The sequence below is a fragment of the Eumetopias jubatus genome, unplaced genomic scaffold (assembly GCF_037043125.1).
Source record: "Eumetopias jubatus isolate StellerSeaLion01/CBP00866 unplaced genomic scaffold, mEumJub1_p1.0 scaffold_4, whole genome shotgun sequence".
In the NCBI taxonomy this organism is placed as follows: domain Eukaryota; kingdom Metazoa; phylum Chordata; class Mammalia; order Carnivora; family Otariidae; genus Eumetopias; species Eumetopias jubatus.
This window is the reverse complement of record NW_028274810.1, coordinates 14,669,989-14,740,131: the sequence shown is the minus strand read 5'-3', so window position 1 is coordinate 14,740,131 and position 70,143 is coordinate 14,669,989. Positions and strand designations below refer to the sequence as shown.

General features: G+C 52.6%; 1 protein-coding gene across 2 annotated transcripts; it reads left to right on the top strand.

Annotated features, from left to right (window-relative positions):
* The first annotated feature begins 34,372 nt into the window (after nucleotides 1-34,372).
* SLC6A17 (solute carrier family 6 member 17) lies at nucleotides 34,373-62,944 on the top strand. 2 transcript variants are annotated; one of them, XM_028102169.1, is made up of 11 exons: nucleotides 34,373-34,658; nucleotides 39,182-39,339; nucleotides 40,986-41,112; nucleotides 42,004-42,185; nucleotides 43,879-43,989; nucleotides 57,273-57,514; nucleotides 57,779-57,971; nucleotides 59,464-59,647; nucleotides 60,157-60,316; nucleotides 61,970-62,132; nucleotides 62,576-62,944. In XM_028102169.1, exons 1-11 carry the CDS (start codon nucleotides 34,373-34,375, stop codon nucleotides 62,942-62,944), a joined length of 2,175 nt encoding a protein of 724 aa, XP_027957970.1. The 2 variants fall into 2 exon arrangements, with proteins under 2 accessions (XP_027957970.1, XP_027957969.1); XM_028102168.1 differs by having other exon boundaries at nucleotides 59,455-59,647.
* Nucleotides 62,945-70,143: the final 7,199 nt, after the last annotated feature.

Sequence of the window (70,143 nt, the reverse complement as noted above, 5' to 3'; positions counted from 1 at the left end):
GTTTAGCATGTCCTGGACTGAAACACATCTTCTCTCCCACACCCCACACCTGGGGCCCAGCCCCCCATGCTGTTCACCATCCCAAAGGCTTTCTCTGGTTAATGTCACCCTCAGCCATCCCAAACCAGAATGTGCCAAGTCTTCCTCCCCCTCCCTCTTGCCCTTACTCCACATCCAGTCAACCACCATGCCCTGTTCATTATGCCCCCTAAATACTTTGAGGCTCCCCCTGCACCCTGCCTGGTATTTGTTCAGTAGATGCTGAAGAAGTGCTAGTTTTTTTGCTCACGAGCCCCTCTTCCTACTTGGAAAAATGTCGAGGGATCTGACAACATGAGGGTCGCTGGGACGTACTGCAGTTCCCAAGCTCCCTTCTCCTTTCTCTGCCAGTCACAGTGTCCCGACTCCCACCCAGGGGCTATCACACAGCTCCCACTGCCTGGCCCGGGTTCATGCTCTCCTGGCTCCCTGGGTGACAGTACATTGCAGCTGGTTAAGTGTGTGGGCTTTGGGCTCCAACCCCAGGTCTGCCAGTAGCTGTGTGACCTGGGCAAGTTAGTCAACCTCTCTGTTGTGGCAGTCTCCTTGTCTGTCAGATGGAAATGATACTAGATATCGCACCTTGTCATGAGAATTAGATGCATCCGTATGTACACAGTACTTCATGCCAGCAAAAAACAGGGGCTCAACAAATATTACAATTTGGTAATTGTTGCCTGGAATATAACAAGAGCGTCCTACATGGTCTGTCTCCTTCCGGTTTTGTCCCCTCCGTGCATTCTCCACTCGGTGGCCAAAGAGCGTTCTCTGTCCCTCCCATGCAGGTTGCCAGAGAAAATACAGGATGCCCAGTTCAGATTTAACTAGCTGTCTGGTATTTTTATTTGCTAAATCTGGCAATTCTACTCCCATGCTTAAACATTTCCCCTGGCTCTCCACTACCTTTAAAATAAAACCTAAATTTTTAGCATGACATTCAAGTTCTGTGTGACTCAGGCCCCTGCTCTCTCCATTTAATCAGTTACCACCCTCAGCCCTTTCCTCTTATGCTCCAGTCATCTCCAACCGCCTTCTTGGGATCCCAGAGAATGAAGCTTAGCATTTTGGAGCTAGGAAGAATCATTTGCCATATTTTTAGATGAGGCGACTGGGGCCCAGAGAGGCTAAAGACCTGCCCCAAACCACATAGCAGTAAGTGAAGCCCATGCCTTCCAAGCCAGTGTTCTGGCCAGGACCTCAAACCGTAGATCTGAAACACTCAACACCACACTCAGGCCAGGGGAAGACCGTCTCAGAGCAGCAAACATATGAGGTTTAAAATTCCTGACGCCAGAGTACCAGCTGTGTGCGCTCTTGGGTTTGAGGGGTGAGGAAAAGCTGGATCTGCTGGCCTGGAGCAGTTCCCAGGGGCCAGCCTCAGTGAGCTGTGAGATGACCTGGGAGTGTTCTGGGCTCAGGGAAGGAGCTCCTCAGGGTCTGGGGGAAGTGCTTCCGGGGCTGGGGAAGCAAGGCCCTGTTGGCAGCTCTGTACTTGAGGTTTGGCCCAGAGTGTTACACTTATTTCCCCAACTCCAGGCAGCAGAGAGTGAGGGCATATTAGGATCCTGGACAGAATAATCCTGGCTGGCCCAGCAGCCTTGGGGTGACCTCAGGGGCAAGCGCAACCCGATGGTCATTATGATGGCAGTGGGGGCACCTTTCCTCGGGGGCTTGTGGGGCAGGTCTCACCAGTCTATAGTTGCCCCGGGATCAGCCTCAAAGTGGACCATCTTCCCAGCCAGATCCCTGGGAGGCGCTGGCTCTGTTACAGCCACTTGATGAAAATATCTCTGCTCAGTGCTGAGAACTTGGTCTCGGTAATTGACTTGTATAATGTCCAAAGACTCTGTGCATATAACCAGCTTGAAGTGATGCATCATCTTTAGCAAAAAGATTTATCATGGAATCTGCAGCAGCTTCCCATTTGTCTGGAACAGAAATAGGAACGACTCTCCTTGCCAGGAGTCATCCTTTGTCTTCAAAGCAAATTCCTCCATGGTTGGAGGCTTCTTGGGCCAGGCTAAGGCCTGTGGCCAACTTCCTGGCCCAGGTCCCAGGGTCCTGGTGTCTCCATCCCAAGAATCTCAGCCACAGGCATCAGGGAGCAAGACAGAAAGTGGAGCACTGGGTTTAGGAACCCTGAGTTCTAGAACTGACTCTGCCATCAACTGGCTTGGTACCTGGGCAAGTCACCTAACATCCTCAGGCTCTTACTTTCCTATCTGCAAAATGGATGCTGTGATCCCTGCTTCAACTACCTCGCAGCAGAAATGCAAGAGGACTCATCCCTCCCTTACCTTGCGGAGAGGCCACATGGAATCATGGTTCAGAGCTCGGGCTTTGAGGTCTGATGGATCTGGGTCAAATCCCAGCTCTGCGGCTTTGTTATGTCACACTGGGCAAATTTCTCACCCTCTGGAAGCTTTGGTTTTGTAAAATGGAGATGCTAAGAGTATTTTCTTTGTGGTGGTGGTGTCAGGAAGAAAATGAAAAGATACACAGTAGCCCTTAGAACGGGGCTGGTGCTGGTATGCTCTCAAGTCCCGGCCCGTGCACCTGTGGCAAAACCAGCCTCCTGTGGAAAGCAGGGCGTGGGAGGGGTGACACTTGCTGTTATGGGATGGCCCCCCCCCCCCGCACGTCATATCATCTAGCTAAACTGCTCACAACGCTAGGTGAAGAAACAGATGCAGAGGTTAAGGACTTACACAAGGTCACCCAACTTGTCGGTGGCAAAGGTTTTTTTTATGCCCCTGTCCAGCTGACCCCAGGAGCTGTGTTTTGTTTTGTTTTGTTTTCTGCCACACCGCGCTGGCTTATATTATAGTGGGAGAGCGTGAAGATGGTCAAGTAAGAGTAAGTTCCAAGCAGAAGCTGTGGAACCAGACAGGCTTGAGTTTAACTTCCATCTCTGCTACCTATTAGCTGTGTGGCCATGGCCAAGTCACTTACCCTCTCTGTCTCATTACGGTAGGTTCTTAGCATGGTAAACGGTGTTCCACAACGCCCTGCTGAAGGCAGGGCGTGCTGTGTGCTGAGGGACAACACTGTGGGACTGTGGCCAGTGATGGTGCTGGCAAAATCCACCCAGGGGACACCCTGTCTGCTGGAAGCGATCGGGCAACCCAGCAGGGAGGCGTGCCCTTGAAATGGGGCTTTGAAGGACAGAGAGGCTTGTGATGAGTGGAGCCAAATGAGAGGACCTTCTAGGTAGAAGGGTTGGTGCCCAGGAAGGTGCTAGCTAGGGGGGACGGCCCAGGAGAATCCTGGGTCGAGAGAGCGTGAAGCCGGGAACCCACGAGGAAGTGCCCCCACCCATGTGCCCACCATACAGAGATGACTGCCTTCTACAATCACTTGTTGCGCACCAGGCACTGTGTACCCCTTATCTCTAGTTTCCCCAACTGGTCTTCAAAGTCGGGGTCATTATCTCCTTTCATGGATATGCCACTGAGGCCCAAGAGTCTCACTAAGCCCCCCAAAGGCGCACAAGTGTGCGACGGGGCCCGGGATCCGATTCAGGTCTGTCTGCACCGTGGGCTCAATACCACCCAGCACCGAATGAGCGTGTGCTTTCATTCAAGGCCCCTGCTGCCAGCCAGGGGAGGGGTTGAGGGCCTGGCCTCGTCTCTGGACTCCAGCAGCTGGAGGTCCTGGTGAAGTAAACACACCCAGGGTAAGTGCTCGGCCCCGTGTGAAGCCCAGAGGAGGTGTGGCCGGGGCGGCCTGGCCTCCTCATCAGAGTACCTGCTCTTAGCTTTGGAGGCTGGGCTTGGGCTGCTATGGTCAGTCCGTGAGGGGGGTGGGACAGGTGGGTGCTCTGTTCTCAGCTCCATGGAGAGCATAGGTGAAGAATAAGGGAGATCGAGCCAGCCCCAGGCCGCTCGGCTGCTACCAGCCTCCCACACGGTGGATTTGAACCTCCGTGGGGCCCGCTGGACATCTGTCTCATGACCACGTGGTGACAGAGCCCACAGCTGAGGTCTGCGTTCACTCTCTGTCTCCTTCAGGAATATTTCAGTATTTGTCTTCTCTGAATCCGTTTCCCCCTGGGCCCTCCACTGCTGCCTGGGAGGCCCATGGGACTGCATCATGTGTACCGGCTCTGTGGTCACCAGCGTCCTACCCCAACACCTGACCAGTGTTTCCTCCTCGGCCCACCTCAGGCAGAGCGCTGTCCCCCACCCTGACCACTCAGGTCCCGTCCCATCTCCCAGCATCCCCTGAGAATGCTCCTCGCATCCACCTGCCAGGCTATGTCCTCCTCCCGACCTCCTCTTGGAAGCCTTCCCTAACTTCTGCGGCCCGTCCTGCTTCCAGACCCGAGAACGTCCCCGAGCACAGCTGTTTGTTAACACGATTCTCTTCTGTTTGCTTGTCCATATGTACCTGAGCATGGTAGCCCTGCAGGGGCAAGGAGCGTTCTTTTCTCAACTTTTCATCTCGTCCCTGGCACCGAGCAAGGAAGGGTGCAGGACATGGTGATGTCTGAGGGATTCAGCTGGAGGGGGCAGATCTGGGACATGCCCATCAAAAAAGATTTCCATAGATTACTGCGGATGACATCTGGCTTTGCTTGATGCTACAGAACTTTTCCTGATTTATTGGCCACTCTCTGTGCGTTTATCAGCCAGGGGGGTGGGGCCGAGCCTTGGCACGGACTAAATGAGCTCTGTTTGCACCTCCCTTGGAAGACCTATCCCAGCGAGGTGGGAGCAAAGATACCTGAAGTCCCACTCACCAGAGTCACACTTCTATCTCTGTGGCCCACCGCAGCCCCCCGCCCAGAGCTGAGCCCCAGTTAGGTGGCAAGGAGCCTGTTACTGACACACACCGTACTCTTGCCCGGGATTAGCAACTGACTCCCTGTGTGACCTTGGACAAGTCACTCCACCTTTCTGGGCCTGGTTTTCTTCATCTGACAACAAGGGTAGAGGCCTAGAGGATTGTTAAGGTGACTTCCAGCTCTGAACCTTCGCTTCTCAGACTCAGGCAAGGATGTCTATTGCTTCTCGAGTAAAAACGTTTCTTCCCTGACAGCCAGCCTGGAGAGATCAATAATTCTGTCAGAGCATCCTTGCAGGAAGGCTAGAGCTCTGCAAGTCTCCCCCAAGACTGGACACTTTATCTTTATTCATTGTTCATCCCCATTCTCCCTCTCCTCGGTCCTCCCTCCAGCCCCCCTTCGCCACCCCACCCCCAGTCCAGGATGCGGCAACCTGCCATGAATGAAGAGTGGCTGGTCACATGGCCTGGTAACCATGGTGACGGATCCCCGCAGTCGGTAGGCATCAAAGTCACATGAGAACCCCGGAAAACTGGCTGAGGTATTTATAGAAGCAGGCTGGTGCTTTTATGGAAATGGGTCTATATTTGACTCTGGTACTGAAAGCTGCGTGCTGGCCCTGGGGTGAGGCAGGTTTTGCACCTGATTCTCCCTCCCCATGCCTGTGGGGCAAACAGCCCCCTCCTTTCCTATGTCTCCTGGCACATTCCCCTCCTCACACACTCCTAGAGGATGCTGCTCCTACTATATAGCAGACTCCCCCACCCCTTCCCATGTCCAAAGGACAGTGCTTCGTCTCAGGCTGAGAGTTTGGGGCCCCAGGATGCGGGCATGTGGGCAATTTGGGGTATTCTCCTTCACCGTCTCCTACCTCCCCTTACAAACAAGAGAGTACCCTCGCTGCTCTCCGTAAATATTAGAAGATACTGTGACTCCTCAAAGCCTTTACCATTTCTTTCTTCCTTCAGAGTTTGGAGGTAGCCGATAAAAGGGAGGAAGTACACTTCCAAGCACACGACTTCAAAGGTTCAGCCACCCAGCCCTCCACAGGCATTAGAGCCATGTTCCAGAAAAGCAGAGTTCATGCTAACAGTAACTATTGCTTACTGCTCACTCACTGGACATATGTTCTCTCATTTAATCCTCGTGTGCCCTATAATATACATACGACTGTTATCCCCCTCTTACAGGTGAGGACGAGAAGCTGTGGGTCAGAATGAGAACGAGGATCCGATCGTACCGTCCATGCTCTTCCCACCGTGCCCTGCTGCAGAGAGTGGCTGCGTGTGCCTGAGCACAGGGGACAGGAGGGGAGGCGGGGGTCCAGGGGAGAGCGGCGGAAAGGGACAGTCTAGAGGAGAAAGGAGAAATGCATTTTTGCTATTTTAATGAACAGGTCATACAGGCACATGGTCAAAGAAAAATTAAAATGAACTAAGTCCAGTACGAAGTTTCCCTTCCAAGGTCCTCCAACCTCCAAGCCCCCGCCACAGAGGAAGTGACCGTGGCCACTTTCAGACATCCCCTTCCCAGAGGTCTCATATGCATATAGAAATAGATATGGGTAGACCAAATATACACGGTACAGACAGAAGGTCTAAAATTCAAAAGGTACGTGATGAAAAGTAAATCTTTCTTCCTTGCTTGCCTGCAGCCATGCAGTTCCTCACCCTAGAGGCAAGCACTATTATCAGTTTCTTATGTATCATTCCAGAAATGTTTTATGCCTCTCCAAGGACGTGCAGCATACACAAGTGGTCCCACCCTCTCCACACTATTCTGCATATTTTTTCATTTAACAATGCATTTTGGAGACATTTTCAAATCAGAACATATAGAGCAGATTTGTTCATTTTAATGGCTGCAAAGAATTTCAATGTGCGGAGGTACCGTAAATTATTTAAACATTTCCTTGTTGATAGACATCTAAATTGTTTCCTTTTTTTTTTTTTTTACAAACGCTGCAAGGAATATTTTTAAACAAATGCCTTTAAACAAACACATGTTCAGAACGAGTATGTGCCTTCATAATTTTGGTAGATGTGGTTTAATTGGCAATGGGTATGTGCCTTTGTAATTTTGATAATATGGTCTCATTATCCTCCTCAGAGATTGCACAATTTAAATCATCTCCGATTAGCAACTTGTTTGTTACCAACCTTTTTAAAAAATTTTATTTGCCCATGTCTCATTGTTTTTCAATTTGCCATTTCTCTTATTATGAATGAAATGGAACATCTTTTTGTAAATGTAAGAGCCACTTGTATTTTATTTTCCACAAACTTTCTATTTATATCCTTCTCTCTTTTTCTTACTGATTTTAGGAACTCTTTATATATTAAAGAAATACCTCTCCCCTCTTTTAAACAGTCATTTGGTAGATATTTCTAAACACCTACTATAGGGCAGGACTATTCTAAGTGCTGGGGATACAGTGTTGGTCTAGTTGGGGAGCGGACAACAAGCAAATGAACAGAAAAGTGAATCAAATGCCAGATGATGATAAGTGATTTGGGGAACAATAAAGCAGAGGAGGTAAACGGGAACCAGTGATTATATCATATTTAGGTAGTTCTTCCCCACCCAACATCAGAATAAGTTCTCCATGTTTTCTTTTAGTATTTGTATGGTTTTGTTAAAAAAAATTAGACTTTTTAAAGGACAAACTTCTGACTTTGATAATCTTCTCTACTGTATGTTTACTTTCCTATTTCATTAATTTCTACATTGTCTTTATCATTTTCTTCCTTCTGTTCCCTTTGAGTCTATTTTCCTAGACTTGAGATGGTTGCTTGGCTTATTGATTTTCAATCTCTCTTCTTTCCTAATACAGCTATTTTAAGGCTATAAATATCCCTCTAAGTACTGCATTGGATGCATTCCTATGGCTTTTTTTTTTTAATTTTACATTTATTAATCCTGGTACATGTACAGTTTGATGTAAGGAGTGAGGAAGGCATTCAAATTTACTTCTTTTCTGGTGGCCAAATCAATACCATTTATTAAAAATCCATCTTCCCCAGGGCACCTGAGTGGCTCAGTTGATTAAGTGTCTGACCCTTGGTTTCGGCTCAGGTCATGATCTCAGAGTCATGATCTCAGGGTTGTAAGATTGAGCCCCATGTCAGGCTCCATGCTCAGTGGGGAGTTTGCTTGAGATTCTCTCTCCCTCTGCCCCTCCCCGCACTTGCATGTGTGCTTTCTCTCAAATAAATAAGATCTTTAAAAAAATCCATTTTTCCCCTAGTCACTTGAAAAAAATATAATCTTTATCATGACCTAAATGACTAAGTCAGAGTATATTTATGGACTCTGTGTTCTGCTTCATGTATTTCTCATACTAGGACGACATGAATGTAAACTTGCTTTCTCACCTAATGGGTTAATGCCCTACACCACACAAATCCCTTTTCATAATTCCCCTGGCTATTCCTGCTGGTTTTTTTTTTTTTTTTTTACATGTGAACCTTTGAATTAGCTCATCTAGCTAAAAAGAAAAAAAAATCCTGTGTTTTTTTCATTGAGGTCATTTTAACGCTACAGATTAATTTAGAGAGAATTAACATGTTTATTATGTTTTATCTTCCCTTTCTTTTCTTCTGTCCAAACGTGTTTGTTTGTTTGTTTGTTTGTTTGTTTGTTTGGATCTCTCAGTGGCATTTGGGAACTTTCTTCATGCAGATTTTCTATACATCTTTTAAGTTTATTTCTAAGTATTTTTCTTTTTTGTTGTTGTTTTTGCTATTGTAATGGAAGCCTTTCTATTATCTTCTTACTGATTGTTGTATATCTGAAGGTTATAGATATTTTTACATGTTAATTTTGCATCCAATCATATTACTGAATTGTACTGTTTAAGTTTTTCAGTTGCAAATTATTTTTTTAAATGAAACTTTCAGCCTTTAAGGGGATAAGGCAAATTATATTTTAAAACTCAGTAAGTGGCTTTTTAATGATTCAATGAGTTAGTAAGTGTAAGATGCTTACAGTAGTGTTTTGTGAGCTATTGCTAATAGCAACAGTGATAATACTGCCTTGATTTATCTCTTTAATCTTCACAAGGACCTTGTGAGATAAGAGAACTGAATATTATTTCCATTTTCCAGATAAAGAATATGAAGTTCAAAGATATTAAGTGATCGTCAAAGATCGCTTGGCAAGATTGGTTCAGAACCTGGATTTATCTGACTCTGTACATCACACTGCCTCAGAAAAAGAAAGCAAGGCGAGTCCTTGTGTAAAGTGAAGCGAACTTTGCAGGGCTGTGTTTAGTCAGGGCACCCCATCCTGCTTGATAAGGACTTTGTGGGGTCAGATTCTCCGGGGCAGTGTTGCAGTTCCAATAAGCAGGAGATTGGAGTTGCCTTGGGGTTGGGGCCTGGCCTGCATTTGTGGGGTGCTTCCTGTTCCTGCAGAGGGCTGCTCATTCCTCTCCTCCATCCTGTGCTTGACTGTCTCACATCGAAAGAAGAGATGAGGACCCAAGTGGCTCAGTGGCTTGCTTGAGTCCCAGTGGAAGAAGGTGAGGTGTGGGGTGCAGGAAAGAATTGGGAGGCCCCTCCCTGGTTTTCCGGGGCCTCTGATCTCTTTCTGCCTCTCTCTTTCCTCACATTCCTCTCCAATTCTGCCCCACCTCCCCCACCCTGCTCACCACTGGGATTCTCTCAGAACCCGAAGTGAGGCTTCCACTTTAGAGACTGAGGAGTGGATTCCCGGTCAGGAGTGAGGAGACTCTCTAGAAGTTGCTGGGAGGTAGGATCTGGGAATAGAAATGGGAGTCTCCTCTCAGGGGGCAGGGATAATTCTGAAGGGCTCTGGGTTGCCACCTCCCATTTAAGTCTAGCTAAGAAGTCATACCCATAATGTCACTGCCATGCTCTAAAACTTTCAATGGCTCCCTTTTACCTTTCAACCTAAGTAGAAGTTTCCAGCCTAACACATTACAGAATCCAATTCACCTTCTGACTTTATCTCTCACTTGTTCCCTAAGCCACAGCTTCTAAAAGGCCCAGCTGGATCCAGACCGAGGTCTGTGGGGTTGGGGACGTGGTGGGTCCCTTCACAAGCTCGTCCCCGCTTGCTCACTATTTCTCTACAGTGGTCCTCAAGCTCCAGCGAGGAGGCTACATGGACTTGTGACGTCCATGCCATCATTGGAAAATGATAATTCTATTCATGTAGCTCAAGCTTAAGTTAGCTGCTTTAGCAGCCATTTCCCATTGTTGCTTCCTATTTATAGCTTGAAATATACAAAAACTTTTCACATAAGCTCTTGATGGAACCAAGAATGTTGGATTTGGAGAAACAGGAAACAAATATGTAAAAGGTAATGAAATCATCTGTGTTGTTTCTACAAAGATTCTTACTTAAATTATTATATATATGTACATATATGCTACTTGCACATGAGAGAATCCTATTCCTTCTTCCAGGAAACCTAATGCTCAGGGCAAAAGCTGAGCTGAACATAAACCCCTAGGGGCTAACAAAGTCCTTCAGGAAAGTTTGCTTTCCCTTATACGTGGATGAAGTCTATCATTGTCCTCTCACCGCTGAGGTTGATTTGGGGTTTTTGTTAGGCCCTGGCCAATACAGAGGAAAGTTGTTTAGCTTTTTAACACCTTCCATGTTGTCTTTGGCTGATGGTGTAAACCCTGCCTGGGAATTCAGCCGTGAGCTGACTGAACTTAGCACAGTGCCGGATACAGAGGAGCTTTGCCCAAATATGATTTAGATGGATTTGCAAAGAGACCCACAGAATGGAGACAGGAGCAGGTGGGCTGACCCCCCCCCCCCCGCAAATTGCACCAGGTGATGGGCCAGGTGAGGGGCGGCGGCCTGCTGTGTACTGACTCTGCCAGGGAAGTCCCCGCCCCACTCAGGGTCCTACTGCTCCCTCCTCTACACTCGGCTCAAATTTGGACTGGTGACCTTCCAGACAGCTGGGATTGCTAGCAGAGCTTCCTCCCAGGGCTCAGTTCTGTTCCATCTACACAGGACCCCAGGACAGAGGGCTCTGGCTGGAAGCACCTCTGTCCAAGCTGTGGCCCAGCTCTTTACTGGGTCATTGTTACCGTCACCGTTGTTGACATTGTGATCATGATCCCAGCAGCGGTGGACCCATGGAGTCCTCACTCTGTGCCAGCTGCTGGTATAAACATGTTCTTTTTAATGCTCAACATCCTGTGCGGAGGGCGCTATTCTTTTATTGATTGATTGATTAAGATTTTATTCACTTATTTGAGAGAGAGAGTGTGAGAGAGGAGAGCACGAGCAGGGGGTGGGGTAGAGGCAGAGGGAGAAGTAGACTCTCTGTGGGGCAGGGTGCTGGATGCGGGGCTCGATCCCAGGACCCTGGAATCATGACCTGAGCTGAAGGCAGACACTTAACTGATTGAGTCACCCAGGCGCCCAGGAGAGCGCTATTCTTATCCCTATTTCGCAGGTGGGAACACTAGGTCCCGAGAGGTCCCACGCTAGTACGGGGGCGGGGGGAGTTGAAACTGTGAGCTCTGGCACCAGTCCGCAGGGCCTGAGTTTCCAACACACTCACGTGCTACTGCCCCACACTGCTTCCAAATCCCTGCCGCTGAGAGCCGAGACTCCCTTTCTTGCTCATTTTCTAACTCAAGACGGCTGATGAGTGTCATTTCTTCTGCCGACTCCAGCTGATTGGTGAGCTGATGAAGCCCATAGGGTCTCATTGGAAAAGCAAAGTACAGTTGATTAGGGCTGGCAGCCACAGGCAAGGAAAAGGAAGTAAGGAAGCAGAGGTGCCATGAGTGGGGGTAGCCCGGCAGAAGATCGGAGCTCCTGTTCTAGGTTCCAATTTCCATTTCCTCTGGGGAGTTAACACGGCATTTCATTCAGGTGAAATTCCACATACCCACAGGGATGGGTTTTATCCTCAGAAGCCATAACGGGATAACCATCCTCAAGGAACTACAGTAGGCCTAGCACTTACTCTAAAGACACACACAGTACCAGGGGTGGGTGGGGACTTTAGCATCAGCTATGTTTTACATTTTAAACACTACTTGGGTAAGGCTTGCTCTTCCCCTTTGCTGATCTAACTCAATGAATTTGGGAGGATGGGGTTCCTGGGATGGCCATGGAAAAAGGCCCATTTTCTGCCTCTAAGTCATCGGTGAGGGAGGTTTCCAAGGTGTGAAAGTAGCACGTGGTCACTGACCTTCTTGCTGCTTCCATGCTTATTCAGCAATTACCTGGCTGTTCTGGTTATTGCTGTGTAACAAAGCACCCTAAAACACAGCGGCTTAAAGCAATAATCACCTTTCTCTATCTCATGGTTTCTGTGGGTCAGGCATTTGGGAAGGACTCAGCCAAGCAGTTGTCTCTGCTCCATGCACCGTCAGCTTGGGGGGATTGAGTGGGCTGGAGGAGTTGCTTCCAAGATGACTCACTTGCTTGGCTGGCAAGGTCAGGAGCTCAGCCCACACTGGGGGCCGGGGGCCTCTTCTTCACGTGGGCCTCTCTGTGGGCTCCACAGAATGGCAGTCAGGTTCTAAGAGCAAGGATCCTGAGAGAGAGAATGGAAGCTACCATTTTCTTATGGCCTGGGTCCAGAAATATACACAACTTCCCTCTCTTGTTTGGGCATCACAGATCCTAGATTCAAAAGGAGGAGACACAAGCATCACTTCTTGAAGAGAACACAGTCAAAGAATGTTGGGGCCTTTTTAAAATGTCCGCACTAGAAAAACTAATAATCGTGCCCACTCAGAACAAAAGAGAGATCATAGCTTAGCATCTGTGTGTTTCAGATGTTCAGAAACACAAACAATTTAAGTGAATTGCCATTTGGGCTCTTTCCCTGTGTCCTGGAAAAAGCCACGGCCAACACTTCCTCCTGCATCTTACTACTTAATGATCCTGGGCGTAGCATTCCTTGGATTCATGTAGAGAGAATTAAAAATTAGTAGCATGACTTCAGGGTCTTTCTTTTCAGGAAGACAGGCTTGGGTAGAACAGGAAAAGCTGGGGAAGGGAGCTTACACACCAGTAAATGTGTCTCCTCTTCCAAGCAGGACCAGTATTTAGAAGAACAGATTAGGTCATTGTGTTGGACCCTCCATACTTGACAGGGCTGCCCAGCCTGTAAACTTTGACTGAGCACCTATTATGTATAAGTCCTGTATTGGGGAGGGGAGCACAAGGCATGGAGAGATGAAGAGGAAGAGGTCCTTGCCCTATATGCAGCCACACTCTAATTTGAGAGGCAAGGCATAGACATGTGAAGGGGGAACCTACATTATAAAGCCCTAAATGTCAAGGTTGAGAGCAAGGACTTTGTACCTGGGATGGACTTCACTGTATGACTTGGACACCAAGCCTGAGTTCTTCTATGAGTAAGCTGGGGATACTAATAGTCTTACCTCGTAATATTATACTATATACTTTAAATATCTTTCTATAGGCCTGGCAAGGAAGAATCAGCTTTCTAGATTTTTCAGAGGGGAGATGGCCACTGAGAGCTGGAGGGTTCAGGAAGACTTCTTGGTGGAAGCATTCTTTCCCCTCTCCCTGTCGGGAGCTTCAATTAAGGATACTTTCTGGGCTTCAACTTCTTTCACTTCACTGCAAATATTGATACTGTGGATGACCTTTTCCTTCTGGAAACGCTTTCTTCTGTGATAGACACTGTCCTCTCACCTCTTGACTCTTTTCTCTCTTCTTTCCTGATCCTTCTTGCTCCTCCTGCCCCACAGAAGCAGGCACAGCCCCCCAAGTTCTGTCCTCTCGATTGTCTTCTACTTCAGCACCCCCTTTCCGCTCATGACGTCCAAATCTATGTCTCCAGCCCTCTCTCCTTGGACTTCACACCCATATTTCTAACCACACTTTATCTATTCTTTCAGCAAATCCCTACGGAGGGTCCACCCTGTGGTAAAGATGGACGTGGTCTCTGCCTCAAGGAGTTTACCCATCAGCCAGGGAGACCATCAGTCAGCAGACAGTCACACCATTAGGCATCCAATTACAATCATGAAAAAGGCCATGAAGGAGAAGAAATGTCTACCTGGGAGTTTGACTGAATTCTTCTCCATGCTCAGGAGAGGTGTGAAGAATTAGGGTTTGAGGTGAACTGGGTGGGTGAGCAGGGAGGGAGGGAAGAGGAGAAGGGGACGGAGAGGCTCTCTGGCAGGGAAGGGGACATGGCTGAAGGCCAAGGCAGGAAGGAGTGGGCGTGTAGGAGAGCCAAAAGGAGGTCGGAGCAGGCAGTGGGCTGTAGGGAAGGCCATGGGGGAGGGTGTGAAGCGAGGTTAGGGCTGAGGGAGGGTCTGGAAGGACGTGTTGAAGATGTGGGCCAAACTCTGCAAACTTGAGAAGACTGTGATCATATCTGGACTTCTAAAAGATTGTGCCATTGCTGTGTGGAGAAAGGGAGCAAGACTGGAATTAGAATCAGGAGGTGATAGTGAGGGTCCAGGTGAGCCATTATTCTGGTCTGGACTGGATGGCAGCAGGATGAAAGAGAAGTAGCCAAATTCTAGAGGTACTTAGAAGATGAAATCTCCAGGATTTAGTGGCAGATTTCACAACGGAGTGAGAAAGAGGAGGTCTCAAGGATGATTCCTGGGTTTCTGATTGGCTCAGCTATTCACGGAGCCAAGGAGGACCAGAGGAGGAGCAAGAAGTGAACTCTGGAATATTTACAGGGTAGGGCTTTGAATGTTGAATGTATTTCTTGCACATCTGTGTTGGAGGTGATTCCAAGGGAGTCAAGTGGAAAGATGGAGTAGGAAGTTGAGTATATGGAGCTCAGAGGACGTCTGGAATGGAGATGTAAAGATGAGAGTCAGTGGTCTGGGAGATGGTCTAGGAAAGGGGTACAAAGGGTGAAAAGGCTAGGGCTCTGGGAGGTCCAGCATTTAAAGGTCAGCAGGGGAAACCGGGGGCGGGGGGGCCAGAAGGGTAGGAGGAAACCCAGGGAATGTGGAACCCTAGGGAGAGAGTGCTAGAAGGAAGGAGAGAGGACAGCCAAGGCAAGAATCGCAGAGAGGTCAGGGAGATGAGGACTTGGAGGCTGTTCCATGGATTTAGTGACACAGAAGTCCCCTGTGACCTTTGCGAGAGAAAGCCATCTCGGCAGCATGATGGGCAGAGGTGAGTTGAGGAGAGTGAGTGGGAGTGAGGGAATGGAAGCAGGTTATGTGGAAGAAAAGGGGAAGGTAGGGATGGGAGCGTTAGTGACTTTGTGAAAGGAAGATAGCTGCTAAGAAGGATCCAGTAGAAAGGCAAAGGTTGACAAGACAGGAGAGAAGGAATAACCCACAGTGATTGAGGCTCTCACGAAGGGTGGGGCCAGGGGACCCAGTGGGCAGCTGGGGGCTAGTCTCAGGGAGCAGGAGAGACTCTCCCCTGCTGCATCAGGAAGAGGAGAGGGCAGGTGCAAATGGAGGTGCAGGTCTGCTTTTGTCAGTGGAAATCCAAGGGGGCTTCTGGCTGAAGTAAGGCAGGAACCTATGTGGTGGGGTTGGGGGACAGCAGGGTGCGTACGTAGGAGAGTGGAGAAGCCTGCAGTGGCCTCCAACAGAATGGAGAAGTAAGTTGACCAGAGAATCATAGGAAGGTTGTTGTGCCACATGAGAGCCCACTTGGGGTTGGTAACCATGAAAAGCAGAGGGACACCTGTGTGCTCCACAGTATGTTTTTCTCTAGAGAACTTGGCATAGAGAAACCAAGTATTGAGTTCATTCAAGGCTGGGGCTGTACTGGGTTGATGGGATATGCAGGCAGAGAAGCAATGGACGTCTTCGGGTTACCCTTTTGCTATCCCATGGACATTTTATTTTCAGTATGTCCCAAATCCATGATCTCATTACCTTCTTCCCTACTGCTCCTCAAATCTGTTCCTCTTTTGAGATTCCCTATCCTAGTTAATAATAATAAATCATCTAATAGTACCACTGATAACAGTCATTTTTTAAGCACACATATCAGATGTAATACCAGATATTTAAAAAAATCATCTCATCTGATCATCATAACAACCTTAGGGGGCATGTATTATTCATTTCACAGATGTGGAAGCTGAGGCTCAGAGATGTGGTATTACTTGCTCAAGGTCTCTAGTAAGTGGTAGGATGAAAAAAAACAGGTCTGTAAGGTCCAAAGTCCTATCCTTCCCCATCAGCACACCACCCGCTGGTGAGTTCCCCTGCCCTGAAACCACCTATCTCTGACCCCATCCTTCTTCTCCATCCCTCACCAGGTCAGTTGTCACATTCTGTTTGTTCACCTCTGGCACTGCTCCTGGCTCACTTGCTACTTCCTGCCATGGCCCTTCACCCCACTCTGTGTTATTGGTTGGGTCCACTTGAACGTAAGCTCCATGAGGATAGGGATCATTATCTGTCCTGTTCTCTGCTGTATCCTCAGGGCCTAGAACAGCACCAGGTAAACACTAGCCAACACAGTAGCTGTTGAGTGAAAAGATAGATGTCCATTAGGAGATAAGTCTCCATGGGAGTCTCACATTTCTGCAAGTCTCGTGGGCAGAGGCACTGGTGGCTTTTTGCTCCAGACTATCTTTTTGAGGATATTTGCATAGTGAACAGCTTTGGAAGATACAGTCTCGCTCAGTGGAGGATTGGCTTGTTTGCTAAGATAATAATGTCTCCTTCCAGGGCAAAAGTTGGCAGATTTGCTTGCAGCCCATTATAAAGGATTGGGGTTTCTAAACTTAGAACTCCTCAGCATGTGCAGGATCACCAGGACCCAGCCCTTCCCATGGGGTCTGGAGATCAAGGGAAAATGATTTGAAAGTGAAGCTCCTGCCTCCTGCCACACCACCGGTAATGAAGTCCTTTGTCTCTGGCCCCAGAGTCTCACGTCTTCTGCCACCATCCATGAAACCGTGGCAAGTTCACCCTTTAGACTCCAAGCGTAAAATCTCAGAGCCTTCAGAGTATTGCCTGTCAGTAGGACAACTGAGAATCAGCCTCCACCTCCCCAAACACTGTCTCTAATGCCAAGGCCCCCTAGAGCAGAGAGAATTCATCCCAGACTCCACATGCAGCCAGCCCTCCAAGGCTAGGGAGGATGGCTCCCACCTCCCTAACTTTACCCCTATTGCCCCACCCCTCCCGCTCAGGCAGTCACCTCCCCTGCACACCTTCTCCACTGTCTGACATCTTTGTCCTTGTCATGCTCTCCCCTCCACAAGGGCCAACCTTCTCCCTTTCTGTCTGTTGAAGTCCTGCCCACCCTTTGAGGCTAGGATCCCAACTTGCTTCCTCAAGGCCTTCCTCAGAGCCCAGTCAGAATTTTCCTCTCCCTTCATCATCCCCTACTTTCCCCATCTTGTAGGGTTCCCCAGTCCTTCGGCCTGGTATTTTGTCTATCTAGGGAACCCCCTCTGTCTGTCCGAGAGGTTCCGCCGGCGGTTCTCTGATCTTCTCAACCCCTGCTGCCCGTGGATACAAGAGGAGCTCAACAGCTGTATTGAAGTTGAACTGCACAGGGAATGGTCTTGCAGGGTGGTAGGACGGAAGGACGGTGGAGTGGAAAAGGAATTGCAAGTAGGGGGAAAATGCGCGAAGACAGGGAGGGGAAGTGGCTAGGACAGGGGAGTAAGCACTTTGGCTGGAGCTGAGTTCATGAAGGACGGCCAAAGAGCTGCTCCTGAAAAGGTGAGGAAATAAGGCCCAGGACTCCGGGGGTCATTGGCCATCGGGGCCCCATTCCTCTCTGAGGACAGAAGCCCTGGTGATGCTGTCCTAGGCTCTGGGTCCCCTGGGCCGGCGCCTCAAGAGGCTGCTCCCGGGTTAGCCCCTCTCCCTTCCCCCTGCCCACCCCCTCCGCCTGCGTCGTCGGCCATCAAAGCCTCGCTTGCGGCCCCAGAGCCTCGCACTGACGCGGACCCGCGCGTGAGTCAAGCCTGCGTCACGGCGCCCCGCCGCCAGGGTGGCCTTTCGGAAAGCGAGGGAACAGTGCGCGCTGCGCTGCGCTCCGCCCAGCTCCGTTCCGCTCCGCAGAGCCGGCGCGACCAAGGCGCAGGGAGGGCGGCCCTCGGCGCCCGCGACCGGAGCCCCACGCGCTGTCTCCGCTGCGGGACCTGGGTCCCCGCGCTGCTCCCCAGAGGCCCGAGCGCCCCGCGGGCGGGATCTGGGCCAGGACCGGCGGCGACCGAGGGAGCGAGGAGCGAGCAGAGTCGCGTGCGCGGACGCGCAGCTCCAGGTCCCCTCCCAGCCCCGACCGGTGCCCGCCGCCGCCAGACTCGGGCTGCCCGCGGGAGGGGCGGTGCGCCCGCCACCCGTCGGGGACCGCAGCTACTCGGCGGGTGTGCCGCTGGACAGGTGAGTCGCCGGCCGCGCCCCGCCTGGCTTTACCCGGCCAGCCACCGCAACTTTAGCTGTTCCGGCCCCGCCCCAGCCAGGAAGGCCTAAGGACGGAGGTGCGAGGCGGCGCTGCCAGGTACCCGCCCGGCCTGCGCGGGCCCCGGGCTCCTCCCGCCGCTCCAGCCGCTGTCGCCTGGCGACAGAGCCCCGGGGCCCGCGCTCCTCCGGCGCACCGGGGGTGCCCAGCTCCGCGCTCACGGGTTGGCCAACGGGTTCTTGCTTCCGGGGCTCAGGAGGGCCCAAGAACTCCGGAGCTAATCCGGCAGAGCTGCAGAGGCAAGCGCCCCGCGGAGGACCAGGCTGGAGGCCCCGCCGGTGTGGCCGCCCGGAGCTGCGCGCCCAGGGCGCAGTTCCCGCGGGGAGGCTTCTGCGCGGCTGGAGACCCCAGCCCCAGCCGCTCGGCTTCAGGCCCTTGACCTTGACAGTAACATTGGCAGGAGAAGCAGAGCGCTCACGCCCGAGATGAATATTTAATTTCCAGTCTAGGGCTGGACCTCGCTCAATTCGGAGCTAGCGGGGAGCCCATCTTCCCTCGAGGGAAGCGCGTCTGGCAACCGAATGGCGGAGATGGGGGACGTGCGCGGGGTGCAGGTCTGGAGGACCGTCTCGGGAGAGGCCTCTGACACATTTATACCTGTGCGCACCGTGCTCCCAAGCTATGCTCGCAGCAGTCTGGGGAGGCCCGCTCCCCCAGGGGCGCGGCCGCTGAGAAAGGAAACCTAGTGTTATCTTTTAAAAGCCCAACAGCCCTGTCAGGGCTCTAAGTGTTAGGAAATCCCGCGGCCACTCACATTATAGGACCCGGTTGCTGTCAAGTGGAGTTTAAAAAAAAAAATTTTTTTTTTAAATCCCATTCCTCTTTCCTTCTTTGAAAAACATTTAGGAATTAGGAAATTTCTAAACAGAGCTTCCTTGGGGGCAATGAAGTTGTGCGACTGAGGCAGGAGGGTTGGGGTGGGGAGACAGGGCAGTGGTGTAGAGAAGGAAGATGCTTGCGAGGGCACTGTCCTTGTTAATAGGAACTTCCAGGAGCTAAGAAAATCCTGTAATGGCTCCAAAAATATTCGAACCAAAACTTTAGCTGGAGCCTAACTGTTAGGCTGTGCTGGACATTCTCATTGATGTCTGGAGAACCAGGTCAGAGTGTGTTGAGGTTAACAGTGAAGGATGCTTGTATTTCATGCTGTGCTTACATTATCCCACGGTCCAGTGGGGTGGACCCGTCACCCAAGCAGGAAGGGCTTTGAGGTCACACCTGATTGTCCTTGGCTGTGGCCTGTCCATTGGGACCATCAGAGGTTTCGGCTCCTGTGCTGGTTTTTTCTCTAACGAAGCAGCTGCTGCTAAGTAGGTGGTGAGTTTCAGCAAATCCTTGCAGCTTGGCCTGAGTGACTCAGTGCAGGAGGCAAATCGTGCCCACCAGCGCTGACTGGAGTGAGTTCATTTGGCCTGAGTCACACACAGAGTTGTGTGTCAGCTATTTATGAGATGAATGGAGATCTATACCAGGACTTGTGAGCAGAAACACCAGAGCTCCCAGTGTTTCGGGGTCACAGAGGTGGGCAAGTCCTCAGGGTGAGCTAGGCAGAACTCAGGCTACCTGGCTCCTGGGCAGGAGTCACAGAGCGCTGGCCCCCCAGGCAAGGCAAGCAGAGCCAGGCTGGGGTGGGGGGATTGGAGCAGAGGCTCTGGGGGAGGCTCTGTGGTTGTGGTCAGAAATGGGCCCCGTGCTCTGCCATGTGCCGGCATGGGGTGACCTTGGGCAAGTCACTTTACCTTTGGAGCCTTGGTTTCCTCAGTTCTAAGATAGGGATGCTTATGGTGCCTTTTCCTCAGGCTTATTTGGAGCCCAGTGCTAGACACCTGGCGGATGCTCATAAAAATGTTGATTCCCCACCCCTTTCTTTATGGCCTGTAACCAGTGGTGGTTCTTTTTCTCCCTGCCCTTGTGCCTTGGTGTGAGAGGGGATGTGGAGACAAATGAAAGTGTCAGGGCTTCACGTGTGGTTGAGAAGGACCCATAATTCAGCTTTAAACTGACCTCTTCCCAAACTTCAGGTCTCCCCAGGACACCCTGAGTAAGAACAGGGTTATGGGGGGCGGGGTGTGGGTGGAGGGCCGAGCCGTGCTGGATCTGATGGGTGCCCTCGGCTGTCTGCAACAGCTCCGGCTTGAGACTCCCGCACAGACCTTGACCCTTTCGGATCGTGCATGACTGTGGCCTTCTCTCAAGTTGTGGCATTTGGTGGGTGGACTTCAGGGGTCCCTGCCCTTTGATCAGATCTGGCCATCCTCCCCACAACCTGTCCTGTCCACCATGGAGTTGGAAGCTGCATGACAGCCATCCCGGAGAGGAGAGTGTGTCTCCTGCCTTCCCCGAGGGATCCTGGCCCCTCGCTCTCTCTTTGTGTAATGTGTCTAGACTTGGTGCTGAGCTAAGTTGTGTGTGCCTCAAAAGTAAAGGCAATAAAGGGATCCCCAGTGCAGCAAGAGAGGCCATGCTGGCCCAGGGGACTCCATCTACTACAGGCAGTGTGTGTGTGTGTGTGGGGGGGTACATGCACCCTGGATGGATGCCCTCCCCACTGGATCTGGGAGCAAATTTCAGAGAAGAGGGGATTCTTGAGAAGCAGGCTCCTGCTGCCTGTGCACCTTCCCTCCCCTCATGCTCCTTTCCTGTCTAAGTTAGCTGCAGCGGGACAATTCATCATCAGTCCCTTTAAGGCTGCTAAGATAAGCAGCAGAAGAGTTTAAAGGAAAGGTGGATTTGAGCTTTCTTCCTGGAAGCAGATCTGAGTTATTGCTCGCTCCGAGGCTGGGCTGCAAGAAGTTCTCACAGCCAAACATCTGGAGCACCAGGCTGGGAAGAGACTGTCAGTCAGCCTCCACAAAGTCCTTTTACATCATCCTGCCCCACCTCGTGCTCCAGACTTCCAGAGGGCAGAAGCACAAGGCCGCAGATGGGTCTGAATTGGTGTGCTACCCTAGACGGGTGGGCCAGTGACCTGTGGGGAAAGGCCTACTTGGCGTGCTTTTAGGAGGGGTGACTGAGTTCTGGATTCCAGCAGCTCACGCCATGCTTGGCAAACAGTGATAATATCCAGGTTTTTACTGAGGCTTCTGTGTTGTGCTAAGTGCTTTATTCATACACCATCTCATTTAATCTTTGCTACAATCCCAGGAGATGGATATTGCTCTCTGCAGTTTACAGATGTGGGACTTGAGGTTCAGAGAGGTGAAATAATTTGCCCAAGGTCACACAGGTAGTGAGTGGCAATCTGAGAATTTGAACTCAGGTCTGGCAGAACCCAAACTTTATGTTCTGAACCACTTATGTGATATGTCTTCACAGTAAGTTCCTAATAAATATTTGCTGGCTACCTAAGCATTTATCCAGATGAGGCGGTCTAAGCCTATGGGTCTGATTCTTTAAGCTAGTGCCCTGAGGAAGGGGGAAATGAGCCTCCACCAATGGGAATTTGGTAGAGAATGAACATACGTAAACTTCCAAGGTTTGTGGAAACTGGTCTGTGGTGCCAGGTGGGTTGGAATCCAGCAGAAGATCCCAGACTCCACTGTGGTGCTTTATTGTCCTGTTGGTCTTTTTCTTCCCGATCTCTACCACTCCTGACCTCATTCCTTAAAGTTTATCCAAGTCAGGGATTGGTGCTGGAAGCAGTGAAGGAAGAGTCCGAGCAGGTTGGATGTTGCCCTGAGGATGTCTGCATCTGCAGAATCCAGGGCGGCCGGGCCCTGGTGGGAGGTCTGGTGTGTCAGGTTTCTTTGCTGGAGAGTGCGTGCCAGGGACTTGCAGCAGTTTCTGGTGAGGCCCCAGACCCCAGAGCAAAACTGCTAACACTCCAAGGTTATTTACAGCAGCTGCCGGCTTGGGCTGCTCAGAGGGACGCTGCTTGCTTCCTAGCCTTGTCCCATGGAGAGCCCAATGTCCTCACCCCTGGGGCTTTGCCACTGGAGTCCGTGGCTGCTCTGGGAAACTTGGCATCTGAGTCTTCCTGCTTCTTCATCTCTTCCCTCTCTGAGAAATCACCAGCCCTGGGAGAATAGGCCCGTATTATCCTTTCCTGCCTGGTACCTCCAAACCACCGTTGATCTTGAGAAAGTTCCTGTAAGTGAGGGTGGATAATTGGAGTGTAAGCATTAATGCTCCCCCATCCCACCCCCAGAGGACACGAAGAGTTCTCCCAGAAGCCCTTGCTGCACAGGCAGCCATTTTGTGCAGATATATTCCTTTGAAAATTCCCCTTCTCCCCCACCCCCATGAGTAATTATTTAAGTTAAAACATGGTTCAACTATGGATAAATCCGGTTATTAAAACAACTAGATATTCACTGTGTACAGAAAACTTACAGGTGGGAAGATAAGCTCAGAGGCAAGGTGGGTTGCTGTACTACCTTATTCTCGTGTTCATGACCAGGTATAGTTTATTGGAGAATAATTCTGGGTCAGACGAGTCCTGAGCAGCCTGAGTCTCCAACTTGGGAATTGAGACTTAAAGCCCTGTTTGACTGGGGCCTCTTGTGGAGTGAAGGTGGGGCAGGCATGGGCTGGAGGAAATAATGCCCCAGCTCCTGGGCCCTGGAGTTCATCTCTCATCCGCTGCGTTTGTCCCATCGACTTGCCGCTTGATCTTCCAAGGCTACTCGTGGTTCATTTGGAGATAACAAGCTGCCTCTCGTTATATTCTATCATTTCTAATTACTGGTTAAATTAGAATTTCCTCTGGATTCTGTGCACCACTAATTTGCCACCTATTCTTTTACTCACAAATAGAATTCATTGGTCCACACCCTCAAATTCCTGCTGGTTGCATTTTCTCTTTAATTATAAGACTCCGGGGCCCCTGTGGTTATAAATCCCACTCCAGGTCAGGAGTGTTGTTTGATAAAGCTACCTTTCGAGGAATGTGAACAGTCACCTGCTGGAGTGACTCCATCAGGTGCTGCCAGGTGAGTATTCGGTGAGGATGTGGACCTTCTCTTCCCTGGGGGTAGGGGGTTGTCTAGGGAAAGGAGAGCCAGGTGCAACCCAGCATTAGCTCCCAGAAGGGCCTGATGGGCGCTGTCCACGGTCCTGGCACACCACCGAGAAGACCTGCTGGCTAGGAATTTGGGGCCTCCTTTAGAACAGCTGGAAGGAATCTCCTTGACCAGTTCTCCGACTTGCGTTATGTCATTGGCTTTAGGAAAGGACCTGGCCAAATGAAGAAGCTCCTAACGTCGGAGAAATGGTGGTAGAAGGACTCACCTCACTGTTGACATGCTGAATGAGATTCAGGGGTATCACTTTGCAATGCAGCATGACCCAGTGGAGAACTTCCTCACCAGTGCCACATATGGGTAGCATGTGGCCCAGAAATAATGATGCCTTCATGTCTTGGAATAGCCTGGAGTGGCCTAGGGTGGTACGGCCTCCTCCATTTACCCCAGTGTGCCATACCAGCATTCTCTTCTTTGTGTGTTATGACATACAGAAGTTTGAAAAGCGCCAACATACCAGAAAGGAAATGGGCTACAGAACTTGGGAGACCACAGTTTGAATCCCCACTCTTACACTTCATGGCAGGGTAACCTTGTACCTGATGGCTATCTTCCCTTAGCCCTGGCTTCTTCGTTTGTAAAATGAGAATTACACTTTTTATCACAAGTTTTTTGGGGAGATAAATAATGTATGTAAGCCATAGCAGGTCTTCAAAAATATTTGCTCCTGGGGCGCCTGGGTGGCTCAGTCCTTTAGGTGGCCGCCTCTTGATTTCAGTTCAGGTCATGATCTCAGGGTCCTGGGATTAAGCCCCATCTCGGGGGGACGGGGGGGGGTCTGCTTGTGGATTCTCTCTGCCCCTCCCCCAACTTGTGCACTCTCTCTCCTTCCCTCTCAAATAAATAAATAAATCTTTAAAAAAAATACTTTCTCCCTTCACTGTGATCTCACTGTCCCGTGACCTGTTCCCAGTAGGAGCACTTTTCTGCCCACCCATCCACAAAGCTGCACTGAGGGCTGGTGACGAAAGAGTCACAAACCCTTCTCATTCCCAGAAAAGAGACATCATGTTGGGACTGTAATTAAGGGTTTCTGATCACTATTCTTTCAAGTGCTCTTCAGCAGTCTGGTGGGTAACTCAGGTAATTGGACCCCCTTGGTTCCCTCTGTTTCTCCCTGAAACAAGATAAAATACTGGCTTTAAGAAAATCCAGGTCAGAGAATTTGGACAGATACTGTGCGGACCCATCTGTTACCACCATGAGACTCCCATGAATGAGGAAAAAGGTAGTGAGGTTTTCACTCATTGCTCCCGGACTTTGTATTTTCACATCTCATTTTAAAAAATTGTGTCTTTTTCCAATTGGGATACTCTCATGGGTCTTTACCTGTCTGGGACCTGGTATGCTCTTCAGCATCCTGGGGCCCTTTGTTTCCTTCTCTCTTTAAAACCTAAACCTCACCCATCAACCTGGTTCAGGTCACCATCACCTCTCACGTACCCTCCCTGTTTCTTCACTTGTCCTTAAAAACAGTTGAGTCACATCACACACCTGCTCAAACACTTAAAACAGCTCCCTGTTAGCCTTGAAAGGAAACCCAGGCCTTTCCATGGCCTGCAAGTCTTGCCTGCTCTGGAGTCTAGCTATCCTCCTGTCAGCACTGCCCATTCTTCCCTTGCTTAGGATGCTCTAGGCCCAGACCCTTCTTTCTGGTCCTTGTAGTCAGCAAGCAGTCTGCCTCAGGGCCTTTGCACTTCCTATTCTCTCTGCCCTGAATGGTTTCTGAGGGTATTCACAAGGCTCATCCTCTCACTCTATCGGTCTTTATCAGAGTGTGTCCTCCTATTCCCCCTATATATTGCAGCATCCCTGTCTCACTCCAACCCCTCACATTCACTATTACATATTTATGTGCTATCTTTATCTATACTATAGGTATGTGTCTATATACACAGTATTAATTATATATTTGTCGGATTTTTATGTGTCACTTTACAAGAGAATATAAATCTCACAGGGGAGGGACACTGTTTTCTCTGTTCTCTGCTGCGCTCGAACAGGGCTCAGCACATAGTTAGTGTTTAGGAAATATTGGATGAAGGAAGTAGAGGAAGTGGGAAGTCAGTTGGAGCGCCAGTACCTGCACCCCCCAGCAGCCTCCCCACCTCGGGGACCGACGTGCTTGTCACACTCCGGTGCCAGGGCATTGCAGGACAGTGGGCAGCTGTGCCTCTAGACTTGGTCAAGCCCATCTCCCCCACGTGCTCACCTGAAGGGGTGGCTGGTGCCCGCATTAGCTCATTTTATCCTCGTGATGACTCTGTGAGATTGGGGCCGTCTGTTCCATCTTTTCAGATCCAGGAGTGGAGACCACGAGAAGGTTGTGTAGTTTCCTGAAGACTCACAGCTAGTAAGTAGCAGCAGGACCCCAACCAGGCTTCCCTGACTCCAAAGCCCATCTTTCTGTGCTTGTGTTATGATTTAGAGTCAGACCCCAGAGCCAGACTGTGCTGGTGTGGATCCAGGGTCCTCCACGTTTTGACTTGTATCTATGAACTAGTTACTTTATCTCATCAATTACAAGTTGCATTTTGCTGTACGTTGTCACATCTTCAGTTCAGGACACGAGGTACAATCAGTGGTATCTCAAAATGGCTGTTGGTCAGGTGGCGTGGTGACCTGGTTGGGTGAAAACCTTCCACTGACCCTCTCTGGTAAGTTCAAGAAAGTGCCAGCATCAAAGGGTTTTAAGTTCAATGAAATTAGGTAACTAATCCCTTTAAACCTCTACTTCTTCATCTATAGAATGGGAATAATTGTGGAACCAGCCTCATCCAGTGATGGGCAGGGTTTAAGCTGTGGCTTAACAGCGGCTGCCGCAGAGCCAGCCCTCAAGAAGTCTCCCCTGTGGGTTGTGGTTTTGGTTTATTACTACCCCCACCCCGAAGTTCCCTTAGCACCTAAATTCTGGCACAAGGTTAATGCATCCGTGAGGCGGCCATGGGGCTGCCATTGCTTACACACCCACCGGCATGCCTTTCCCCCTCACATGAAATGGTAAAACTGAACCAAAAGATTTTGTTTGCACTAGCCCCACCCACGGCTTCCAGTGCCAGTTCCTCCCCCTCTGGACCATCTGCCCCTTTTCCTGCTTCCCTTCCTCCTTGACGAAGAAAACAAAATACCAACTGCAGAGAACATGCTCGGCAAATGCAACAGGAAGGTGAGACAGGCCTTGGAAGGTTCTCCTGGCTCCTTTGCCTGAGTTGTTGTTCGGAATGGTCCCACCAGCCTTGTGGGATGCTCTGTGCCAAGGCCGTGCCTGTCTAGGGTTTATTTCTCTGAGGTGAAGACGGACCCTGTCTACAAAGTGGAGAAAGTGAGGCACAGAGTGGATCCTTTATAAGAGGCAAAACATCAGTGAGTGCTGGCCAGACTTCTTAGTTTACCTTTGCTTTAAACTACCACTGCGGGGGAGCGCCTGGGTGGCTCAGTCGGCTGGGCGTCCAGCTCTTGGTTTCAGCTCAGGTCATAACCTCAGGATTGTGGGATTGAGCTCCATCGTTGGTCTCCCTGTGGGTCTCCCTGCTTAGCGGGGATTCTGCTTGTCCTTCTGACTCTGCCCCTCCCCCCAGTGCATTCTTTTTCTCTCTTATAAAAAATAAACTGCTACTTCGGGCACCTTTGGGGCATCGAGTCTTCCTGAGATCAGAATATTGCATCAGAAAATAGGAAAATTTGGGAGCTGGGAAATTGTATCAGACTCTGGAAAACTGGGGGGCTTCAAAATGCATCCATTCATGAATTCATTCATTCACTTCCTTCATATCATACCATATCATATTTATTTATTTTTTAAGATTTTATTTATTTATTTGAGAGAGAATGATAGCATGAGAGGGAAGAGGGTCAGAGGGAGAAGCAGACTCCCCGCTGAGCAAGGAGGCCGATGTGGGACTCGATCCCAGGACTCCAGGATCGTGACCTGAGCCGAAGGCAGTCGCCTAACCAACTGAGCCACCCAGGCGTCCTCATATCATATTTATTGAGCACATATAATAGTAATACAGGAAGATTTGGTCTTGCAAAACCAAAGATGGTATTCTTTGAGATATAGGAGGGAGACCAAAACACAAACCCAGCAAATCTCTGAAATGGAGTCAGAAATTACCGTTCTGTTTATTTGACTTCTCGATAAACTTGTCTTTTTCTTTCTCTTTCTATCCGTGTGGTAACCAGATGTAGTCAGTAGGTAAGCACTGTTTCCTATTTTACAGATGATTACAGAACAGAAAACTGCCTTCCAAGTCCTGGGGTCCTCCCCACATGGGCTGCAGGCCTGCCCCCGATTAGTCACCTGGGCTGGGGCAGGCCGACACCTAGTAGGTTTAAATGTAGCTCGGTCAGTTGTGTTAGCTTTTCATCCTTGCCTCTGTTTCAAAGGTGAAGGCAGTGGTTAGCATTTCAACAGGGAAGCTGGTTGCTTTTGGAGGAGGGGAAGGCAGCAGCCCTGGAACATCTGTAGGGACCCTGTTCCATCCTGTGTGTGGCAGGCACAGGCTGGGCTGGGGGCAGGGGCAGGTGGACACAAAGCTGGGCACACCTTGGTTCCTGCCTTCGGGGAGCTCCCTGTTTAGAAGAGGAATCAAGGATGCACACAGGTAGCTATACTAGAAAGCCAAATGGTAAAAGCGTGGAAGAGTATTACAAGTTGTGTGCCAAGAAGGGGAAAGTAAGGAGCATTAGTGCTCATTTAGAGCATCACAGAACCTGTCACAGAGGCGAGGCAGTGGACCTTGAGCGGCACTTTCAGAGACTGGAAGCTTCAGTAGGCAGAGGCTGGGAAGGGCTTTATGCAGAGGGGCCGGGGGATGGGGGGAGGAAGTGACAGCCGAGGCTGGGGGATGGAGGGGCCCCAGTGGAGGGGCTGCGAATGCCTCTGGCCAGGGCCATGGGCTCTCTCCACGAGGAAGTGGCAGTGGGGTGACATGGTATTTCAGGAAGCTGCCTCTGAAGGCCTAGAGGAAAGTGAGCCTGCTGCAGGCGTCTGACTAAGGAAGGGTCTGAACTAGAGCGCGGGAAGCAGGGGACATTGAGGATGGGGTCAAATATGCTGACGGAGCTCTGTGCCCTTGGGATGGAGGGTGAGGGAGGGAGAGGTCAAGAATGGAGCTGGACGAGAAAACCCAAGGAGACCCATCAAGACCGGCCAGGGCCTGTCAGGAGCAGTTTGCCCCAGGTGACTGCCAGAAGTTTCGATAAAACAATTAAAAATAATTTGTAGGACAATTTGTTTCTCTGATAACAGTCTGACCCGTTTTGGGCTCAGCTGAAGCCCAGAGGCTCTGAGGTAATTAGGAGAGCAGTTTGGGCCACAGGGGCTTGTCACATGAAAATCAGGAAGCTGTTGAGTTGTCTGAGAGAGAGAGACCCCGACCTGGCTTCCTTCCCACCACCCATTAGCCTTAAGTTGGACCCTAGCTTTATGGCTGAGGCGGCTGGGTGTTCTCCCTCCGTCCTCCACTCCGGGGGGCTCTTCCCGGCTCTCCACTGTAGAGGTTCGCATTTAAGAATGTGCACTACTGTCCCCAGAGCCACGAGACCCAAGGGTGGCAGAGCAAGGTGCGCCCCGTGGGGCTCAGGGAAGCGGGGCCTTGGGGGGGGTCTGTCGTCACCTTGGCTGCCTGCTCTCCCGAAGATGGTGGCCCCACCACACAGACCCCCTGGGAGTCTGGCTTGGAAAATAAGGGATTTCCTTGCATTCGTCCCCTGAGTTACCTGGCCTAACCCTCCCGAACAAGAGAGACGCTGACCCCAAGAGGCGGGTGTTCAGGGGGCTGACTAGATGCAGAATTCCAGAAGGCCCCCAGCTCTGGCTTCTGGGAGCGGAGGGGCTGGGCCTGGCCCCTGTTGCAGGTCGTCCCCTGAGGTGATGGCTGAGTGCTGTGCTTGAAAAGTTGTTGTGGAGCTGTCAGCCTTCTGGCCCGGGATATTTTTACCCGTCTGCCTCCTCATCACATTATTATTTTTTTTTTTTTTAAGAAGATTCACGGTTTACTCCCTCCGTGCTGCTTCTCTCACATGTTCTTCTGAGCTGGAAGCTTAGCCTCTGTTGCTAAGTGACGGATCTGGCCCCGCGGGCTTTCTGGGCTCCCGAGCCCCCCTGCATCGTGCTTTAAGTAATTGAGGTATTCCTCTCAGAGCGCACCTTGGAACTCCATCATCCGACGTACTGCTGGCGAAAGCAGCTTTCGGCCCGCCCCTGCTCCTCCAGGGGCATGATTCGAGTTTGGCTGGGCTGGCCATCAGAGCGTCCCCACGACACCCCAGCGAGCCCTCCACTGACAGAGGTGGTAAGACAGGTGGGAGGACCTGCGGTGTCAAGTGCCTGGGGCAGGTCACGCCTTGCTCACACCCACGTGCAGGAGGGACACCCCCTGGATACAGACAGCTGAAGCGGGCCTCAGAGATCATGCAGACCAACCAATTTTACACACAGGGAAACCGAGGCCTAGAGAGGTCAGGGCAACGGGGCCAGCTTGCAATTGTTGGTTGGTGGTTGGTCGGCACCAGCACCTAGCTGGCCTTCTGATACCTGGATAATGGCTGACTCCATGGCCTGTAAAGTCAGGGGTAAAGAGGAATCTGCCCCTCTGGGTCCTTCTCTGATCTTGCTTGTCCCAGGCCATGCTTCGGGGTTGTTGCCTGGGTACGTGTTGGATTCCCATGTCCTGGTCTGAAAGCTGATCTTTCACCAGTCCAGTGACTCCCAGGGAGCTGGGGGGTGCAGGAAGGGAGGGTCGTTCCAAGTCACTGGTGCCCCATCCTCTTTAAAACATGGAGGGAGCACAGGAGTGAGGAGACGTGGGTGCTGACAGCCTCGTGACGTGAGCCAGGTGCTGTCCTGCCCTGGGATGCGGCTGCCGCTCACTGCCCGAGCTGGCCGTGAATCCAATGGGGTGTTAAGAAGAGGTGACATTTGTGAGCACTTGCTGGGCGCCGGCCCTGTTCTGAGACCCACCCGACTGATGTTCCCCACAACACCATAAGGTGGGCACGGTTATCCTCCTTTGACTGCTGAGGAAACAGAGCTCAGGCCAGGCAGCTGGCAAGCACGGAGCTGGGATTTGAACCCGTGCAGTTGGGCTCCTGAGCAGGGTCACCACCCCAGACCATGCCAGCAGACTGAGTAAAAACTGTTTGTAAGTGGTTTCAAACCATCACAAATATGAGCTGTTGTTCAACTACTAATATTGCTAGACTTTAAGGTGAGGCCATGTGTCTATTAGTAATAACACTGCTGATCTTTAGACCCAAGACCCTGCCCTGCGCAGCCGTTACCTGCTTCCCTGTGGCACCAGGTGAGGAGGGCAGGCTGGGCTCTGTAGGGTGTCGCCCCAGCAGCCTCCGGTGGGGGGGGGGGCGCCAGTCCTTGCTGACAAAACTCGGACATTCCTGAGACGGTGTGGGTGGAAAATGCTTTTCTCCACCCTCTACCCCACTTCTCCGCAAACTCACTCTGGCCTCTCCTGAGGAGCAATAGCATTTCTGTGACCAACTAGAAATAGGGGAGCTTCCATATTTTTAAATGAATAAAGGCAAATAATGCAAGGCTTTCCAGCAGCAGGGTCCTTCCTGGTGCCAGGCCCAGCGCTGGGCACTTTGGATGTGTCCGCTCACCGAGTCCCCATGGCAGCCTCCCTCGGAGCGGGGAGCTGTCATCATGTAGACCCTTTTTACCCCCGAGAAGACTGCCACCTGCATCATTAAAGTGAAGTGGCTGCCCACCTCTCTCAGTGCACCAAAGTCCCCGTAGTCGGCTGCGGTGGTGGAGGGCAGGGGCTTTGAAGACCGGCAGGGGTTGAGTGCTCCCATCTTGTCTGTTCGCTCACTCACTTGACACACATTTCCTGAGTGCCTCTGCTCAGACGTCCCCTCCTCAGGGATGCCTTTCCAGACCATAAAATGGCGGACTTCCAGCTTGCAACACTGCTTCCCAGCATGTTATTTCTCTTTGTATCATGTATCCCCACGGGCCATTGTACGTTTCTTTCTTTCTTTAGTATCCGACCCTTCCACAAGAAATATAAACTCCACAAGAGGACACACTTTGCTTATTTTGTTTGCTGCTGCATCCCTGACACCTAGAACAGAGCCTGGCACAGAGAAGGCACTCAGTAAGTGGATGTCACTCAGTGAATGAATGAATGAATGAATGAATGCAATGGGAGCTCTCAAACCCAGGCCCTCACCACCACCGCTTTCTTCCTGTTCCCCAGCCCCCATGCTGAGTCTGACCCGGTGGCTTTGGGCAATTCACTTCCTCTCTGGACCTCAATTTTCTCATACCAAAAATGAGAATATTGCTAGGGCCCCTCAACCTTTACTATTCTGAGTGTCAGACTCTGTTGTCATCGAGCGTGTTTCTAGGCACAGAAGGTTCCAGTCGTGATTGCTTCCCAGCCCAGGGGCTTCGCTTGCAAATTTGCACCAGCACTTTTCCCCTTGCAAACCTGATGGCCCAGGAGGACCCGGCCCCCCTCCTGTGATGCAGATGCTCTCACATATCTTGGGAAGAAGGAAGAAGCTCCTATTGAGCTGACATCTAGGGTTTCCATGATGCTGCTGTGGGTGTCCTTCCCTTTACCAGAATGTGTTGATTTTGTCCTTGAGTCCTCCTAGTTTAAAGGAGGCTTGTCCCCCCTCTGCAGCCCTTTCTCTGTTGGTGACCAGAGCTGCCACTCTCTCGGCTATTTATGAGGAAGCTTGTCCTCCAGTTGGTCAGCATCAGGATAAATTCTGCAGACTTATGGGAATCCCCTCTGGTTTTCTCCAGTTGGGGGATGACAGGCAGTAAATCATGCTTAATGCACTGCAGATTTGTCCTGATCAAATTCCACTGCAGCCACAGTACCTGGAGTTAGGCTCTGAGCTGGTACCCTGGTGATTGCTGTCTCCACAGGGACCCCAACCCTTCTCCCCAGTTCTAGTTTTTAATAAAAACTCTTGTCTAAGCTATAGGGGAGATGGGGTAGCCAGCCAACCAGACATTGCATGGACCTTAGGTTTTCTCCATTTGAGTGCCTGGCGACAGGGACCTGCTGACTGGAGAAAGCAAGGGGCTCATCCTGCTGCAGCCCCAGCAAGAACACAGGCCTCCCTATTGCATAACACCTAGGGGCACCATTTCCTTATGTAGCATGGGCAATTCGGCAGCCAGGGGAGGCTGAGGGATGAAGGGTCCTTGGACACACACTCCCTCCAGGACACAGTGGAACGTTCCGCTGACCCGATGTGGAGTGAAGTCCCAACAGAGAGCTGCGTTTCTTATGAGGAATTCTGAGGTCTTTTAGGCAGACTGGTTCTGTCTCAGTCACTCCAAAGCCCAAGACCTTGACTGTTCCTGGGGTGGACGGGGGGTAGTCACTGAAGACTCACTGTCTCCCTTGGATGAGGAAGGCAGGGAGGTGTCACCTGCTGCTGTGGTCCACGGCCTGGCCCAGAGAGGGCTGGCGAACCACACAGACCAACATGAACTGTCCCCATCTGTTGGGTCTCCCAGTGTCACTACATGTGTAACAGGATCTGGCTGGGCAGGTCCCCTTGAAGTCTGGGTCTTTACCCGAGTCGGCCAGGAGGTGTGGGGTAAGCTTCCACTGCGAGGTGCCATTGCCCGTGCTGTTCCGATGGCGCCGATGAGGAGAACAGACGGGAGCACAGCTTCCAGAGGCGGCTCCTTCCCTTAGTAAAGCAATTACAGAGCTGGGTAATTTACATACCTCGAAAGATGCAGGGCAACGGCAGGCTGGGGTGTATGTGTGTTTAATTTTAAATCCTCCAACCTCCCCTTAACGAGGAGGTGCTTTGAAACATAGCAGCATGTTGCTATCCTTCAAAGGACTCATTCCCTTGGTGCCTTATTTCTTTAAGGGAAGGCATGAAAGATGGATGAGGAATGGCAGGAGCCGGGGTGGGTTTTGCCTCCCCCGCCTGCACTGTGCAGACATTATCTGCTGTAAAACTGTCACCGGAGGATGGAGAACTGGCTCTTGGCTGCAGTGGCCCTCAGATAATGTCACTGCTGAGCAAATGCCCAGCATTTGTTGGCACTCAGCAAACACCTCTGGGGCGGTGGTGTCAGAATCCTTAGCAAAACCTGGTCAGTGCTCCTGCTGGAGAAATGAAAGGGACGCAGGGGCTGGTGCGCAGGGTCCCCACAGTGAGAGCACTAGCCTTTTTTTTTTTTTTTGCAAGCATAAATGTCCCTTTGAATCACCTGAGGGTTCTGTAAAAATACAGAGACTGATTCAGTAGGTCTGGGAGTGGGCCTGGGATTCTGCATTTCTAACAAGTTCCCTGTGATGCTCCTGGCCCATGAACTGTAGTTTGAATAGAAAGACCCTAGAGAAGGCAGACACCAGCTTCCCTGGGTCCCAACAGGTGGCTTAGCTACATAGAGCTCAGGAGGGCTAGGGCTTGGCCACCAGCCTGCACCGCCTGGGAGGAGAGGACAGTGGGGGCCTCTGAAGGGTCTTGAACACTCTAGGACATGCAGTTATGAGAGGGGGCAGTATCGTCATGGACGGCCCTTTATTTGGGTTTGGTGACTTGTTTGGCTTCTTCTACCCCAATAGGTTTACCTTTCTTCCTTCCTTATTTCCTTCCTTCCTTCCTTCCTTCCTTCCTTCCTTCTTTCTTTCTTTCAAGATTTTATTTATTTATTTGTCAGAGAGAGAGAGAGAGCACAAGCAGGGGGAGCGGCAGGCAGAGGGAGAAGCAGACTCCCCACTGAGCAAGGAGCCCAGGACCATGAGTCGAAGGCAGACTCTTATCTGATGAGCCATGCAGGCGTCCCTAGGTTTACCTTTTGGTGATGCTCAGAGAGGGCCTGTGGGAAAACTGAGTCTGCAGACTTTGAGCTCCTCGGTGGGCACCTTCTGTTGGGGAGGAAGGCAAGCTCCATATTCCAGGCCACTCACTGCCCGGCCTCTGAGTATGTGCCCTGGAGCGACAGGGGATCTGGGTCCACGTGGGCTCCCCACCTCTCTTGGTGTGGTCAGCTAATCCTCTCCTGCTCACCTGGTCGCTTTCACAGGTCCCCGGATGAGAAGGAGCTGACAGCAGCCGAGTGTCACCTTCTCTGAGTGCTGGGGAGCAGGGCTTCGTGGCCCAGGCGGCAGCAATGCCGAAGAACAGCAAGGTGACCCAGCGCGAACACAGCAGCGAGCATGTCACGGAGTCGGTGGCCGACCTGCTGGCCCTCGAGGAGCCGGTGGACTACAAGCAGAGCATCCTGAACATGGCGGGTGAGACAGGCGGCAAGCAGAAGGCCGCAGACGAGGAGCTGGGTGCGGAGGACCGGCCGGCCTGGAATAGCAAGCTGCAGTACATCCTGGCCCAGATTGGGTTCTCTGTGGGCCTGGGCAACATCTGGAGGTTCCCTTACCTGTGCCAGAAAAACGGAGGCGGTAAGAGGTGGCCCTGCCTGCCCCGATGGCGCCCTGCAGTTGGGCCAGGCCCAGGGGTGAAAAAGAACACCCTTTGCTGATGCAGAATTGGGGCTCTTGGCGGGTGGAGCTCAGGATTCTAGAGGAAGGCTCCTCAGAAATAGCCAGTGGTTAACAGAGGCTGTCAGGCATGGTGATAATAAGGACCCGGGCTCTGGCCCAGGATGCCCTGCGTGGAGACCCCAGTGCAGCCAGTCAGTTCTGTGACCCCATGAAAGTTGCTTGATCTCTCTGCACCTCTCTGTTCTTCATCTGTAAAATGGGAATAATAGTAGATCCTGCCTCATGGCAGAGTGGGGAAGATTAAATGAACTTTACATGTAGAATGCTTAACACCGTATCTGATGCATAGTAAAGAGCAACGGTTGACCATTCTAATTAAATGCTTGCCAGGTGCCAGGCACTGTTTAACACTTACTGGATATTAGGCTGAAATGCATGAAACTGCTGATGTTTGAGCATCTTGGAACAACCAAAACACCAATTTTATACACTTCAACCATTGATTCCCCCTATACCCTATGTGAGGAAGGAGTTATTATCCTCATGGTAGAGACTGCAAAACCGAGGCCCAGAGAGGTTAGATGACTTGCTCAAGGTCACACAACTAGTGATAAAGTAAGGATTCTAACCTGGACAGCTTGGCCCTGGCATCCAAGTACACCCGCTGCTGCCTCCCAGATAGGAGGGGGCCTCACACTACCCCTTGCGTTTTAATCCACCTAGAGGATCTTACCCCTGGTATCAAACCTGGGTAGCAGCCCCTCTGAGGCAGCCTGGAATGTTCCAAAGGTAATTTGTTTTGAAACCAGGGGAAAGCTAACAGAAAATAAAAAGAAAAACCTAGCAGGCTGAAGACAGTGACATTTATAAGCTGGGACATCTGGGAAAGTGACTTGAGCCAGCAGAGAGCCCTTGTGCCTCAGTCCCCATGGCCTGGGACTGCTACACCCCAGCCTGATGGTTGGCCACAGCTTTGTAGACATTTTAACCTTACTCCTTCTGTCTCTGCTCCACGGGACTCTGGCCACGGAGCCTCTCCCATAGATGCAGCCCCATTCAGGGACACTCCCTCTTCCCCAGAACACACCCTCTCTGACCCAGAGGCCAAGTCTGGCTGGAGGCTTCCCCTCCGTTCCAATTTCTGTTGAAGGGCAGGAAGTGAGATGGCCCCTCGAGCCGGTATAACTGAGGCCAGAGGCTTTTATCCTTCCACTAGACCATGGTCTATTTACCATATGCTCCCCATGCTTTGCAAGGTCTTCCCCGCCCCCCGCATCAATCAGTCAATCAATCAATCAATAACTGCCAGTTAGAGCTTTTGGTCTGGGTGGCATGGCTAGACTCAGGTCACTGAGTCGATACAAGACCAGCCCAAAGAAGGATACAACTCTATGTGTGTGGTTTTCTTATGTGCTGAGAGATGCTGACAAGAGGCATCCACGGTGACGTCAGAAGACACGTCGCCTCTGGGGACTCCAGCTGGTAACCTCTAACCTTGTGCTTTGTGGCTTAGATGATCAGCTCTGCCTGGGTGCTGGGTGCTGAATCAGAGTCCCTCTCCCCACCACACACACTCCCGGGGCAGTGGGCTTGCCAAAGCTCTCCTCCTCATGGTACCACCAGCCCATCGCCCTGATGCCAGACACCGTCGACAACCCCCAGAAGAAAAGCGTTGTTAGCGCTCAGAATTTTGAGCTCTCCACTCCTTGTTGCTGCTCCCATTCTTCCGTCCTCTCTGATTCCTAGAATCCCTTTTTATCTCTGCCTTTAACTCTCCTGTACTCTACGAGTATTACGGTAAGTTATCCCAAATGATTTTTGGAAGGAGGCTAATGATCCTATTTCAGATACAGGAAGGAGAAAACTGTTGGGTGGAGAGAGGCAGCTCTGTGGTTTTGAGCCGTGGGGGAGCTGGTCAAACTTGGCTTAAATCTGGGTGGGCTTTCTGGAACTCTGCTTAGCTCGCACCACTCAATGCTGACGGTTCCTTTGATCTGCGTTCTTTTAGTTTGCTTGTTTTTTTTCTGTTGATTTTTATGAAAAAGGCAAATGTTCATCAAGTGCTGACTAGGGCGAAGTAACTCATGTAAATCCTCACAACAGCCCCATGTAATAGGTAGCATTGAAGCATGAGAAATGGGTGTTTTTCTGAGTCAAAGATGGTCACATATCAGCAAGTTTCATGTGGTTCTGCCGAATGTTATTATCCTCTTCAGATAGATGACCAAAAGTGGCACAGAGAGATCAAGGAATTGGCCCAAAGTCACACGGCTAGTAAGTGGCAGAGCTAGGATTCAGACCCAGGAGGTCTGGCCCCGGGGTCCGGTCTCAGCCTACTTGGTATGCGTCTCAACAGGCTGAGAACCAGGTGGTCTTTCAAATCTCAGAAATAACCTCAGGGTTTGCCGGAAGCAAGACCCAGAGTATAGACCAAGATGGAGACTGCAGAGATCAAGGCGGTCTCGGAGATGCCACAGCCCGGCTTCCTAGACCCTGACACCCTGAACAGTGCTCCCAGCTGTTGAGAGGGAGGACCCGAAGTTCCCGCAAGTCACTGAAATATCAAAGGGAATCCCGCTGCGTCTCCAAATTGTATTTTTGAAGGCAGGAGAGGGTGCATTTCCAAATGATTTCAACAAGGGTTGATAAGAAAAAAAGACCTCTGCCTAACCAAAAATCCTCACCTGGACCCCAGCCGCTGAGCACTGTGCGTGGCTGGGCCGTGGTGCGGGGTGGAGAGCTGCCGCCAGGTCCGTGCCCTGGGCCCGACTCAGGCCACTGGCCCCAGTGGCAGGTGGCGGGTTGCCCGTGGCCAGTCTTTGCTGAGGACTGCTCTGTGGACAGCACACACGTGGAGACTCTCCCTGGTTCTTTGGGGAGAGGAGAGAAGCCTTCACAGAAGACGCCAGCCTACCCTCGGGACACCCCGAAACCCACCTCCCTGCCCGTTTTGCCCCACCCAAAGGGGATATGGCTGAAATACAAAACCAGTGAGGTCGTGTCCCTTCGCTTTTCTGCACGTCACATGCCTCCTCTCTCATTTCCCCAAACCCAAGACCAAGAGACAGAACCGGGGGTCCTTCAGGCCCCCCATCCTTTCAGTGCCAGGATGGTACTGCTTGTTAGTGCCAAGTTGAACTTATGTGTACATGTGGCCGTGCGTAGGTGTATGTTTAATGAATTAGATGCTGTCATAGAAGACTGGGTGCGTTACCGCCCCTGGAAGACTTTCCTGATTAGTTCTGTTGGACGCTGACCCCTCCCTCTGCATGCTTGGTGCTCAGCTGGCCCTCTGTGACCAGTCCGCGTGCGTGTGTGCGTGCGTGCGCGTGCACACGCACGTGTGCTGACATGGCTCACGTGAACCTGCGGGTCCTGCCTCCCAGATTGCGAGCTGTCCTGGGATAGTGGCTGTGCTTTCTTTTGCCCCCAGACCCCCCTGCATGTGCCTGGCACAGGGTCGACCTGCAATAAACAACTGCCAAGTGCCGGGCCTTGTGCCCAGGAAATGCCTGATACCCGGGTTTCTTTCGAAGCTTGGATACACGTAGAATGTCATATTTCGGGAGGCAGAGCCGTGTGTGGCTTGGGGTCTTTTGGATACTCCCAGCCGGCAAGGCTTGGTCTGGGGGTGCTGGCTGACAACCGGGACCCTGGTGACTGGGGCTGTCTGGCGCCTTTGCTAACAGCACTAGGTTGCTGGCACAACTCTCAGCACAGATCACTCGTCTGTGTCCAGACACGATTTTAATTCTCCTGCTAAATGCCCTGTCACTTAGAATTGAGATTGTGTCTGCAGTGAGGCCAGGGACAGTGAGTTTAATTTATCATCCGGAATCTTTATCAAGATCCATTCTGTCTATCCATTACCATCCTCCCGGCTATGCTTTTCTGAACTGCTAATTTCTCTCTCTCGTTCCTCCCAATTAGCTGTAGATTAATGGTGGTGCCGGTCAGACCCTCTCTCCTTGGAAAGCTTCCAGGCTCCGCTTCCTTGGAGCTGCCTGGTCTGCGGCCTCAGCGTCTGTTTCAGAGGCGGGGAAGGCCGTGCCTGGGGTCTGGGCCTCTGGGGAGCAGCGAGTGAATGAGGCCCACTCCTTCTGGGGCTACTTCTCTGGGGGCAGGAGGGAGTGTGAACAGGTGTCCACACAGTACGTCAGGAGGCGACTAGGTCCATGCAGGACTTGATGGTGGATTCCTGAGAGACGGTACGGAATCTGTCTGTCTCTCTCGGGATCTAACCTTGCGAGCAGTCCTCCCTTAGCATTTCAGATCAGGGGAGCCAAGGGGAAGAAGGGGGGTCCGGGTGGCCAGTGCGTGGTGGGTCACACGTAGGAACCAGACCACTCCTGCAGGAGCACAAGGACTGGCAGCAGTTTGAGGATGGTCAGAGGGGTGGGTAAGACTATAGGACGTGGCTGTCCTCCCACACCCTGGTGCTGTGCTCCAGACACCCTCTGACACTCCTCTCTCCTCCCCAGGTGCCTACCTGGTGCCCTACCTCGTGCTGCTGATCATCATCGGGATCCCACTCTTCTTCTTGGAGCTGGCCGTGGGCCAGAGGATCCGCCGCGGCAGCATTGGCGTGTGGCACTACGTGTGCCCCCGCCTCGGGGGCATCGGCTTCTCCAGCTGCATAGTGAGTCGGGGGCCCACACTGGGCAGGAACAGGCAGGCTGAGGGGCTGCTCCTGGGAATGGGGTTTGCAGTTGGGCCAGGTCAAAGGCAGGGAGGGAGACCCTCCGCATGAGAACTGCTTACAGCCAGCATCTCAAGGCCACGCATTTCCTACATTGAAAGTGAGTTGTGCTTTCTGAAGCAGGACATAATATTTGGAATTGTTACCAAGGATGAAAAGCTGGGACGTCTCAGCTGGAGTTCTCTGCGGCCGGACCGCAGAGAACGTGGACCATCTGGATACCTCTGTCTGCTTACCAGCGCGTCAGCCCTGTGTGAGGGAGGCCCTTCCTCTTTCCTTGATTGAAGAGTATTTGAATTGGGTGAGAGTGTGGCCCAGGAAAAGTCCGCCCTGAGGCATGAGGTCTCGTTGCCAGTTTGCTAGGCACAGGAACAGAGTTGGAGAAGGTCTCAGACAAGAGCCCATGGCTAACCCAGGAGGGGTGAGGCTTTGGAACAGTGGGAGCCAGAGAGGCCCCACTGGCCTGGATGGGGAGCTTGGTGAGGCTCATTCACGGGGCTGGAGGTGAGGCTCTTCTTAGTTCTCTAAGTAAGGAAACTGAGCTTCCCTTAAGGGTAAAGCACATGGGTGCCCCTGCTCACACCTGCTCCTGGAAGGGACTGGGGGAGGGTCTGTGTAGCTCCCGCAGTCCTGCTGGGCTTCACCTCTGCCCAGGTTGACACAGCTCAACACAGCGTCCTCTGCTCGGGTTGGCCATGTGTGTACTCATGAGTGTGAGTGGGTCTCCCCTCAGCGTGAAAGTGCCCAAGCGAAAGAAGTAGGGGTCTCTCTCCCTCTATATTCCCATTAAAGTGTGCTGTAGGAGTGTCTGCTCCTGCACACCAGGGCTCAGGTGACAATGAGACAGCAAGGGGCCCTCAGCTCTCACACTGATCAGCGTAACAGAGCTGGGCCCCTGGAGGTAGAAGGGGCCTCTCAGCATCCAGAGCAGGTACAGCAGATCCCTGTGTGTAAAAGCATTGCTTTCTGAGAAAGCTTTCGGACCCTTAGTCCGAATCTACTCATTCCTCTTTCAAGTAGAATTCTGCCAAGGCTACTGATCGTGTTTCCAAGACACGAGAAGTGACATCTGTCTGGGGGCAGGCTACTGCCAGTACCAAAGAGAGAGCGGCGTCCTAAGAGAAGGGAGGACATAAGACACCAGCAAGACGCATCCGCAGAACCTCAAGTGCACTACAGTCTGGGGCTGTTGTCTATAGAGGCAAAAGCTGTGCCAGCCTCCATGGTCCCAGAGGGCAGCTCTGGAATTGTCATCCTGAGTCATCAGGAAATGATGGGGAAATGCTTTAAGCATCTTAGAAGAATTTCAAACTGGAAAGGATTAACATTTTAAGAGTTCATTGCTTAAAGGAGAGATCTTAATATCTGAAACATTCCTCTGTGGATTCCCTGAATACCAGGTGAACAGAGGATTAGGTGGAGGCCTTCAAAGCCCGTGCCTCATTCCCCCTCCTCCTCCTCCTGCAAGACCTCGAAGTGTTGTGTGTGGTCAGCCAGAGCCTGGGCCTCGGACTGGGAGTGGGGTTGGGGTGGAGTAGCCTGCGGCCTCCATGAGCCCTCCCCCCACCGTGGACCCTTGTCCTCAGGTCTGCCTCTTTGTTGGGCTGTATTATAATGTGATCATCGGGTGGAGCATCTTCTACTTCTTCAAGTCCTTCCAGTACCCGCTGCCGTGGAGTGAATGTCCTGTCATCAGGAATGGGACTGTGGCAGGCAAGTAGGGGACCCCTGAGTAGGACCCCACCTGGAGACCCCAGCCAGCCCGTCCCAGGAAGGGGTTGAAGGAACCTAAGAGGCTTAGGCACAGATTTGGGATTTCATTGACTTGTGTCACCTTGAATAAGACATCTACCTTCTCTGATCCTCATTTCCCATTCTGATGGTCTATCTCCTAGAGTTCTCAGGGGCTTGAATGAAATGAGTGTAGGGAAAACTCCGGAAAGTGTGGCTTTTGTTCAGTTGTTATCAGTGATCCTGTGTTACTCGAATACCATCCTATCTGGAAGCAGCCTTAATTTGCATGCCAGTCTTATAAAAGGCCGGATGATTTATCCCACCTCACAGATGGGTAAACTGAGGTCCAGAAGTGGCTTTCCTGTGTTTTGCACCAGGATCTGGGATGAGAAACCAGATGTCTAACTCCTAGCTCAGGACTTTTCCCAGGGAACTTGAGGCCAGTTCTGCCTAATCCTTGCTGCCCTCCACGGATGGAGGTGGGCAGGGGTGTCATGTGAGGAAATTCAGCTAGATCCATGTGTCCCGAAGCCTCCCGGGCCCCATCTGGAGCCCCATCTGGAGTCCTCAGGGTCTGCCAGATCCTGGCTAGCCCAGAAGGAACACTGGCCCTCCCTGCTACCCGCACTCAGCCGGGGGCTCGCCCACTGCTGCCCTGGGTGGGGACAGGCAGACGAGGTGGCCCCACGGCCCCGCCTGAGGCCCTCTCAGGGCTCAGGTATGTGGGATTGGCTGGGCTACTTCCTCTTCCAAGTAGAATTCTGCCAAGGCTAGTGATCGTGTTTCCAAGGGGGAAACAGGCAGACGAGGTGGGCCCCACGGCCCCGCCTGAGCCCCTCTCAGGGCTCAACAACAGGGCTGTTGTTCCAGTGGTGGAGGCAGAGTGTGAGAAGAGCTCAGCCACTACCTACTTCTGGTACCGAGAGGCCTTGGACATATCCAACTCCATCTCGGAGAGCGGCGGCCTCAACTGGAAGATGACCCTGTGTCTCCTGGTGGCCTGGAGCATCGTGGGTATGGCTGTCGTCAAGGGCATCCAGTCCTCGGGGAAGGTGAGCAGGAAGGGAGTCAGACCCACACAGGGGGCCACAGAAGAGCATGGCAGGCAGGGGGCTGAGGACCCCAGGTTACACCATGCAGGGTCTATTGAGTGGGCTTGGCCTCTGGGTGGCTCAGGATGACGACACAGACCCGCCGTGGAGGCGATGGGCGTGTCACTGCTGCATCATTGTTCCCTGTGAACAACCCACCAGGAGTGGCTAGGAGGGGGCTTGTGGAAAATCAGTGCTTGACCCCCAGCCACCTCTGTGCTCAGATACCTCAGGCCTGCTCCGCAGACTTTAAAGAGAAAGAAAGTTAGGAGTTCGGACCCAGGGACATTCGTCTAGATCCTAGCCCCTTAGGTTCCCAAGCAAAAGCCCTAGAAGAGCCTGCTCTGAGCACTTTTTGATGGAAATCAGCAGCGCATCGTGTGTGAACTGAGGGGCGCCTTGAGCAGGTGGGTGCTGTGAGCCAAGGGGCCTTGGGGCCTCCGAGGGTGGCTCTCCGATGCTCTGTCAGGGCGCAGCCCAGCCAATCCCACACACCCCTTCAAGTAGGGGCCCTTTCTTCTTTGTCATGTACCAGTATTCACGGACTGCCAGGGCTGGAAAGGACATGAGAGACCCTGTGGCTCAATCCATCCGTTCTACAGATGAGGAAACTGAGGCCAGGAGCCGGGAAAGCCCCTCCCCTGAGATCACACAGCCAATCAGTCCCAGAGCTGGAGCGCGGGCCTCGGCCATGTGTCTGAGGCTCCAGGTTCCATAATGGACTTCTCGAGTAAGGAAGCTAAGCCTTGGGAAGGTAGAGTATTCTTGGCCACCACCTCTTCCCTCTCCACAGGCCAAAGCAGTAGCTGAAACTTGAGGGCACTTACCAGGTTCTGCCACACGTACGAACACTTTTGGTCCACAACAACCTTATGAGTTAGGAAGACTTACACCTGTTTTATAGATGCGCAGAGGGAGGCGCGCAGAGATCGAGTGAGTAGCTCAAGGTCACATGGTAGGTAAATGGCAGAGCCAGGATTAGAATTCCGGTGCTCCAGCTCTGGACACACACGCTCTTTCACCTTCAACACCATCCCACCCAAACAACCCTCTTGATTTGTTTCGGTGCAGCAAACAGTCTGTGAGCATCTCCTTCCTGTGTGGCTCTCTGCCGGGCACAGGGGGATACAGAAATGTGCAAGAAATGCACATGCTAGAAAACAGCACGCAGTGTCTAATCACAAGAGGCAGGACCTTTTCTGATGTTTTGGCTTGGGAGCCACGTCTGTAACCTCCCGGATGCCTTCTGTCAAAGGAGCTCTAAGGACAGGGGAGAGCCTTAGGGGGTCCACTGGAGTCAGGGATGGAAAGGCAGGCATGAGACATGAAAAAGTGAGGAGGCGAGAGGAGAGGTTTCTTTGCCCCCTTGGCGGCCTTGGGGGTGGGGAGGCTGCAGGCCCAGCCCTGCCAGCCCTTGGAAAGGGGGAAGCTAGCCCCAGGCCCAGCCATGCTGACTCCAGCTTGTCTGTGCTCTTGCTTCTGCCTTGGCTCGGTGCCAGGCGCACGGTGGGTTTGGCCCTGTGCCCAGGGGTCCTAGGGCTTCTCTTTCTGCTGCCATCAGAGGAGGCTCGTGTGCCCCAGCTGTGAGTGGGGAGGGGGGGTGCCAGCCGCAGGAGACACTCTGCCCCACGGTGGGTCCCTGTTCTCTCTGTAGGTGATGTATTTCAGCTCCCTCTTCCCCTACGTGGTGCTCGCCTGCTTCCTGGTCCGGGGGCTGTTGCTGCGAGGGGCCGTCGATGGCATCCTACACATGTTTACCCCCAAGGTAAGGGCCTGGGGGACACCGACAGCTCTGCTGGGCCCGGCCAGTGTCCTGCAGTTTAGCACTCATAAGGACCTGTCAGGTGTCAGGCAGTCGTCACAGGCCCCTGCAGGCATGCAGTGGGGAAGGGGCATGCACCTGCCCTCAAGGTTCCAATGAGAGGGACATCGCATCAATTTGGGTAGAATCGGGAGAAGCTTCAGGGAAGGGATAACTGGGGAGCAGATCCTATTTCAATGAATGGCCGTCGGACATTGCAGTCAAAGGAACCGCAGGAGCAAGTGTGGAAAAGCACTGGGCACGCTTGAGGCCATGGTGGGAAGACAGGTTTGGCTGGGGCACGGGGGCTGGGAGCACGGGCGGTTTCATCAGTGGATCTATGACAGCAGGAACCGAGGAGATGCCTAAGAGAAGGTATCTCCGTGCTGGGAATCCCAGCTTGTACCCAAATCAGGGGAGCAGTGTTACTGTTTTATTCAGGATAATAGACCACGCAGGGTGTGATTTTACCCTTACCAAATCCATCCGTATCTTCGCTCATTTCACCCCCCCCCCCATAGCCCAGTGAGGGACCACTGTGCACGTTTCACAGGACTATCGCAGGGCCATAGTCACCCTGAAGAGATACACGCAGGTTTCTTGACAGTGGTCTTTGCCACCACGTGGCCTTGCCTCTCTATTCCCCACTGGCCATGGTTGGCATGAGCTAGACCCCTGAGCAATAACGGGATTTCAAATGCAGAATGGAATGCCCTTCAAGGTGCCCCGAGCAATGCACATTAGTAACCCATAAGGGAAGGCTGGAGAGGTCCACCTCCAAATGCCAGCTGATGAGTGAGCAGCCAGCTCATTGGTGAGACTCCAGGCGACGGGCATGGGTCAGAACGCCACCATCTTGAGGCCCTCAACCTTGGCCCTCAACGGTGCCGTGTCACACGTGTGCTCACCCACACCGGTGCTCACACAGGAAGTTCATGCAGACGACACAGGGAGAAGAACCCGGATCTAATGGGGAATCCCTATTCCCTCCCAGCTCTGCTCTGCTGCTGGGAACATCCCCGGATGTTGGGGGATGGCAGTGGGTAAGACACACACCACTCACAGTCATCAGATAGCAAATCCATTGGCCCCAGGCATTCTTGGATAGAACATCTGAGGCTTACAACCATGGAGGTCCACTTCAGGAAGAGCTTAGTGAATCTCCTGACCATGAGTGTGCCTCCCGAGCCACGTGGCTGACGTGAGGATGTTGTGAACAAGTGATATCCGACAAAGAAGAAAAAACGCAAACCTGGTACGTTTGGGGGGAAAGGGCCACGAGAAGAAAGCCAGTGGTTTTTATGAATTACTTCCACTGTATTTCTAGAATAATGATCAATCTAACGTTTTCACTTGAGTCTTTCAGTTATATTTTACTGGACTTGGTGAGGAAACAATATACTCTGGAGGTGTTCACAAATGGGGAGATTTCACCCAGGTCTCCAGATGCGCAGGCCCCTCGGTGGCAACCATCTTGAGAGAGCCCAGTATGGGAGGGATTCATGAGACTGGCTTCTGGTCCCAGCACACACAGTACTGCTCCCTATTTGATTCAGACACTCTTTGAAAACATCTGTTTAATCATGAAATATCACAGGCATGTAAACACACATATATAATAATATAATAAACATTAGAGAGGCCATAAAATATTACAGAGGCCATAGAAGTGCCTTTATATCCTGCCCTGATCCCATGTCCTGGACCTCCCCCAAAGATAAGCACTATCCTGAATTTGGGATTTATCCTCCTAATACACCTTTTAAAATTCGTAATACATATACCTGTATGCATAAACAACGGATAGCATTTGTGCATACTTTTAACCTTTACATAAGTGGCATCGTATTATATGCAACTTCCTGTGACTTGCTTTAGCTTTTATTTTTGCTCAACACTGTAATTTGAGATTTATTTATAGTGCTGTTTGTAGCTCTGGTGCATCCATCTTCCCTGCTCTATCCTCGTCCACTGTAGCACTGAACTGTATTTGTTCATTCTCTAGGTGAGGATCATTTATGTCGTTTCCAGCTTTCACCATGGGGCTAGGAATGCTACAGTAAACATTATTGCACAGCTCTTCACGTGCACAATTTTCCCGAGGGTGTCTGTGTTTAGGTGTGGAATTGCTATCTCAAAGGGTATGCATATCTTCAGTTTTGCTAGACGGTGGCCAAATTGCTCTTCAAAATGGTGGCCATGGGCAACACTCCCACCAGTTGTATAAGAGAGTCCCTGTGGCTCCACGTTTATCAGACTTCCGTTTTTGCTAATCAGCTGGATGCAAGATGGTGGATGTGCACTTGGAACAAAAGAGGACACTCCTTTCCAAAACCTTTTCCTGGATGTTCAGGAAACGGTGTGATGCCACTTTAGCATCTGCAGGGGTCAGAGTCCCCCTGAGGTGAAGTTTAAAGAAAACGAACCCGGAAGGCCCTGGAGGAGCCAGTTACCAAGACCCAGCGGGTGGCCCTGGCCCATCTAGCTCTTGTCACTTTCAGTCTGGGTGGAGCCTGTGGGCTCGTCTTGAGATCTTGCTCACTGAGCAGTTCTATGGGGCAGCTCCTGCCCTTGACCTTGGATAGATGTGTTGCACAGGGAAGGGAAGGCCTAAAGGCCTCAAAGGCCAAACTCTTCCATCAAGGATCCCCTTCACAGCCTGTGCTGCAGGTAAAGCTAGTAATGATGGCTGGGTGAGGCTCTTATTTACAAATTCCTCCAAGTCATCCACAAAAAGGGTGGATCCACTCTCAGTCTTCTGACTGTCCATACGTGGTAGACTACTATTGCAGAGCTGTGACTATGCCAGCGCAGGATTGGTGAGATATGAGGAACCCTGGAACAATTTCAAGTTCTTGACCTCGAACGGTGCTATCGGATGCTGGGTCATTGCCCACAGCTGCCCAGGCTGTGCACTGCTCCGTTTATATTGACCACAATGGGAATGAAATCCCCAGGGGTCATGCCATTTGGCAGCCATGGCAGAGTCCAAGAAGATTTTTGGCCAGGGCATCTTGGAATCCACTTGAAAAAAGCATAGGCTCTCCATGGATATGCTGAATGTCTTCTTATGAAGCCTTCCAACATCAGAAATAATCCAAACCATAGGATCTGGCCTTTCAGTCCATGCCCTCAAGCAGTCCCTGAGTGTGTGACAGATGCAATGTGGCCAGGATACCATGATGACCCACTAACATCTTTGATGGGATAGTAACTCATGTTGATGGCTAATTAAGTTCTTGGATTCCTTGGGCAACTTCTCTCCTGATTACTTTCTTTCCATCCAGTGAAAAACCCAAGTCAGCATGGAGTGCTACAGAATTCACCATGTGACTTGCTCAACACAGAGTCGTAGATTATGGTAGACTTCTCACCACCAGAACTTTCAGAAAATGTTTATCAAAATTACAACTGTTCAAGTCCTTTGGCCCAGCAATTCCACTCCCAGGTACTTGTCCTACAGATATATTCACTCACAAGCAAAATGATCTGTGCACAGTATTGGTCCACTACAGCAAATGTTTTAGTGCAAAAGATTGAAAACAACCTGAATGACCATTATTCATTTATCCCTTCGTTCAGCAAAGGTTCACGGGATGCCTGCTATGTTCCGGGCTCCGTTGTGGGTCCTGGGACGCAGCCATGAGCCAAGCAGACAAATTTCCCAACCCTCCTGGATCTTGTATTTTAGGGAGACAGACGATATAAGATTAAGGAGTTGTTGGGTGGTGTTGTGAAGGAGAAAAATAAAGCAGAGAAAAGAGGATTAGGGACACCAGGGAGAGGGGTTGCTTCAGACAGCATTCAAGGAAGGCCTCCCTGAGAAAGTGGCATTTGAGTAAAGATGGGACGGGTGGGGGAGCAGGCTGTGTGGGTATCTAAAAGTAGCACATTCCATTCCGGAGGGAGTGATAAACGAAAAGGCCTTGAGATTCGATGTGTCTGGCGTCCAATCCAAGGAGGCTAGTGAATCTGGAATGGGTGGGGAGAGAGGGAAGGACATGCGGTCAAGGGGATGGTGGCAGCAAGTTCACGAGGGTCTTATGAGCCAGGTATGACTTTGGTGTTTACTTTTGGTGAAATGGGAGCCATTAGAGGTTCTGAGAAGAGGGGCAACACGATCTGACTTCTGTCTTTGAAGGATCCCTGTGGCTGCCATAGAGAATCTGAGGGGGCAAGGGTGGAACAGGGAGACCTGCCAGAAGGCTCCATGCAGGTGAATCCATCCAGGTTCTAGAATTCATCCAGGTGAGAGGTGACTGGAATTTGAGCCCAGGTGATGGCAGTGGGAGTGATGAGAAGTAGTCGGATTGAGGATATATCTAGGACGTGGGGTCAACCAGATTTGTTGTTGGATTGGACGTGAGGGGCAAGAGAAAGAGAATGGTCAAGGGTGACTCCAAGGTCTTTTGCTTGAGCACCTAGAAGCATGGAGTTGACATTTATGGAGACGAGGTTAGATGGTGAGAGGAGCAGGTTCAAGACTGCTGTTTGGGATGTGGCAGGTCTAAAATGTCTAATAGATATCTAAGTGGAGGGGCGCCTGGGTGACTCAGTCCATTAAGCATCTCTGCCTTTGGCTCAGGTCATAATCTCAGGGTCCTGGGATCAAGCCCCACGTCAGGCTCCCTGCTCAGTGGGGAGCCTGCTTCTCCCTCTCGCTCTGCCTCTCCCCCTTCTTGTGTTTGCTCTGTCGCTCTCTCTCTCTGTCAAATAAATAAGAAATAAAATCTTAAAAAAAAAAGATACCCAAGTGGAGATGTTGAGTAGGCAGTTGGACAGATGAGTCTGCAGGTCAGGTGGAGATATAAATTTGGGAATCAGAATTTAAAGCTGTGGACTAGTGATAGCATCTCACTGCGGGACCTCTCTTCCCCTTGTGCCATTTTTTTTCTGGGAAGGAGGAAGCGAGGGCATCGGTTGAGAGTCCAAATGGTGGAGGGGTGGTGGGGGCCTAAGGAGGAGCGAGCGTGAGGTGACGATGCAGGGGACAGGGAAGGCGTGCAGCACAGCAGGGGGCACAGGTGTGTGGTGCAGTCAGCCAGCACGACTAACTCCTATTTCTCCAATTCCAAGCTGGACAGTTCCTCCTATTTACACCTCTGAAAGCAGGCTATCTCCCACAGTGAGGGGGTACTTAGAACAATCCTGTGCTTTACAATGGATGGTACTTACTGGGTGCCGGGCACTGTTACCCGCACCTTACATACATCAGCTCCTTTAAAGCTCATAATGACCCTTGAGGCAGAGGTTACTCTTGCCATTTTGCACGTGGGGAAACTGACACACAGGGAGGTTAAATAACTCATCCAAGGTCCCAAGGTGTGCATTGTGTGATTTCTCTAGCTATGCTTAGCTGCTGGGGGGCGCGCCCAGAGTCGGTGGAGGGTTGGACCAGGGTCGGGAGGTGATGACGCGGGACGACCATGGAGAGAGGTGGCAGGGGAGTTACGAGGGTAGGTAGCAAGGGACTAACCAAGTGATGGGCCCTTGACTAAGCCGATCAAGAAGGGAAGTTAGGCTCCAAACAGGGTGGGGGAAGTGAAATGTAGGTGGGTCCCAGGGAGGCTGAAGAATTTTTGGAGTCAAGATACTAGAAAGAGTGAGCTGGAAAGATGGGGTGCTTTGGGGTTCAGGGTCCTTAACATTGAGGTCCTCGCTGGAGCATAGCTCTCAGATATGACAGAGGCTGTGGCACGACCTGAGGCCTGGGGTGGAGGACAGGATTGGTGGAAGGGAGGAGCCGAAGGGACTGAGAATCCCGATGGCAGTAGAGCGGGACAGAGAGAGGAAACCGTGGAATAGGAATGATGACCTGGAGGAACGGGCAGCACCCCATCCACCTCCAGGCCCAATGGCAGCACGGACGTGTGCGAGAACAGCCTCCACCCCAGCGGGCTGCAGGGGAAGCCGCGGCCTCAGGCCCACCCTTGACTAACCAGACTCCAGCCAGCGGACCCGTTAATCAGGATCACGGGGCGTATCCAAGCAGCAGTAGCTCTTGAAAGCCCCCGGTGGTTCTGAGGGGCAGCCAGGCTGGAGAACCCCCGAATCAGAGCAGGGAGGACCATCCGGGGAAGGGGTGTGGAGATGGGGGATTTGAGGGATGACAGACTGTGAGTTCCAGGAGCCCTAGAACTCTGTGGGTTCCCAACTCAGCACGACAAGGAAGTGTCGAGCCTGGGGCAGGGCGATGGACATCTCCGGTATGGACAGTAGGGGCGGAAGGGGAGGAATACACACACGCGTAGATATGTATGTTGGGGTCATGTGTGTGTGTTTCACTGATAGACGCATGAAATATCACTGGAAGGGCACGCAAGCAGCAGATATTATGGTCACGTCTAGTGAAGAGGAATCGAGTGTCTGGATACGACGTGGGGGAAAGGAGGCCTTACTGTGCCTTTGTGTGTCCTTTGAGTTTTAAGTCCGGGGTCATCGGTTGAGATGAAAGCCACAGAGTCTTTGGGGGCAGGGGCTGCCCGGCAGAACCTGAGCTGCGAGCGGCTTTGGCATCAGCCTCTCTCTTCGCCACCTCTGGGGTCTTCACCAGGGAGCCCGACCAGCCCCCGGGGCAGGGCGCGTGTTCACCCTTAGAGAAGCGGGGTCCCGGGAGGCCCTGAAGGCCCAGGGGCAGAGCTCCTTGACCCCCACGAGTAGAGGAGGGCTTCTGGGCAGGACGACCAGGGCAGGCCAGCCTTGTTGCCAGAGGGTGGGCTCTGGAGCCAGACAGGCTGGTTCGGATCCCAGCTCATCTCTCCGTGGTCCGGGGGCAAGATCCCTGGGGAACTCACTCCGTTTTCCTTAGCTGGAGATGGGGTGAACCCTGGTAGCTCCCCGACAGCCTTGTCAGGACACCATGGAGGGCTGCTCCTGGCATGCGGAGAGCTCATGGTAAGCCGTAGTGATTATTATTCTCTCCCTCATGAAGGTGACACTGTTCTTGGGCAGTGGGAACCTGGCGCTCCAGTGCCATCTGGTGTCTCGTGGCCCCGGCTGGCTCGCACACCAGCAGGTGCCCAGCAGGGCTGAGAAGCAAGGGCGTGGGCTCCGGTCATGCACCGGCTCAGGCCAGGAGCTCAGGAGCTGCTTGTGGATTCCGAAAGCATCTTCGTGCCGCTGAGTCAAAGGCGTGAAAACACCTTGTTCTCTGTGTGAGGAAGTGACTCAGCCGATGTGCCAAGGAGGTGGCAGGAAGCCCTTGCTGTGTTTCAGGGCATCTCCCCCGCCGCCCCCAAGGAGGGTGCGAGTCTTGTGTTTGGAAGGGAGAGCCCATTTCCCACCTCTCCTCTTGCAGTCACACCCTGACGTGTGGGCTCCCTGAGGTCTGGACATGGGTTTATCTTCTGTGAACACTATGATCAGGACCTTGTTAGAATCATGCACCCCAGAAATCCTGATAGATTCCCTTTGCTTTCTTTTAATTTTTAAAAAGATTTTATTTATTTATTAGAGAGAGAGAGAGTACAAGCAGAGGAAGAGGGAGAAGCAGGCTCCCTGCTGAGCAGGAAGCCCCAATGCGGGACTCGATCCCAGGACCCTGAGATCATGACCTGAGCTGAAGGCAGACCCTTAACCGACTGAGCCCCCCAGGTGCCCCGAGGACCTGTTAGAATTATGCGCCGGCACCCCAGAAATCCTGGTAGAGCCCCTTTAAATTCAAGGAGCAACAGGCATTGAATCCTAAAGGTGCCTGACTCACTTTACCCCCAGCTGAACATTGGAGATCTGGTCATCTCCATCAGCAAGGGAGTCCCTCCAAGCCCCACTGGGGAGGGTGCCCAGGGGCTGCTCACACAGGGCACTTTTCTCCTCAAAGGTTAAGTTTTGGCACTGTCAGATTCTTTTCTGGGGGCCTCATTAATATCAGATTTGGATCCACCAATTTTCTTCAAAATAATCTAGGGATGGGGCATGGCGGTACAGAGGAGACCAAATTGGCCTTATGTTGGTAGCTGTTGAAAACGAGTGTTGGGTACATGGGGGCTTGTTATACTATCTTCTCCATTTTTGTACATTTTATAGTAAATGTTCCATAATTTTTAAAAATGAGGAAAGAATAGCAAATACAGTCTTAACATACAAATAATTTTTGTTCCCGTTCCAAATCATCACATATAAGACATTCCTACCCTGTCCTTTGAGAGTCTGTCCCCCAAGTTATAGGGTGAGCTCCAATGATTCAGTTTGGGATGATGGCAGCCTCCCTAGAGTGGCTGCCAGCCATTTATGGAACTTGGCCCTGAACAGTGGCTGGGCCTAGGAATTTACCCATGTCTTATTTTTAGATTTAGGGAATGATGAAAATCCTAACAATGCCATGTTTGGGTCTCACAGATGATTCAGACCCTTTAGTAAAAACTTTAGTAATGACTGATATAGGTGAAAAATGAAAAATCACCAGAAGAAGATGAAGAAGGGGTGGGGGGTGGAGGACGGGGAAGGGAGAGGTAGAAAAGCAAGAGGAAAGGAAAAGAAGCCAGCATTAAAATAGCCATGCTTTAGAAAGTAGAAGTTTAAAACCGTAAGGATCTTCTTGTCCTAGAAGCCTGCATCCTAGCACAAAAAGGCCAGGACAATTTCACAGTGCCTGGTCTGGTCCTTCCCACTCAGCTCACCTTCAGGAAGCAGCCTTGTCTCTCTCTCTTGCCCCCAACTCTTTTCCTTGCCTTCCGTGTACCAGACATTGCATTCAGAGATGAACAGGAGATGGGCTCCGCCCCTAAGAAGCACAAAGTGTCAAAAAGAAGGCAGACATATAAACCTGATATGCAGGGGTTGCCCAGAGCTGGGGGAGCCCAAGGACCATGACAAGCTCTGCCAGAGGCATCAGGAAAGGCTTCAGAGAGGAGGTGATAATTTGTGCTGGGTTTTGAGAAATAAATAGGAGTTTTGCCAGAATGTGAGTAGGAGGAAGGGAATTCCAGGCAGAGGGAACAGCCTGGGGCAAAGGCCAGAGGTATGAGACCGCACTGCTTTTGAAGAGTAAGTTCACTGCATTTGGAGATAGGGACAAAAAGTGGGAAAATATTTTCCAGCAGACAGTGGAGAACCATCAGGGATTTTCCCACATGCAAGGGAGATGACCAGGGCTGTGTCCATCTCTATCTACCCTCTCTTACAAAATCTTGTGTTCTTCTTCCTGCTTGGGACTCACCAGACCACCCAGAGCCCAGCCATTAGGTCTAGGTTTCTAGCCCAAGGGAGGTGCCTAGGTTCCAGCTGATTGGTAAAACTGGCATGACTGACATTTGTGAGCATCAGTGAATACCCACATGCCTTCCAGGCACAAGTAATCCCTCCACCCATTTCCAGAACTTTCTGGGAAAATCATTTAAGAACCCACCCAGGAGAGGGGAGATACAGAAGGCTTTTCCCAGTGGGACAATGATTACTTCGTTCTCCTTTTTAAAATAATCTTCAAATTTCTGTATAGGCCTCTGTTTCCTTACTCACGATGACAAAATCCAAATAGCCCCGAAAAACAAAAGTTGTTTTTTCTTTCTCCTGGAACTCATATGGCGGCAAAATGACCTGAACAGATGTGAGGCTATTTTTAGTCTCTATTGATTCCCTTGGTGTGAATATTCATATTCATATTCTGCTGCAGAAATACTAATGTGTTTGATTACGGGGCGCTGCCCCAGACCCTGCTGGGGGTGTTATGTAATTATGTGGCATATGCACCACATTACCTTTCTAAAATAGAGTTAGGAACAAGAGCCCAAATTCCACAACCAGTCTGGCCTCAGGGCTTTTAGATAAGGAAACGTGGGCCTGTCCATCCTACTTTTGTAAAGAGGCCATTTCGAGCACAGTGGACCCTCAACAGTGTGGGCTAACCCTACCTCATTTCCCTGGTGTCTCATTCTCCATACTTCACTGTGACCGTTTTAAAGCTCTTCCACCCGTCTGCATGTCCCGACTTCACCCCTAACAGATGATTTGGGCTCCTGCTTTACGGGGTGAACAGGAGCCACCGAGACAAACTCCCTCGTAGACACGGAACATCCAAACCCACCTGCACCTGCCTGTCCCATCCCGTTCTCTTGGCCTGGTCCCTCCATGAGCAGCTCCAGGGTCTCTGATGGGAGACAGCTCCCGCCCCTCCAGACCGCCTGCCCTCCATCTGCTTCTACCTATCATCAAGTCACTGCATTAAAGACAAAAACGAGACAACAAATCAATAGTTTTTATAGCCTTTGCCTGAACCTGCTGTCTTTCTCCTCCTCTTCCAAGGCGAGCTTCTCCAAGGAGTTGATTATCTACTTTACCTTCATTTCTTCCCCTCTGCTTCTCGGCTCTCCTGGCTCCTACCCGACTCGGGCCCCATCGCTTCCTGAACGCGCCGAGCCCCCTGGGACTGGCTCACCCTAGTGTATTTTTCCGGGTCGCACGGGGCCCTCCTCCTCCCAGGCCTGCTTGCTCCCTGTGGCCTCCGATCCAGCCCTCTCTTGCTCTTCCTCCCATCTGGGCTGCCCACCTCCCCTCCCTCCCTTGTGAGACCCCCTCGCCTGGGCCCCTGGCTTGCCTCTTCTCAGCCCTCCACAGGTAGGGCCTCAGTCCCTTCCAGCACACCTGCTCCTCACGAGTTAACATCTCTGGCTCAGCCTCTTCTCTGGACTCTAGACCCACTTGTCTGCCTGCCCACTCGACCTCTCCTCTTAGATAGTGTAAAGACACGTTAAATTCAGCATTTTTGCAGCGAATGCCTTGATCTGCCCTGTTCCAACCCCATCGGGACCTGCCCCTTTTCCTCGGACTCCATCTGCACCCCGCCAGGTAGGTGGGCCAGAAGCGTGGCTGTCGCCTTGGCACCTGACTCTTGAGCATCCCCCCATCTCCAGTTTGTGGCTAAGGTCGGCTGGGTTGCTACCCCTCTCCTCTACATCTCTTAGCGGTTTCCCAGATTAGGTGCTTTCTTAGGACCTTTGGTCTGACTCTTCTGCCTCCCAGCCTCACCTCTACCTCCCCCGCCTTGTCCTTGCTGCTTCTGGCAGCCTGGCCCCTTCCCTTAACTTTACCTGCCCTCCTCTGTCTTGCCTCGCCTCTGGGCCTCTGCACACACTGTTTCCTCTGCAGGAATGCTCTTCCCGCTCTTAGCCTTGCTTTTGTATCTCTCAGATGTCAGTTCAAGGATCCCTTCCTCCCGGGGAAGCCTTCTGTGGCCTCCTGCCTGGCTCAAGTCCCCCTGCTACAGGCTCTCGGAGCTTTGGGTGCCTGGCCTGCACAGCCCCCCCGGTCCTAGTTGCCACTCAGCATCTGTTTGTGGGGTCATTTGACAGTGGCCACCTCTCCAATTAGAATGTCAACTCCCCAGGAGCTGGGACCCTGCCTGTTCTTGCCCTCTATGGCTCCCCATCACCTAGCACTGGGCCTGGCCCACGTAGGTGCCCTGTGTTGGATGGATGAGTCATAGTCACAGGGAGGGCACACGTTACCACGGAGGATGCAGGGAGCGGGGTGGGTGGGGTGGCGGGGGGGTGGATCTCGTCTTCTTAGGGATGTCGGGGCTGTTAGCTCCTGAATGTCTGCGTTCTGGGCTTTCTTGGTGGACCAGAGATGACTTTATTTTGTGCAAGGTGGGGGACCTTAATCTCCCCCAGAGCGCACATACTTTCGGGCCAGGGCTTCATTTGCATACTGACCCTAAAGGCTCTACTCTCATTGTCCCCCTCTTCCTCCCCAGCCTGCAGTGCCTCCTCCGGCCCCCAAGCTTGCCGACACCTTCTCAGCTAGTGGAATGACGCCAGGTGTTCACATATGCCTAGGGAGCTGCTGAGGTGACGGGCGGGTGGGCCTCTGTCCTGGGGGCTAGGGCCATAACATAGCTTCAAGTCCGATGCCTCAGTGTGCCCACGAGGAAGGACTGAGCCACGGGCACACAACGAGGGGCAGCCGGGCCAGGCACCCGGTAGGGCTGGTGCCTGCAGGGGTGGCAAACTCTCTAGCGCCTCCTTGTCTCCCTGGTCTGTCACTTGGGTCGACCTCAGCAGCAGAGGTCCAGGGGGCAATGCTCTGAGGAGTAGAGGTGTCAGGAGACGGTGTTAGGACGTTGTCAGACCATCTGTACTTGAGTAATTTCTCTGCCCCAACAACCAGCTCCGTCACTTGGAGCAAGTAATTTCCACCTTGAGGTCTCAGTTCGCTCTTTCGAAATGTGAATAATAATTCCTGCCCCTCACCAAAAAAAACAAAACAAAACAAAACAAAAAAACCCAAAAAACAAAAAACAAACAAACCTGTCCTGACTAGGTCAGAGGTACTTTGGCAGGATTAATTTTGCTACTTATGTGCTGGGTATTACTTGTTGCTGCCACATCTGATCCTCACAAGCACCATGGGAGGGACACTGTATTATTATTCCCATTTTTCAGGTGGGAAAACTGAGCCTCATAAAACAGGCACTGTCATTTTCCTAAAAGCCTTCTCAGCTATTTGAAGATGGGAGTCAGGTTTAGACCTGGGTCTGTCCAACTCGACAGCCCCGTGCTGGGTCCAAGCCACTGTCCCTGCCTTTGAGGAGCAAACAGTGAAAGGAAAATGGATACAAAAAGCACTTTGGGAATTGCCCCCTGCCCTCTACATGCTGGGGTAGCTCAGGGTTCTGTCAGGTCTGAGGGCACATGGAGGGTCAGGCAGGGGTTTCCCCTCTCCAGGAAGTGTCTGGGTTCTGTGTTTTAAGTTGGGTGGATGGGAGGGGGGGGAGGGTCCTTCTGTGATCTGGAGTATGTCGATGTGTATGAATGAACATTGGTCCTTTTTTTTTCCCCTGGGGAAAGGGAGATCAGGCGGGCAGGAGGGAGAAGTTGGTGTCATTTCTCATGGTTTGAAGTGGAGGAGGTTATCAGGGAGATATCGGTGTTCTTAGTTCTCTGGTACTGTTGTGCAGGTTGTACACTGCACAACTCCAGGAGGCACCATTCAAGTGAATGGCACTCCCTGGAGTTGTGCGCCATGCCTCATACCTAATGGCCCTGAAGCTATTCCTCAGTATAATAGCTCCACGGTAAGCAAAGATGGCAGTTAAAATTGACTGAGAAGTTACTGAGTAAGCACATAGCATTTATTCCATCTTAAGCCTCACAAACATCCTCTGAAGTCGATACTCTCGTTCCTCATGTTCTGCACGTGGGGACTAGGGGGGACGCCCAAGTTCACACAGCCCCAGCTTTCCCACTCTGCCATGCGGAAAGGGGTGTCGTGGGAAACCATCATCTGTGTGTCTCTGGTCCTCCCCCCCACAGCTGGACAAGATGCTGGATCCCCAGGTGTGGCGGGAGGCGGCCACCCAGGTCTTCTTCGCCCTGGGGTTGGGCTTCGGGGGTGTCATCGCCTTCTCCAGCTACAACAAGCCAGACAACAACTGCCACTTCGACGCTGCACTGGTGTCCTTCATTAATTTCTTCACCTCGGTGCTGGCCACCCTCGTGGTGTTTGCCGTGCTGGGCTTCAAGGCCAACATCATGAACGAGAAGTGTGTGGTCGAGTAGGTGGCGTCTCTCCTCCTGTCCGTCTTGCCCAGAGTCGGGGAGTGACCCAGAGTCCCAGAGTCCCCGTTCCCCGACCCCCAGGGGGTGGAGCTCTCTCTGTCCCTGGCCCCTAGGATCCCAGACTCAGGGGCAGAGATGTCTCTGTCAATGGCCCGTGGCAGGGTTGGGGGGGGGTTGTCCTGCCTGGGTATCTGGGAGGCGCCTCCGGGACCGTGCCCACCCCTGCCTTTGTACCTGGCCCTCTCCACTTTGTGCCGCAGGAATGCCGAGAAAATCCTGGGGTACCTCCACACCAACGTCCTGAGCCGGGACCTCATCCCTCCGCACGTCAACTTCTCGCACCTGACTGCCAAGGACTACACAGAGATGTACAAAGTCATCAGGGCCGTGAAGGAAGACCACTTCGCATCCCTGGGCCTCGACCCCTGCCTTCTGGAGGATGAGCTGGACAAGGTGTGGGACAGGCTGCCCTTTTCGGGGTGGGAAGGAAGGCAGACGTGGGAGCGTGGGACCCAGAGACGGGCCTTGGGTGGCTGGGGCTCGCATACAGGCCTCAGAAGGCCGCCTGGGACGCATTCACTTGCTTGAGAAACAGGGACTTGCTATGTATCCAGGGAGGGAGAGAGGAAAGGGATCAGCCAAACCCCTGCCCGGAGGTAGGTTGTCTGGACGAGGAGGTAAGGCAGATGTGCCTATCACAGAAATCACAGGAATTCTACAGAAAGACTTTCAGATTCATTGAATGGGTTTCTGTCTGTGTGTCAGGGGTCGCTGCCATTTGTAAGGCCCTTGCGACTGTGCTTTGTATGTGGCTCACACAAAATAAGCGTTTTCGTTAGTGTTTGCCTCTGCTGTACTCCCTTTGGCCCTCAGGACAGTGCTATGAATTGAGCATTAATATTGTCCCCTGTCCTATAGCTGTGTAGCCTGTAAGTTGGGAGCATTCCCGAGGCTTCACAGCTAGTAAGGGGAGCCAGCGTTCAAATCTCCATGCTCTGAGTCACCCCTTGCTGCTTCTGTTCCCTCCTCCCACTGTCTGCCCTGCAGCTCCCACTGCCACGATGACTTAGCCCCTGGGGTAGAGCAGGGGGATACCGCACCCTCATTAATGCTCAGGCCCAGGGGTGGACACCGTGCTTCTATTCCCATTTGCACAGCTGAAAGTTTTCAGAGCGACTGTTCTGTTAGAGGGGGTAATAGGAGAGAGACATGCCCACAGGGTCTTGGGAACCAGACGGTGCCAAGGCTTCCATGGGGCAGAGCCAGCTTCCTTGAGCCCAGGCCAATCCTGCCCTTCTTCAGCGGAGAACTGATGTCAGTGGGCAGCGTGTGGTCACTTGCCCCATGAGCAGGGGCCCCAGCATTAACACAGAGGCTCTCTCTCGGTTACCCATCGGAGTCACCTGGGAACTTAATAAAACCCAGATACCCAGCTCTACCCCCAGACCAATCAAATCACTGTCTCCACGGTGAGACCCAGGCATTGGTGTTTTAAAGGCTCCAATGTGGTTCCATTAGGCAGCTGAGGCTGAGCGCACTATGTGAAAGTCTGGAGCTCAGGGCTGGGAGCTCCCATAGTTGTGACTGGAGCAATCAGGGAAGACCTCCTAGAGGAGGAAGGTCTCAAGCTGGGTGTCTTTCTAAATGTGAGCATCTTCATCTGAATCACCTGGGGTTGCTGTACAACTCGTAGCTTCCAGATCCCACAGGTGAACTTTTAAATCGGTATCTTACTCCCTGGGGTAGGACGGATTCTGACACTCACCCCAGTTTGAGACCCACTGGTCAAAAGACAAGAGGATTTAGGTGAGGGCATGGATTCCTGTGAAAGAGAGAAGAGTTATTCTTAAAGCCCCAGGGGCAGAGATAAGGAGGCAAGGGGCTCCCAGGAGTGGTGTGGGCCTCACTGAGCCCTCGCCCTCCACCCCGCCCTCAGTCCGTGCAGGGCACAGGGCTGGCCTTCATCGCCTTCACGGAGGCCATGACGCACTTCCCCGCCTCCCCGTTCTGGTCGGTCATGTTCTTCCTGATGCTCATCAACCTGGGCCTGGGCAGTATGATTGGGACCATGGCTGGCATCACCACGCCCATCATCGACACCTTCAAGGTGCCCAAGGAGATGTTCACAGGTAACTCCTCCTGGCAGGTGCCGCTGGCCTGCCGGGCTGCCCTCAGGGATGACAATCAGGATACTCCTCTGACTTTAGACAGACTCCATACTGAGAAGGCTCCCTGCTGCCCGCACTGGGATGCAGTTGGAGCCCGGCTTCTCTCCCAGAGAAGAGCACTCAAGAGCCAGGAGAAGGCTGTCTGGGCATCTGGGCCAAACCTGAGCTGGGGTGCGGCCTCTTCCTAGGGTCATTTGCCCTTCTCTCGGAGGGCCTGCTGAATCCTCTTGGGCAGGGGTGTCCTCCCCTGTGCTGGCCTGCACCCCGTTCCATCTCTGTCATTCCCGGCCCTGGGCTGCTCCTCTCTTAAAGGAGTGGGGAGCTCAGAACCTCAACATCTGGATCCCTCCCCCCTTGAAGGCCTTCTGGGAGGAGGGGTGGGAAGGGAGGGGCCTGGGTGCCCCCCGAGCCCCCCGGGCCCCGCCTACCCTGCACCTGTGCCCCCACACCGGCCTCCCGGCTCTCTGTAGTGGGCTGCTGTGTGTTTGCATTCTTCGTGGGGCTGTTGTTCGTCCAGCGCTCCGGAAACTACTTTGTCACTATGTTTGATGACTACTCGGCCACCCTGCCGCTTACTGTCATCGTCATCCTTGAGAACATTGCTGTGGCCTGGATCTATGGAACCAAGAAGTAAGGGGGACATGGGGAAGGGGTCGGATGGGAGGAGGGGTCTGTCCTCTTCTGACCCCCTGGAGAGTGCTGTGTTCCCTGGGCTGCTTCTGAGTGGGACAGGAGATCACAGAGGCAGAATGTCAGAGCTGAAAGTGCCCTTAGAGATCATTAGGAAAAAATGAGACTCAGAGAGAGGACATGACGGCCCAAGGCCACGTGGCTGTTGAGAGGCAGAGCCAGGCTGAGCACGTGAGCCTCCTGGGTTCAGGTCCTGGCATCACCCTAAACTGCCTTAAGTTACCGTAGCCCCGTACCTGACAACCAACTCTTCAGAGTTCTGTTAACTTTCTTAAGCACTGAGCAAGTATACAGGAGGCCCCTGCTGTCAAAAGAGTTCTTGAACTTCAGCAGCCCGAGGCAGTTTTCAGGTGATCGACATAGGGGTGTGTGACGAGGTGTGGTTAGGGCCGGAAGTGTGGGGTCAGGTGGGGTAAGGGAAGTCAGCGGTAAGGAAGGATTGGGTCTCGTGGCCTGAGCCTAGGGCAGAGCCACTCTCTCTGTCAGCCCCTAGCCTCATTTCTCATTTAACAAATCTGTGAGCCTGGGAAGCCCCAGGGCCAGGCCCCTCCCACTCTCTCTGCAAGGCCGGGGGCTCCCCTGATGTCTGGACGGGGTCTTGGAATCAGGCTCTCTCACGGCCCCGTTACAGCCATGTCCTTCTTACAAGAATGCGGGTGGGGACACCGTGAGACGGGAGAAGCCCCGGGAGCCAGGGCTGGAAGGGGCCCTGACTCTTCTGCAATCTGGTGAAGCCCCTGTGTGCCTTCGCAGAATATTATGTTTAAGTGGGCAAAATAAAATATATAGGATTATATAGGAAATTAATTAAGTTGAAAAATAGCAAAAATACTATTTAAAATCTGATACAGTAATGTATGTGCAGTTTTTTATGTATGTGTGTTATTTTTTACTGCATTAAGTCAGAAGATCTCGCTAGGGTAATCATAATGGTAATTGTGAAATAGTGAGGAATATAATTGATGTTTGTAGGTAGGTTCAGTTGTAATGTGATAGGGAGATACCTGTCATTTAATCAATTGGTGACAAAGTCTCAGGTACTGCTAATATCCCTGCTGTTGCTTGCATTTACAACAGAAAGAAACGCAAGATTTCAGTTAGGTGCTATTCAAGTAGAGATGACTTTTTTCTTATGACATTCATATACACAGCCTGCGGCTATGGTCATCCCCCGCACAGAGCGGGAGGTTAGAAACCCCTAAGTCAGGGCCTCTGGACACTGGGGACGTGCATTTCACCTCATTGCCAGCAGGGGGAGTCTAGGGCCAGGCCAGTGTGAGTGGGGCTGGGCGCCTGGTGAACGCAGAAGTCCTCGGTGCCGGTCCGCCCGCCCGGCATGTCCCGTGGACTATAACATATCCCTGGGTGGGGTGTGACGTGAGGTAGTCGGAGGAAGTTAGCAGGGGACACCAGAGCCTACCCAGAGGTCAGTTGGGCCACCGAATAATAAACTGGGAGCGCTGAATGTGAAGAATGGAAGAGCCTGGGAGGGAGGGACTGGTGGTCAGTGAAGGCTTCCTGGAGGAGGCGGTTGTGGGGGAATGCGCAGGCGCGGCGGGGATGCCAATGCCGGGCCCTCTGTGCACCTGGCAGGTTCATGCAGGAGCTGACGGAGATGCTGGGCTTCCGGCCCTATCGCTTCTACTTCTACATGTGGAAGTTCGTGTCTCCCCTGTGTATGGCTGTGCTCACCACGGCCAGCATCATCCAGCTGGGGGTCACGCCCCCGGGGTACAGTGCCTGGATCAAGGAGGAGGTGAGGGGGGACCTGAATGCAACAGGCAATAGAGAGAAACCCTCATAGGGTAGCTGCTGTGTGCCAGGCCCCTGCCAAGGCCTCTATTTTTACAACAGCCCAGAGAGAGAAGAGGCGTTATCCCCTAGCGCACATGGGGAGACTGAGGCTCAGAAATGTTGACACACTTGTCCAGTTCTAACCCATGTTCTCTCTCCGTGTCTGTGGAGCAGAATCACCCACCCATTTTACAGATGTAGAAACTGAGACCCAGGGGAGCTCGGGCCCTTGACCAAGGGGACCAGTTCACTCAAGTAGCAACCCTGATGGCCTCCATCTCTGCCGGTGCCTGGCCAGGATGGCAGGTGGGGGGCGGGGAGAGGGCAGGAAGAGATGGGCCTGGAGGCCCCGGGAGGGTGAGCTTGTCACAGCCCTCACCCGCGCCCCCCCCCCCCCCCCGCTAGGCTGCCGAGCGCTACCTGTACTTTCCCACCTGGGCCATGGCGCTCCTGATCACCCTCATCGTTGTGGCGACCCTGCCCATCCCTGTGGTGTTCATCCTTCGGCACTTCCACCTGCTCTCCGACGGCTCCAACACCCTCTCCGTGTCCTACAAGAAGGGCCGCATGATGAAGGACATCTCCAACCTGGAGGAGAACGATGAGACCCGCTTCATCCTCAGCAAGGTGCCCAGCGAGGCGCCGTCCCCTATGCCCACCCACCGCTCCTACCTGGGGCCCGGCAGCACGTCCCCCCTGGAGACCGGCGGCAACCCCAACGGACGCTATGGGAGCAGCTACCTCCTGGCCGGCACCCCCGAGTCGGAGCTGTGACCCCTGCCCCACCCTGCCCACCTCTCCCCCCTCATGCCCATCCAACTCCGCTCATCCCAGCCTGGCCTCTCTTTCTAGGCCAGGTCCTCTGCCCAAGGAGAGGGGGTCTGCCCTGCCTCATCCCCCACCCCAGTCCCAGCCAGCTTCCCCCTACACCTGAGCAGGGGCTGGGAGAGACTCCGTCCCCAGTGCAGGCTCCCAACCCGTCTAACCTCCTGAGATCCTCTCACCAAATTGCAGCTGACAAACGGGAACAGTCCAGAAGCCCTGATTCCCAGCACAGGGGAGATGGCAAGTGGCCACTGTAGGGGTTGCTCCCCCCCCACCCTCTCTCCCTGTTACCTGGCACCTGTAGGTCTTAGGTCCTGGGCACCCTCTGTGCTGCCAGCTGGTGGTGAGGGGCACCGGGTGGGGTAGGATGCGGTGTGGGGCATCCCAGAGGCGGACTGATTTAAGGTTGGGGATGGGACGATTGTGCCAGGACTCAGGGCTCAGACTTGGGATGGAATCTTGTAGAAGTCCCCAGGTTCTGTTTTACAAGACAGCTGGTGCGCTCTGGCTTGAGCGCCAGCCTTGGCAGCGGGAGGGGGGCTAGGCATGGGCGCCCCTCAGCCTGGGGCTCTGGGTGGAATCTCCCATGTCCTTGGCCCTGCCTGGGGCAGGATGTGTCCCGCATCCTGCCTGGGAGGGCGAGGATTGCCCGCGACCCTTCCCCACCCCCACTAGGGCTTTGCCTGCCCTCTCCGTCCCCAGCCGGAAGCCCACAGTAGTGGCCTGTGCCTTCTTCCTCGAGAGAGGAGGGGACAGTACACAGAGCGGTTTCCAGAGCACACCTGATGGTTCACAGCACAATTCAGTTGGTTTGGAGCACAATTGTGAAGCACACTCCCTCTCTCACCTGGGGCTCAACTTTCTCGCTAGCGGCAGCTTCTCTCCTGGAATGGGGGGGGTCCCTGGAGTTCAGGGGCTCGTACCCAGGACACCTCACACCTGGGGAAAGACGGATAATTTCACTGCCCCTTTGGGCTGCCGCTCACTCTCCTTGTGCAAGCCCAGCCCTTGCGGTGTGCCCATTGTGTGCAAATAACCTCGGGAACCTTCCCCCAAGATGCCCAGCCCGTGGTGGGGAGGGCACACAGGCAGTGCTGTGTGGACACTGGAGGCTGCCGAGAGGAAGGGCCGGGCTGGGCACCCCCAGCACCCCCACCCACCCTGACCTGAGGCCTTCCCCGGAAGAGGGCTGCCCTCAGAGTGCAGGCTGGGAGGATCAGAGCCCGGCTGGAGAATCATGTCTGCAGAGCGATGGGTGGATTGGTGCATGGATGGATGAATGGGTGCGCAGCCATGGATGGATGGCCGGCAGGCAGGCAGGCAGGCAGGCTGGGCCAGCAGAACTCCATCTGTGAGACCTGTGGTGGGCAGAGCATCAGGCCACAGTGCTAGGTCTGGGCACCTTCGTGGAAGGTCATGAGTTCCTCTTGTGTTCTCAGCACGGGGAGGGACAGATGAGGTCCGGGGTTCTCTCCTTCGTCCCTTAGCCCCTTGGCCCCCCTCCCCTGCCACCTTGCCTGGGGGTCCATCCCCCCACCCTGCCATTTCCTTGACTCATCCCTCCCCCATATCCGCTCCCGTTTCCAGCCCTCCGGCCACACCTGTCCTTTCGGAGTGTGAGGGGAGAAGGAGACCCACATCTCCCCAAAGACATGAGCCTTTGGGGCACAACATCCCGCCTCAGGCACCCTCACCTAACACCTCCTACCTGGCCCCCTGCCTAATCCCAGCAGATTTAGCAACAGGAAAAGCAATGCCCCAGGAGAGACACTCTACTATATATACTCTTCTATATATTCTATTTCTATTGTACATTCAATCTGTACATGTGGGTGTAAATGCTGTTAACTGACAAACCCAATATTATACTGTGGCTGGTGGACTATTTTCATCCTCAGTGCTGTACAGATCTATTTTCATTGTATATTTGATATATTTTTAATTTTGTAGCGTGTGGCTGGGCCAGGCCCCAGCCTGCCAGCCTGCACCAGGGCGGCTGAGCTGGGCCGTCGGTTTGGTTCGTAGAGGCTGGGTAATGCTTGCAGCCTTTTGCCGTAGGCCAGGCCCTGTCCTTGCTGTGTCTCTGCTGTGTTAGACATAGGGCCTGGAGCTTGGTGTGTGCGCGTGCGCGTGTGTATGTGTGTGACGTGTGCAGGGTGATTTGTGATCCTCAGTGTTCACTGTGTTCCTGAAGACCACACTGCCCCCCCGCCCGCCCTCCCCCCCCTTCCCGCCATCTCCTCCTCTCAGCTCTGTCAGGCAAGGCCTCGGGGCAGGGTGCTGTGGGGAAAGGCAGGTGTTTCTTGCTGGTGACTCATTGCCTTCACACCACTGGGCTTGCCAGAAACAGGGAAGGAGGGGCTTTGGCGGGGGAAGCCCCTACATTTATTTTCTAGCCAACCTCTTGCTGTTCCCACTGGACTCATGAGCTCTTCATCCTAAGGAAAAGCACAGGGTTTCTTAAGATGGTGAGACCCCAGGAGAGCAGCTCACAGCGCCTCTGTCCCGCGTTTGTCCTTGAGACAGTTCTGAGGGTGTTCTGAAAGGAACAGCTGCTCTTGCCCTGTGCTTCTGACTCACACTCCTCTCCTCACTCCTCAGGGGAGCCGGGAGTGGGGCGAGGCCTGGGGGGAGTCAAGAACAGGTGGGGCATCTGATGAGGTACGATCCAGCCCCAGATTCCCCAGAGGAGCAGGAGGGGGCCGGAGAGGGGCAGGCCCCCACATCCCTGTACAGGGTCCCCATCCCTTACTGGCTTTGGTGCTGTCCATGCAGTGCCCACAGGGGACAGCGGACTCAGGGCAAGGCAGGGCGGGGCGTGCCCGAAAGAGTCCCCTGGTCCCCGTCCCTGCCTGTCCTCCAGCCCCAATCACCAGCTTCTTGCTCAGGGAGCCCTCTCCACTGAGGCAGCATGAAGTCCGATATCCAGATGGGGATGGACAGGGAGGGCACTTTAGTTGATACCAGCGAGGTTGGCTTTGGCCCTCCAGCAATAAATCTGAGGGAACTTGCACTTTCCTAGTGCCAGGAGAAGAATTCCTGAGTCACCTGCCATGGGCTGAGGCTGGGGGGCTGGAAGCCACGTGGTGCCAGGCCCTGAGCAGGCCTGCAGTATAATGGGCAGGGGGCTTCCCTTCTGCCCCTCCTCACAGCTGCATCCCCCTCCCATTCCCCCCCCCAGAGTACTCCCATGGTGGAAAAGAGAAGAGACAACAGGTTGGAACACACCTGACTCCCTGAGCGTCCACTAGGCCCTGAAATGGGGGGCCTGTTGCCCTCTCACTGGAGCCTAATGACTGGGGTTGGGGAAGAAGGGCACAGCGTCCCTCCTCACCCTGAGCGCTGCTTTGTACAGACCCAAGCACACGCAGCAGGTATCGCTTTTGGTTCGGGTGCAGGTTTAGAACAATTCAAATCCATGTGCCCCATGACTGGCCAGAGCCCTGGGTCAAGACCACTCAGCCCAGGGGCGGGGACGAGGCATTGTCACCCCCAGAACCCCTCCTTCCTCTCTTCACTCCCCGCCCATGGTGTACAATAAAGTCTGTTCTTACCTAACCCCTCTCGCCTTTCTGACTTGTCCCAGGCTCAGGGAGAGGGGATGGGGAAGCCAGAGATCCCAGGAGAAACTCCGGGGGCCACGCATGGATGGGATGGGCCAGAGAGGACCGTGGTGAGGTTGTGGGTGCTGGCTGGCTGGGGGGTTCGGGAACAATGAGGAGGGATGCATGTTCATGTTCCTAAGAATCATCCTGGGTGTTGAACAACATGCACGCTTGTAGCAGGCCTCCTTGGGGTCCAAGGCCTCCGCACACAAAATCTCATGTGAACAGCTTTGGAGGAAGGCGTTTTATGCTCCGGGTTTTCCCAAGTGTGGAGAATGAGGCTCTGTCTGACATGAGGATGGTGTTTGGTGTCCACTTATGGGGAAACCCTACCTTAGTGCCCGGAAGAGCCATACCTGTCCTTCTGCAAGGTGGGGGCAGGTGGAAACTCACCTCAGGCGAGAGCTGGGGGCTGGGAGATAGGAGAGGGATGGCAGGGGCCTTGAGGGGTCACAGGGAGCAAGCCACACTCTAAGTTCTGATCTTTTGCAAACTTCAGTGGAAGGTAAGGCCCCCCCTACCGCACCCCACTCCAGTCTGTAATTTTGCTTCCTCACCTCCTGCACACACAGCCAGGGTCCCCCAAGCAGCCCTCCATGTCCTTCTCCTGCCTTAGAAGAAAAGTGTCATTCCAGAAATAGCCACCAGATGGCAGGAGAACCTTTCCCTCCAGATCTTAGATCCCCCCCACCCTCCTCCTTAACACCAGCACTTCCGCCTTTGTGGGTTAGTTTGTTCGTTGAAGGAACATTTATTAAGCATCCACGGTGACAGGTCCTGTGCCAGCGATGGATGCACAAAGATAAGTAAATCAACCTCTGTTGTCCTGAGTTTTCTGAAGGGAACACCTCTCCCCACCATCCCCAGACTCCAAATCCCCCCATGTACCTCTCAATCGATAAAGTCCCCATGCTGAAAATGTCCCTCCTTGTAAATTCATTCGATCCTTTCGTTGAAGGGAGTGTTTTTGGTTGAAATGTCGGCCCCCCCCCCTCCAGGAGGCGCATATAGAGCCACTAAGAAGCAGTGGGTTTGAAGGAGCTATGGAGTCCGACTTTCCAAGTTCAAGTTCAAACGCCGATGGGCCTCCCGCCTTCCAGGAGACCTAGGGCACGTTATTTAATCCCTCTGAGCTTAAATGTCCTAGTCTGTAAAATAGGTATAATGAATGAATTGGATGAGCTTATGCATGTTGCCCCCATGGGGTATCAAGTTACCCCAAATCTTAGTGGCTTAAAGCAACCATTTTATTATGTCTCATGGTTTTTGAGGTGAGGGATTCAGGCAGGGCTTGTCTGAGTGACTCTTCTGGTGGCAACTGAGGTCACTCAGCGATGTTAAACTGCAGAGAAGCTGGTCTGGAGGGCCCAAGGCAGCCTCACTCACGTCCATCCCAATGGCCGACACCTCAGTAAGAACGGCGGGCAGGCTGGGCTCTGCTGGGACTGTCACCAGAAGGGTTTCTATACCCGGCTTCTCCAGCATAGTGCATCTCTGGGTGGCCAGACTTCTTAAGTGATGGCTCAGGGTGCCCAGAGAGGCCATTTTAAGAGACAGAGTAGGAACTGCCAATTTCTTAAGGTGAGGGCCTGGAAAATGACACAGTGTCACTTCTGTTGTGTTCTATGATCACAGCATCTGCCCAGAGTTAATGGGAGGGCATACAGACCCCACTTGCCGATGGGAAGGGGGCCAAAGAATTTGTGGCTCCCCATGTCACGGGCCCATCGCAGGGTGTTAGGGATCTGCAGCCATTGGCATCTGGGTGGGAGCGTCCTCCTTGGGGGAATGTCAAATTACAGACACAAAACGGGTAACAGAACAGTTCGTTCTGATGGGGAGGCGAGTGGCTGAGCTGTGGCTGTGGGTAGAGAGAGCAGACAGGGAGGAAGACATGTGGGAAGACATGAGAAGAGCCTCTTCTGCCTCGGGTTTGCCGGAGGCAGGTGGCATTCTTCGGTTTGAATCATGGCTTGGTCACCAACTGTATGACCTTGGGCAAGTCACGAGCCTCTGGACCGCCATTTCTAGTTTGTAAATGGAGGATGATAATGAAATTGCTGTGAGGGAAAAAAGCTCCTTCCGGAATACCTCCTAGAATACAGTGTGGAATGCTTTCCATACCGAAATTCAACAGGTACTCATTAAATAGTTGCTTCCTTCCTTTTTGCAACTGGAGTAAGTCCGTGGGGCCCGTCTCATTCTGGGGGTCCCATCACCCATGCCATGAGCCATTCTCACAGAGCCATTCAGAAAGGATGGTTTCAGCCCCAAACCCAAAGAAACCAAGAAAGGCGGGGAGAGAAGGCATTGTTTCCAAAGGAGGGAGTATCACTGATCCTGCACACTGTCCCGCTCCCCCCAGCAAACAGCCGCAACCAGCCACACAGCCTCAGTCCACTCATAAGGGCTTGGGCCAGGGTTGAAAGATTCTACACACTACAGGATGCGGTGGTTAAAAAAAAAAAAAAAAAAGGCCTCAGGGGGCGCCTGGGTGGCTCAGTTGGTTAAGCGTCTGCCTTTGGCTCAGGTCATGATCCCGGGGTCCTGGGATGGAGCCCCGCATCAAGCCCCACATCAGGCTCCCTGCTCAGTGGGGAACCTGCTTCTCCCTCTGCCTCTGCCTCTGCCTCCTCCCCACTGCTTGTGTGCTCTCTTGTGGACTCTTTCTCTCTGTCAAATAAATAAAATCTTTTTTGAAAAAATGGCCCCAATCCTTTAAGACTTCAAGTGGAGTCTATGCTCCTCCCCTTGAATCTGGATGAGTCAATGTCTCCTTTGACCCACAGAGTACAGCGGAAGTGATGCTGTATGGCTTCTGAGGCTCGCTTAAGAAGGCCATGCCACTTCTACCTGGCATTCTAGGGATAGTGGTTCTGGGGGAACCCAGCCGCCGCGTAGGAAATCCAACTGCCCCGAGACTGCAGGTGCTAGAGAAGCCGTGTGTTTGTAGGTGCCTCTGTTGACAGGTGCAGCTGAACTCCCAGCTGACAGCCACCATCACCTGCAGGCCACGGAACGCGGCACAGTGAACATGAGCTTGAGAGGTCTGCAGCCCCTGTGGACTGCAGCTGCATGAGGCACCCCAAGCAAGAACTGTCCAACTGAGCCCTTCTGACCTGCTGACCCTTAGTATCCTAAGCAAAATAAAATGCTCGTCATATTGACCCCACTAAATTTGGGGAGTAATTTGCTTCAAAGTGATAGTAACCAGAACAGGAAGCATACTGACGATCTGGCCCAACTTCCTTCTAGAACAATTGGAGAAACTGAGGCCCAGGGAGGGGAAGGGATCTACCCAGAATTCCGACAAGCAAACAGGGGGAAAACCAGGGCTGATGCCTGGGTTTCTTGACTCCCAGTCTAGGCAATGCAAGTTCTGACAGGGAGGGCTTCTACCCTCCCCCCACCTAATCCCACCTCACTAGTTCCACGCGTCGAGCATGAACTGAGTGTTCTGAGTTCTAAGGATTGTGCTAAGCATTGGGAATATACAAGTAAGGATCAGGCAGGGGCCTCTGCCTCGTACAGGTAGTCATAATC

Bases quoted from the DNA above. Each gene is read 5' to 3' on its own strand.
- SLC6A17 (XM_028102168.1), top strand. From the start codon at position 34,373: ATGCCGAAGAACAGCAAGGTGACCCAGCGCGAACACAGCAGCGAGCAT. The intron at 41,113-42,003 runs GCAAGTAGGGGA...CTGTTGTTCCAG, and splicing joins CAGGAATGGGACTGTGGCAG to TGGTGGAGGCAGAGTGTGAG. The intron at 59,648-60,156 runs GTAACTCCTCCT...GGCTCTCTGTAG, and splicing joins GCCCAAGGAGATGTTCACAG to TGGGCTGCTGTGTGTTTGCA.